The sequence below is a fragment of the Choristoneura fumiferana genome, chromosome 18, assembly GCF_025370935.1.
Source record: "Choristoneura fumiferana chromosome 18, NRCan_CFum_1, whole genome shotgun sequence".
Classification (NCBI taxonomy): domain Eukaryota; kingdom Metazoa; phylum Arthropoda; class Insecta; order Lepidoptera; family Tortricidae; genus Choristoneura; species Choristoneura fumiferana.
In genome coordinates this window covers 4,703,331-4,775,419 of record NC_133489.1, presented here as the reverse complement: position 1 = coordinate 4,775,419, position 72,089 = coordinate 4,703,331, and the positions used below count along the sequence as shown (strand labels likewise).

Sequence of the window (72,089 nt, the reverse complement as noted above, 5' to 3'; positions counted from 1 at the left end):
ACTTTGTACATTTTAAACAGTTGCGTTCAAAATTCATCGCATATTTAAGGCACAAAGGCTTTGTGGAAGTTTGTGAGCCTTAGAACGCCGTGAGCATAGGAAATTGGAAAATTCGGACCGTTATTGTGTAATTACTGGCGAGATTTTTTTTACGGCCGTTACAAAACCACCATTAGATACTTGTACGAGTATACAGATCTAGTTAATCATATTTTTCCATCATATTTTGTCGGATAAGTTCGTAATTATCTTGCTTTTTTCAATTAGCTTCAGTAAATTTCATTATAGTCTAAGATCCGAACTTGAAAAGATCTTCACCGGTATGATAATAGAATGAAATGTATTTTATAATAAATTTAGTATTTTAGAAAATATATTAGAAATGGATTTGCTAAAAAAATCCTGGACAGGCTATTTTTAATTATTAAAAAAAAAAGTTTTTTAATAAATTTTTGTTGCATCATCGAGATTATAAGACAATTTTACATTAACTTAAAAGTATAATACATATAGAATATGTAGACGTTGGGTTTGCTATTGTTTACCTGGACGAACTACTGGGTTGCCAGGTATAAACTTAACCAGTTACCTATGTCGATGCCAGTTATTCATTTGATTAGATAATAGAACAAATTGTATATCAACGTAAGCGCTGTTTTATTGTGAACACGTTGATATAGGGTTGTCTGCATTTAATTCAAAATCATTAAAAAATAAAATAAAAAAAACTGCCTGTCCAGGATTTTTTAGCAAAATCATTTCTAATACGTTTTCTAAAATACTAAATTTATTATAAAAATACATTTCATTCTATTATCAGACCGGTGAAGATCTTTTCAAGTTCGGATCTTCTACTATTAAGCTAGTTGAAAGAGCAAGAAAAATACGAAGTTTTCCGAGAGAATACGATGATAATACATTATTCACTACAACCGTTACAGCCTTGTCTTTGAATAATCGGAAAGACTGGTTTAGACTATTTTATTTTTGAGCTCCGGCGCAAAAAGAGGGTTTTTATAAGTTCGACGCAAGTTTCTGTCTGACTGTGACTCAAACGGATGACTTGATTTCAGTACGGTTTTTTTTTACGTGAAAGACAGTTTCTTTGTGGAGGTTCTTAGCTATGTGTCATTAAAATGGTTTTACCCGTTTTTGAGATAATGGACTTTGAAATGTCGGGAGTTTTAAAACTTTCGAAGTTGATTAGGTTATCCACACTGTATCATAAAATTAAGGGCAAGTGACTGAGCACTCCTATAAATTGTTAGGAGGTTTTTTTACAAGCTTTTATTTAGTTTGACTACATTAGTCGAATTGATTTGAAATTTGGCATACCTACTTATGTAAATTGCGTGACAATATAATAATCTGATAATGACATCCTGGTAGTCTGGCCAGGATCGTTAATGGCAAAGACTTTAAATTTGGTATGCAAATGTAGTTTGGGTGGCAATGCAAGTAAAATCGACAAAAAGTACAGCCAGCAAAAAAAGCTTGTATTAAAAATGATTTTTTTACCAAAAACTTATTTGAATGTGATTGACTAACATAAGTGCATTATGTTCAAAATGTAGGTATTGGGGTGAAAGACGTAATAGTCCTACATTTTGAATCAAAAATTCAGTTATGTTTCCTAAATAAAAATTCTCAAAAACTCAATTGTTAGTCCAGGTTCGAACCCCCAACCCTCTACTTGGCCGCTAAATCCCATTACCACGGTTTGTTTTAATACACTGCTCCATGTGAGTTACATTTCCTCTAACTGCTACAAATGCTACTGGTTCCCGGACATTACCAATCAATTAAAACAATTAAGCAATCAATAACACAGTTAAGCCTCTCCCACACGCTCGGACAACTGTAAAGGCGGGCCCGCACGTCACGACCTGTGCTATTTGTCTTTCGAATTGGCATCAGCGTCACCCAAACACTCTTATTTCGAGAGATACCTTAAGGTATTTACCTTTACTCTCTGTACCATCTATTGGACTGTAAAAATAGCTTATTCTGTGCAAATAAACTTAACTTATTTATGCCCTACTTTTTTATCGCTTTAGAACAGACCTATTATATTTCTAAGCGGAGGAAGCGCGACCTACTCCTGACATAGCTGCTATGTGTCTGGTAACACGTTGTTATTGTAATGGCTTAATTAATTCTAATTAAATTACCGTTATAAGGAAAACGCTTGCGAGAAATGATTATGAGGAAAAACTTGACTCTTGTTAAGAGTCAGACAGCCCTAGCCCTATTATTACAGAGTAAAATTCGAACTTCGTATCTTGCCGTCCCGCTCACACTTAATACGAGAGTGAGAGGGACGGTACGATACGAACTTCGATTTTCGAATTTCGTAGTAGCCTCCCTGTTTTTAGTCCTCTACTTAAGGAGAGAAGTGTTGCCAGCTACCTCATAATTAATATACCAGAGACTTAATCACACACAATTTCATATATGCTAAAATTACCTAGACGTTTTGATTATTACCTACATGTATATACGTAAACTCTTTATTGCATAAAAAAAACTTCTTTCTTTCTTACACATAGAGAAGTACAATGGCGAGCTTATCCCTAATAAAGTATCTCTTCCAGCTAACCTAGTTATGATAAGACAATTTATTAAGAAGAAGATAACTAGGCAAACAGTTAAAATGGCCACCAAATTATATCGGTGGAGCTCACAAGCGGTCTATTCCTAACTACGGCCATTGTAATATATAATATATATACTATTATTTAAGTTCGCTCGTATCTCTCGAAGAACACCGTTGGGGGGAGAAAAGTTCTCGAGTGGCGACCATGAACCGGAAGACGAAGCGTTGGCAGGCAGACTGACGAAGTCATGAAAGTTGCGAGCAACCGGTGGATGCAAGTGGCGAGTTGTCGTTCATGGCGTTCTAAAGGGGAGGCCTTTGTTCAGCATTCGACGTCTTCCGGCTGATGATGATTAAGTTCCAAAAACTTTATTTTTTCATGAAGCTGTTCTCAACGTTGTCCTGTACTAATTGCCAAAACGACGTATTAAAAAAAAAAAAAAAAAAAACATCCAGCTGAGCTTGAATTCCATATTACAGGCTTTCTATCAATCTACTTTAAAGGTGGGCCATAGAAAAATATTACCAGTCCCTGCCTAGCCAGTAATTACGTTTTTCTCGGAGTTACGGCCCAGGCTCTTACATGCGCGACCAGCCGCGTGGCGATCGCTTTCCTCGTTCGTTACGGGCCGAGACGCTTGTCGCACAATCACTACTTACTTGTCAGCATAGGCCAATTGTCCAGTTAAGCAGGGCCAACTTCTGCAAAGAGATCGCCCGAAGAATCCAACCTGGATGGGCAGCGTTCGGGACTCTTCGTGATATCTTCTCGTCCAATATTCCGCAATTCCTAAAGACTAGAGTGCGTCGCCGTGATGGCATATGATTCCCAAACATGTTCCTTATATGTGGTACTGTGGAGAGACTCATAATTACCCAAGTTAAGCAAAGAGTTATGTTCAGAGTTTTTTTGCTTGTTAGAATCTGGAATACGGATATTCGCCGAAGAACTAAAGACACCAAAATGGCTTGGAGATATGTAGATAAGTTAAAGTACCAATTGGCGGAACACATCGCTCAAAGAACAAATAATCATTGGGTGAGAAGGTTCTCGAGTGGCGATCAGGAACCGGAAGACGAGGTGCAAGTAGGCCTCCCACTAGATGGAATAAGAGTTGCTTACAACTAGACATAGGTAATCTCGACTCCGACAAGGGATCTGATTCACTAAATTCAGCTCCGGTATCGGTACCGAATCCGCTTATCGACTCCGACTCCTTTATTGACTCCGATTTTTTCGAGCGATTATTAGTTTGTCTATGGTCGACCCGGCTCGGTTCGGTACCGAGGTACTGAAGTACCGATTCGGCCTGACTCTTTTGAATCTGTATGTTACTTTGGATATACTTACTATTGGTGAACCGGCTCCGGGGAGCGGCTCTGAAATTGGTATCATGTTATCCCTCTTCCTCTCGTAACAAATGCTATTAGCGTAAGCGGAATGGCACATATATTGGATATGGATCCAAGGTGATTGAACGAAAGTGAAGCGAGTGCTAAATCGCCGATCGCGAGTCGCTCGATCCTTTAGGGTGGTTGGAGTTATTAACTCCTCAGAGTCGATAAGATTTGGAAGGAGTCAATAAGGGATTCGGATCCGCTTAAGGATCTGACTCTTTTGAATCTTCAGATCCGGATTTACCCATCTCTACTTACAACCGGTGCTTGTAGGTGGCGAGTTGTCGTTTACTGTGACATTCTAAAAGGAGGCCGTTGTTCAACAGTGGACGTCTTTCAGTTAATGAGTGTAATGAACAGAGAAAACGCTCGCATTCATTAGTAGCACGTAGTCGTAGCAAGGCCGTTAAGCCTTCGTAAATTTCAGGTGTCCCTGTAGGGCAGGCAATCAATAATATTTCTCATTACGCCTGGGAATATCCGATAGGGGCCGATCGTCAATTCATTCAAAATGGACGCTTTCATTAGTGAAAAACGCTTTTTGTTTGCCGAGATAATTTCCTTTTCTGTTATTTTAACCCTGTAAATATTTGACGAGCTCTTGTTCTCGATAAATATTATATAACTAGTTCTGTTGATACAGTTGTACCTATACAAGTCGAACGTACAACAGTTCAATTCAATTACTGGTTTGTGTCCAGCATTCGCTGAGATGGTAATTCAACGTAGGTACTGTTGTAATTATGATGTGGCATATACTATGGCATTCATGTTTTAACTAAAGAAGTAAACAAAATAATCAAAGTCAAAGTCAAAATATCTTTATTCAATTTAGGCTATGGCTATAACAAGCACTTCTGAGAATTCGCGCTGTCATCGTTCATCCGCCATTACGTCTCATATTTCGTTTTTTAGATTTTTTTTACCGTACATCGGCAAAACCTACTAGACACTGGCAAAATTGTCCTCCAATGGACAGCGCCATATTTTTCTAAAAAACTACAACAAGCACTTCTGAATATCAAAAAAAACCTACTATCGTTCGGAAAAACCTCTGTTGAGAAGAATCCGGCAAGAAACTAGGTATATATTTTTTAACAGATTTACAATATTATTAAATGATATCTATACATCACAAGTATTTAACACAACTTTATTTTTAACACAGTAGTAATAAAAAATATATATATATTTATTCGGTATCAACTAATGTTACACAGTATTTATGTTCGGCCCCTCCTGGTAAGTATGACAATACTTGTGTTAGGAGGTTCCGCTCCTCCCTTCCGGAGTTGTTTTACAATTTAGCAGATACAATATAAATAAATATTGGACAATTGACACCTACTGCCCTAGTCCCAAAGTAAGCAAGGCTTGTGTTATGCGTACTAAGCAACAGATAAACATACTTAAACTACATACTCAAATACATATTAAAGACCAAACCCGGATCATACCCGGGACCTCAAGGTCTCAAACCAATGTGCTACCTGATTGTCAAACCATTTAATGTATTGTTGCATTATAATCATTTCAATTGCGGAAGCAATGATACATTTATAACAGCGCACTCTATCGTGGAAACTCCGAATTATTTTCGCGACAGGCCTGCGGGAGGCCGCGTCCCGGCCTCTATCGGCTGCAGAGGGGAACGATCCTGGCCCCCTCCCCTTGGACCTATCGATCGTCCACCGGCACCACACAACTTGCGCTGGCCGAGCCAAGCACTGCCACAACACGAAAATACCCAAAATTCTTAGACAAATCCAAATCTGGCCTAATCTGATCTTGAACAGTGAAGAATTCCATAGGTGAGTTGACTTAACTGCTAAGCGTAAATGGGTCATTGAAGCCCACCCATTCATGATGACGTAGACAACAAATCATTTGTTTCTTGTTGTGCTTGTGTTTTGCGCGTTGATTGCTGGGATTTGTGATTTTTGGAGCCGAATTGAGGTCAGTTCAGTGATGAAATTTTGAGGGCGGAAGGTGACTCGGCGGATTTAGGTCGGGCTCGTTATAGATGGCACAGATGCAGTGACGTCTTTAATGACGTTTCTGTGTGTGAAAAGGGAACTAATGAATGAAAAAATCTAGAACGTTTTCGAAGTTCTTACGTCTGCGGTTTAGATAAATACACTTATTTGAATAGACAAGCTATTTGTTGCAGTATTGTATCAATCTTGAGACGATCGAGAGACGCATAACGTAACATATGTGGACTTGTTTTTGCGGGTGATTTTCTTTGTGGGCGTTTTTCACCAGCTTTATAGAATGAGAAATATCGTATATTTGATGTGTGGTTAAACTAGCTTTGTGTTCCATCCACTTCACTAAATCTATCTCTTGGCTGTTTATTGGATTTTTTTGAGCAGTTAAGTGTAATATATGAATTTATCCAGCGGTTCAAAAATTATGTACCATCAGCTAAATATGTGGTCTACCACCCTAAAGTTGATAATCGTTTGCATGTCATAAAACAATAATGCCAATAGACATGTCTGTCAACTTGAAAGTTCGACTTTAGCGACATATTTATTTGATACGAGTAGGAACTTGTTTGAAAATTGATAGACCACTTATTTGGCTGATGGTACAACATAGAATGAACCATTCTGATAGAAAATTTGGACCTTGATGCAAAGAAACCGTACCGTCGTCGATTGCTTTGTAATAAAGTAATACATTCCACTTCATCAGTCAACGCAACATCATTATCATTTTTACTGCTGGGTACGGCCTCCTCTTGAAATAAGAGGGCTTAAGCTGTCCAGTCCCAGTGTGGATTGCGTACTTCACACATAGCATTGTCAAGCACTTGTCAAAATTTCAAATGTAAATTTTAAAAAATAGAGTTGCGAGTTCGAGTTTGATTTGAACCCTCCTTATCCTTGTCTTGAACTTTGTCTCAATCAATCATTTTTTAATTCCAGGACGCCACAGAAGAATCGCCGGTTAAGGTCCCCGTGCCGTTAGCTTCGGACCGCGACCTGTTCATCGACGATGACGGCTCGGGCCTAGAGATCGACGAGTCCTCGGGCTCCGGTTGGGGACCCGGCCCTGGGCCCGACGACGAGGACGGCCGAGGCTCAGGTGACGCGCCCCCCGACGATGAGGACTTCAGCCCCCGCATCCTGTCCTTCACGTCGACCACCACCACCACGTCTACGACCACTCAAGAACCACAAACAACTCCATTCGTAGAAACGCCAACCGTAGACCTTTGTGAGTAGAGCTGAAGCATGATGATTTTTTTGCGTAGTTTGTAGATAAGAGAAGTTGTTTGGTGAACAAATAATGGAATGATGCAACGACAAAATAACTACTTTATCTCAATAACCGGCTTATACAAGAAAAGTATATGAGACTCGATACTGGATAGGCTGAGCCTACTTATTTCCTGAAGGGAGAAGCAATTTTACTTATTGCACAAGGTCTTAGCGGGGTAGATTTAAGTAAAGGCGAGACGAATGATCAATTTCGCAACTATTTAATTTCTTTCTAATGATCCTGCTATCTACCATGTGCTTTTAAAATCAGTGTCCTACATAGGCATTACGAGCAAGTACGTATACTTGTGGCTCAATGGACCTTGAGCACGCTAAATAAATCGTTACTCTGCAAATTAAAACTACAGTTGTCTGAATATTCCACAGTTAGTCATCCGTAGCACGAATCTCGTCACTTTCATTATCAACTGTTTCATTAGCATCAATAAATGAGGATTATATTAATGTGCTTAGAGTGAGTAAGATAAAACTTTTGTCGTTTCATTCTGCTCTTATTTCGTGAACAATAATTGCGATAAGGAACATTTAGCAAACTATTAATATTCAACATTACCCTGTGAAAATAAAGCGGGTTTTTTTCTCAAAAACACCAAACATCTTCTCGCTCTATCTAATTATTACTGTGTTTTTTTTTGTTATGTTTATTCTAAACCGAACATCTTTAAAAACATCTGATTACTTTGAAGTATTATTTCCAAGTCTTCGTGTAAGACTACAAATTTGCCTAAGCAGGCGTAAATATGCATTGTCGCAGTTTTGTTGTCTTCAGACGGCGTGTCATCGTCAACAATTAACACAATAACTGAGGACCTTGAATTAGCATTATGTCGAAATAATTATCTGTACATTTCGTTTATTCGCTCAGTTTCCTCTTTAACGAGAACTGCGACTGACATGTAATTTGTTTGTTAAAAAAATATAATTAAGTGTTATTAATAATTGTTCAATGGAGTTAAGTTTAGCGGACCAATTACACTGGTAAGTGTTGGAGAGCTAGATGAATTTTGTATTATTTTTTTGCATGAATCGTCGTGAATCATGCAAGTTCGATGGTTAATTTCGAGTTCTATCATCCCCATCCGACATAGCTGTATATTGCATGGTACGGTCGTATAGCCCGTGTTTCATCCTAAGGCGAAGTTGTAAGACGAACATTTGCAATTTCATACAAATCTCACCATCTAACTAAACCTAAAATGTTAACCGATTTTGACAGCGTGTATTTTAACGTGATTTAATAGTGCAAAGATTGTATGTCATTTTAAAATGTCAGAAGCTTAGAGTACTTACCTACTTGTTAATTGATTGTTTTGAAGTATTGTCTAACGACACATAATTGGATAAATTGTAAAATGTCAAATAATACAATAGCAAAAGTAAGTAACGAATAACATAGTATTAGGTAACTATACTACAGTAATTTGTATAGAAGAATATAAATATTGAGTCTTTTCTTCAGTTGAGGTCATACTTTTGCAAACTACCAACAGAATCGGTTAACATTTCAAAGCGATGATACATAATTTTGTATGAAACTTGTTTGGACAGTCCACCGCCTCTTCATTCATTAGCCTGGCCGCCTGTCTCTACATCCGTATCTATTAGATGTTTTTATCTTTATTAATTTTCATGCCATGAGTGTATCATTCGGAAATCATAATCCTTATCCCCTCCAAAATAAAATTCAATATTGAAACATTTTCTGATCATAAAATACACATCAAATAGTCTAAGGTTGATTAAGATTAAAGACAGATGACTTATTGTGACGCAAACAAACCATAACCATCCCCCTGTACCACAAAAGTTACAAGTGCTACAAGAGTGTCATACAAAATTGAAGTGACGCTACGAGCTAATGTACTTTCTACTCATTACACGTTGTGCGAGATTCAGTATATAGTTTTTACATCGCTTCTATTTTATCGAGACGTTTTTTTTTTAGCCATGCCATGACGTATAACAGAATACCGTTTTTATTATTACTTTACGTAACGTTACGTTTACATTTACGTGACGTTGAAACGTCTACTTTAGTTTTATCATTTTAAGACAATATGGAAACTCTTTAATGACTGGAACTAAGGGATCTAAAACTGACGGTTTTTTCTTGTTGTTCTACAAAAATATTAAATTTAACAGGAAATTCCTTAGTTCTTTTGAATGTTAGGATATAAATAGGTATCCTAAGAATTAGCTTATTGGTTTATATTTTTATACTCCTATTGTGAGTTCATGTTCAATAGGTGTAAAAATTAACACTTAAAATAATACGACCATTGCAAGTAACTGCTTCCTTATAACAACGTATAACTCGACCTATAACTCAACCAGTCATCAATAATATTTTTTTTGTCTTGGCGGGGGCACTACCGTGCCCTCAGATAAACCGAATGACTAATACAATGTCGCGTGACTTAGCTAAGCTACTGAGATAAAACATTATTCATGATTGACTACCCAAGTACTCAATCAAGACTGAAAAACTGGCTTGTCGAGCACACATTCTACACTTTTGATGAGTTCCTTAAATTTCAGCCAACGACTATTATTTACTGAAATTATTTAATTAATTAGTTCTTAGATATATTAGATTATTAACAGAGAGTATGTGAATTGATAAAAGAGTATGAGTATGAGTACTAAAGACAACTTCAACAATTAACACGAGATTAATACGACATGGTTTGACCATTCTGTGGATCCCGAGTAACATAAGGATATTTTTTATAATTTAAAAAATGCGCTTTATGCTTCTCGCCATGTTATGTTATGGGAAACAGAGAGTATGTGAGGCTCGGTAACAGCATGACTAAAATGACTAACACGATGCAATTAATACAACTACAACGTGACTAACACAACTACTGGGCGACTGATACAACTATAACGTGACTAACACGACTACTGTGCGACTAATACAACTATAACGTGACTAACACGACTACCGCGCGACTATACAACTACAGCGTGACTACCATGACTACAACGTGACTAACATAACTACTGCCATTTTCCAGACCACACCGGCACCGAGCAGAAGCCAGCGCCCGAGGAACCACGCGGCGCGGGGGAGGACACACCCTCGCGCCCCGAACCAGACATCAGCATCTCTGGAGAGGACGCCAACCAGGGAACGGTAAGGATCCCTCTACTATTTACATGTCTCAATCTCAGACCAAGTAAAAGGGAAAGAAATTTCGTTGCATTAAAAACTTATTACATAACAAAACACAACAAAATGTCAAAAAGTCTTCTCTTAACTAGGTTAGCTGGAAGATATCCCTTTTTAGGGATAAGCTCGCCTTTGTTCACCTCTCTATGTATTTGTATTTTTATTTTTGTGTGCAATACAGAGTTTACATACATACATGTGACTATTATCCCGTTCCAGAACCAGGACCCGTTGGGCACGAACGTGGGCGCGGAGTCGCGGCCCGTGGACAACGTGGTGTTCATCATGAACGCCAAGCCGGAAGACCGCGCCACCAGCTTCTTCGCGCAGCCTGGCATACTCGCCGGTGAGTACAGCAGCATTACAGTCATTGGTTCCAGTGCCCCCAGGGCCGGTCTAAGGTAGAGCAAGAGGTACCGCTCCAGGGCCATTTTCTAGTTCCTAACGCAGAATAAAATGTTGACGGCGCCTTTTGAGAGGCGCGGAAGCCGTGTATAGACAATCTCGCTCTACTTTAATCAAGAGCTAGAGCCGGCACTGGTACTCCCAGTGGTATAAGCGTAGGAAAGTACCAACTGACGTTTTGTATGGTATCTAAGAGAGGTGTGTATCGTCACTTGTTTGCCAACACAATCGACTATTCATTTGTTTTAATTTTGCAGTCAATTTCAAATTTATCTGGTGTTCAGGGCTAAAATAAATCGATACATCAAGTTACACAAAAAAGTCCTAAAGATAATAGGTATCCCATCAAAACATAAATGTGAAATGAGAGCCAAGTTCAATATTATGATATATGCCTTAATTGTTGACTTTAACGGCAAAAGAAGTCAGATCTGAATGGGTGCCAAGTTCAATGGTAATCCTGAAATTTATTTATAACAATATAAAATATTTTATAACAACTTAAAATTTCTTTTCTGTGATTCGGTGATAAATAACCGTTTGAGGTGTGTTTGAAACACAAGAAAATTTGGAATACATGTCTCAATAAATGAGCCAAATTTACATGTTTATGTGAAATAGTTTTTGAGCTATGAGGGGGTCAAAAGTGGCTCCAAATGGTTCGGATAAAATTACACACGGTGCTGGCTCGCCAGTTCTGCTAGCTTGAACTTGGCTTGACACGCTACCGCGTGTCTAGATCTCACTGACGGCCTGCCTACGGAGTGGCGAGAATTTTCTCTGTACATCGCGTGTGCTGCCAGATAACCACTGCGCAGCAAGACAAGACAAGTGTCTCCGCCGCGCAATGAACAGAGAAAACACTCACCGTCCATCGATTACCCCAGATACCCTGCTAACGCTTAAAATGTGTCTTGCTACAACTGTGCTTAAACACCTTCTAAGCACAGTTGCGCTGTCAGTATCAACAGCCGAAGTGCTCCGTAAAAAAGTGCAAAAATAATACATTAACGACGTTGAAAAAGGATGGCATATTGTATTTTCGTTAAGTACTAGTTAATAGTTTTATAATGTAGTGAATTTGTGACAAAATACGCCTTAAAACTCATTAAAAATTTATTATTTTAAATTAATTTCAATAAGTACCTTCATTTGAAACGTCAAAGCCGTCAATTTGTTACGATTGTCACGCGGCGTAAACTGAATTCGACTTAATAGGGATTAACTCAAGGTATAGTACTATTGTTTAACATCATTTTGTAATGTCATAACCGCCAATCGCGCGCACTCTAAATAACACCTTTTATTTCGTAACATAAGGTTGCATGTAACAAACATTTAAATGTCCTTAAGTACATTATGTGTGTTATTGATTTGCCTTAGTAGACGCACGCACTTGCGTGGGACACAGTGATGGGACACTTTTCCGACTTGAATTTGTAGGTGACAGCTTAGTGCATCTAGGGTATTCTAAATCGATGTCGCCGTCTTTCTTTTCAACATTTTTTTTCACTGTTGAGCAATGATTCACCTCTCACTCTTTCCAATTCCAGCTGTGATCGGCGGAGCGGTCGTCGGGCTACTCTGCGCGATCCTCGTGGTGATGTTCATAGTGTACCGCATGCGCAAGAAGGACGAAGGCTCGTACGCACTGGACGAGCCCAAGCGCAGCCCCGCGGCCGCTTCCTACGGCAAGGGCCAGAACAACCGCGAGTTCTACGCGTGAGACCACTCGGAACAAACCCTGCCACGTGTTTACTAGTCGACAGACCGACCGATACTGGCCACTATCAGTGACCAGTGCTCGCACCGAGGTCCTATTAAAAAAAAAATTAAACTGCAGGAATTCTTTCGTTGACGTGGCTAAAATTGTTCTGTGACATAAATTAAATCGACGCTCTTTTATTTTTGGTACCTTTGTACTATTGTATAAACTAGTACAAAATAATCAATTGTGATTTGTCGGTTACGAATGTAACTGTGACGCAATCATGCAGTGATTAAGGTATAGATCATTTTGTTTTGTAATCTGACTTCAAGTTTGACCAATGCGGTTTGCGTGTTCAATGGGATATATTGTTCTATAGTTACTGAATCAGAGATCTTTGTACCTATAGAGTTGTCTGTAAAATAATGTGCCATTTGCTTCCCCTTCAACTGTACATTGCCTAATTACGCGTAGTAAAATACATTATAAAAATCTCAAATTTTGTCTATTGGATACGTCCATGTTCGTCTATGGTATGTGTAATATATTTGTGTGTAGCTTACTAGATCATGTCTTTTATTATGTGGTATATCATATAAAATGATTTTATTGAAATCTTATAACATATCGCTTCCATGAAATATACCATCGAAATTTTTGAATATTTATTTAAAATTGGCTGTAAGTTTTATAAATCGAGGCTTGAAAATTAGATTTGTTTGTACTTTTCTATCCTTACGTAGGATTCGGTGTTCCTTTATTTGTAAATTTAAGTTTTTCTGGGAAATCATGTTCTTATTTTATATTTTGCACTATTTTTAGTTGGGTTCTAGAATTACTATAATGTTTAACTTAAACTTGCATGAGAGCTTAGGTATATACAGAAAGTAAAAAATGTCAAAAATTTTAATTGTATAATAACTATTTCAGCTCAGTCCAAGAATGTTCATGACGACAATATACATATGCCTAAAATTTTTATGCGACCTTTTTACATTTAACGCACGTACTTTTTTGTTTTCTTTACTTCCTGTATCGATTTATAGTTTATACATTTCAAAACACATGTCTTCTGGGCTATGAATAATTTTCGCTTGTTAAATTTAATGTTATCGTTTAGTTTATAATATTTGTCAATTGTTTTGACACTACCAAATTAAAAATATCGTCATCCTGTTGTAGCATGGGACATGTCTCCCATTATGACTTAACTAAGTAACTTAGTTGTGTTAACAGATGTCTACAATGTCTCATTTTAGATTTAGCAAGTTTTTCTGACACTAGGTTGTGCAACGAAATATATTTTTCTATTTCTATTAATTTGTAATTTGTCTTGAGTTGTAGAACACTGTTGTGCCATCTTCATAATTTATTTTAAATAGTTACGCGTGCTTGACTCCAAATAAAATTTACTTTGATTTCGTCCTTAATTTATCAAAATAATTAAAGAGTCAATTAATTTATTTAGCGTAATAAATTGAAGCATGTGTTTTATGACTGTTATACATAAATATAACTGTAACGTAATGTTTTTAAGGAAACATTAGCTCGTGAAATATGTTTAGAAACCGAAACATTTGATTTATTTGGGTAAATCGATGTAACTATAGGTTTAATGACATATAAATGTAAAAATATTCAGAAAAAGTATAAGCACGTATTGGACATTTCATTAGAATAGTTGTTGATAACCAAATAGTTTTCTAGTTATAAACTGCATAAACACATCTGTAATATGAAAATATAAAGAGGTAGACGTGACAACAATATAGTGAGGCAACAATGAAACACCGAAAAAAAAATTGAAAATAAATCTAGCTATTTAGCCGCTCCGGGCAAAGACAATTTTACATACACTAACGGTGGGTTGGGTAGTGGATAGCTAATGGCTAGGTTGGAAGATAGGAATAAGTCATGTTTGCCGCCCCTCATTTTTGACGCTCTGACCAAAATGCCCGGCTTTCCCCCTCTCAGTTGAGCCCTGAAAATTACATAAGGAACATTGGTTCCAGGGAAAAAAACACCACTTATGTTAGTAGCTAGAACAGAATTCAATCAAAGAGGACTTTTTAATAACCAGACGTGTTTGAGAGTGTCCAGTTACGTCTGAACACCGCAGCGCGCAGTAAAGAGTTACATAATAAATACAATGCCATTTGGAATCTAAAATATATTCTAGAAATTATAAATGCAGTTTATTACGAGAAAATAAAATTATTCAAAAAAAACTCCCAAACATTCCTGTTGGATCCATGTTATACATATAAGCAGTAGCGAGCTCCGCTCTCTTAGGGAACTTGTATGAGTGCTAATATGGTATGAAAACTTTATAAAGCTGACAAGAAACCGGTAAAGCTGAGTTGACACAATGTCGTAATTTTTTATTATAAAAATTTAATACAATATATGTTTTTGGTCATAACAATAGCCGAAAAAGCGAAGAGATGCAACGTAAACGAAAACGTTCCAATTTAAAAGATAATTAATAGACAAAAACAAGAAACAGACTAGGTAGGTTAGAGAGAAAAAGTTTATTCCAAATCGATCACCGAAAAAAGCAGAAAATAAATGTTTTTATCTGACTTAGCATTCATGTAAGTTACGTTTAGTGTATAAGGATTTGTACATTGTAATTGTAAATTCTTTTAGATTTAAACTGAGTAATTTATACAGAAATACTATAGTAAGTATAGTAGGTATATATACTTTAACGCATCTAACATTTTGTTATGAATTATTTTTATTCAATTAATAGATGGCATATACATGTAATTAATTTGTCAATGATGAATTTTCCATTCGGTAAAGGATATTTTAAGGCTATACATATGAAATTAGTCCGTTATATACACGACAAAAGTCATAAAATGTCCTTTGCACTAAGTATATATTTAGATCATTTGTTAATTTAATGTTTTCTGAAATTGGAGCAGTAATAGTCAATGATTGGAACAATGGCCATCATTTTAGAAACTTTTCCTACCTAATAGATACCTACTTTCGATCTGGTTCTTTTATATGATCAAAAGCTCAAAAGTAAAATGATGGGCGTTTTTCCGATCCTTGATCATAATGACGGTTTAATTTTTAACAAAAGTTATGCCACAAATAGCTCTAGAAACACATGACAATGAGGGTTACAATCTCCAGGCGTTTTTGATATTCCAATACAAATACCTCCGACAAAGAGCCCTTTTGCAGTAGCAGCTTGCTAGGTCACATTTTACAGTAATCACGGTTTAAAATAAAACGACAAGTTAAAAATTAAAACCATTGACTATTGTACATATGTGGCCTGTTCGAATAATACTAGTTATACTAAGGTTAATTGGCCAAGCAGCTGGGAAGTCGTAAGGACATCTAGCATAATAACAAGAGTGGTAATACAAACCACCGAATTCCGACACTCGGTAGTTTTCGTCGTTAATAACTTACTAGCGTCCTTTTACGATAGATTTTGCTTTATTTTCAAAATCAAATCTTTTTTTTCATAGACATATTGCCATATTTGCCGGTCGGTGACCAAATTTTGACTTTCGATATCGGTAATAATACCTACTTGCCCAACTCGAGCGTCCTACTTGACTTGGGGCAAGGTCTGTCGCAAGGATTGGAAGTTTTTTGTTATTAATGACATTTACCACACTTGACTATGCGCTTGTACCTAAGTTACGAACGACTGAAGCGGTACTATACCCTATATCATATTGAATTAGTCAGATTGTGAACAGTAGAATTATGTACCTAAATAACCACGTTAACGGGAGCAATGTAACACCTAACGTAAGACACTTAAATCAATAACACATTAAAAGATACGTTTGAATTCTGACAAATTTAGAGATCGTTACCGACGGCATTCTACTGCAACGTTACCTACTACAACTGCCGACTGATCCAACTGGCAGATGCGTTGCTCTAAGATGGGTGCAGCAACTCTGTGCAAACTGCTATTAGCTGCAAAGCTTGCAAAATCTTGCAGTTGGAATGCAGACGATCTGTAACGACCTTAAATGTGGTCATTTAGGTACATAGTACCTTCTTTCCCAGTCCATTTTATTGGCTGGAAGTGAACACAAAAAATTATTTGTTATCTTTCTGCGTTCTAACGAAAACCCAAATTTGATACCTGTGCCCTAGTTCACGCAGTTACATAAGTTACAATTTAAAAGCGATAGTCTCTGTTTAACAGTATATTGAAAAGAGACTACCGCTTGTAAGTTGTAACTTGTAGCTTCGTGAAGTGGGGCGCTGGTGGTTACAGTTACAGAGTGTAGTTCATTTTTTTTCTTGTTCTATAGTTCAACTGTTCACAAACTACAATGTGTCTGTTTGTCATAGTAACGCATGCTAGGGTAGGCATAACTTATTCAATGTCCACCGTGTAAATAATGCTCCTTTACACTTAATATACAGGTAATTATGAAGAAATGCGTGGTTTTATTGTAATTATCCCCCTACAAAGTGCCAAACGAACGTAGAAGCAGGTTTACATATAATATAGTTTACTGTTCTGTATTTACTTAGGTGACATTACGCATACGAGTGATAAAGCATGTCGCGCCACAAATACATAATATAACACTATCAATACATAATACTATCAATTAAATTATGCTGACTATTTATATACGTACATATCTACACTTTTCGGGTTCGATTCCCGATCGGGCAGATATTTTATGAATAATAAATCCCTGTTGGATATTAACACTTTCAAGCTACCTACCATTTTCACAGGAACATCAAAAGTGTGAATTATATACTATACTAGCTTTTGCCCGCGGCTTCGCCCGCTTGGAATTCGGTTATCGCGCGCTGTTCCGTTGGGAACTGTGCATTTTCCGGGATAAAAAGTAGCCTATGTCACTCTCTGGCCCATAAACTATCTCTGCCAAAAATCACGTCACTCCGTCGCTCCGTTTTGACGTGAAAGACGGACAAACATACAAACACACACTTTCGCATTTATGATATTAGTATGGATTTATTCATCAGAAAAACCCGAATGACTTCATTATTATTAATATAAACTAAAAAAAGAAAACATTAGTCTAGTAATCTAAAACTCTGTTAAGGTAACTTCAATTGTCAGAACCCTTTACTGGGTTTTTAAGCTGGTCAATGATTTTGAATCCACCTACAAGATGGACGGCAAGCCGCTTCCAACCGAGGCAACTGGAGGTCTATGGGGGAGGCCTTTGTCCAACAGTGGACGTCCTATGGCTGATATGATGGTGATTTTGAAGGGCACTTAGATGGCTGCAATATGGTTTCCCTGCTCTCCCCTTGCTCCGGAACTTGCTTTGCTGTTTGTGGCCTGAAACTGGCGATGGAATAGGTGCAGGACATGTACCATCAGCCAAATATCTGGTCTACCACCCTAAAGTTGATAATCGTTTGCATACGTCACAAAAAATAATGCCAATAGACGTGTCTGTCAACTTGAAAGTTCGCCTCTTTGGTTCGCCTTTAGCGACATATGCATTTGATAGGAACTTGTTTAAAAATTGATAGACCACTTATTTGACTGATGGTACCCACTACAGTCACCAGCACCAATATCTGACACAGCAATGCGTGCTTAAATATCTGATACGAATCTATTTCTAAGGCTGGTAGGAAGTGTTAGATAAGTACTTGTACAGCGTGAAAAGTGGACTGGAGTACGAGAAAAATATTGTCGAGTAATTCGAGAAAAATAATCTTCAGCAGTCAAAATAATGCTGTAATAGGGGTCCATGGGCGACGGTGATCACTTACCATCAGGTGACCCGCCTGTCCGCTTGCAGCTAGCTGTTCGATTAAAAAAAATATCTACTTATCTACCTTTTTTTTAATCAAATAGCTGGCAAACGAGCATGCGGGTCTCCTGATGGTAAGCGATCACCGCCACCCATGGACAACAGCATAATCAGGACTGCGGGTGCGTTGCCGACCTAAAGGGGATGGGGATAGAGGAGGGGGGAAAGGGGAGGCGGAGGAGGGGCGGACCTCCCACTCACCGTACGAAACACAGTAGCAATACTACTATTTCACGCCGGTATTCTGTGGGAGTGTGGTACTAACCCGGTCGAGCCGGCCCATTCATACTGCAGCCAGCAAGTGGTGGTGGCTCTACCACATGTAAACTACCTTTGTAAAAACTTTAAATTGTTGCCAAAATGCATTTTCGTTGTTGCTAAATACATAATAACCGATAATACTTAACATTTCAGTAATGCAAACATTCAGTCATGGGCATGTCATGGGTTATTTATACAGAAGTTCTTCATTCGTTATGTCATTATCACAGTTGTTTGTAATATCACTATTTCGCCACGCCGCTTATAGGCAGCGTGGCCGAGTGGTCTAAGGCGCTGGTTTTAGGCACCAGTCCGAAAGGGCGTGGGTTCGAATCCCACCGCTGTCAAAAACTTTTTGTGTTTTTTACTTTATTCCAAAAGCACACGAATGCCACAAATGAAAAACTGGCCAAGTGCGAGTCGGACTCGCGCACGTAGGGTTCCGTACCATCTATACAACATTCATTTTAACAAAAAACGGCAAAAAAATCACGTTTGTTGTGTAGTAGCCCCCTTAAATATTTATTTTATTCTGTTTTCACTATTTTTGTTATAGTGGCCAAAATTTCAACTGTCTAACTATCACAGTTCATGAGATACAGCCTGGTGACAGACGGACGAACGGACGGACAGCGAAGTCTTAGTAATCGGGTTTCCGTTTTCAACAATTATTCCTTTTTTTTGTAATAAACAATTTTTATTGCAACGTGCTCTAAGTAAGTAAGTTTTTGAGTTTCGGTATCAATTTTCCAACCATTTTTGGACTACTTCCTGGTAAGACCTAACTGACAATGAATGTACCTAAATTAAGTCAGCAAAAAAGTTTGGATTTAATCCCAAAAAAAACTGCTATGTCTACTTTCACTATCTCAATTACTAATTAATCTATTGTTTTTTTGTGGTTTAATTTTGTGGTGTTTAATTTTTTGATTTTGTGTGTGTGTTTTGATTTAATTTCATCTAATCCTTACCCGCATTATAAAGGTGAAAACCATATTAACAAATCAATGCGATTCTAATGAATAGCTTCCAAAATAATTAAGAAATATATTTTCACATTTTTAATAACTGTCAGAGGTATTAATTAGCACAATTCTGTGTTAATCCTCTTTAATGGCGTTCATCTTAATTTATTGATCAAGGTATAATTAAAGTGCCACTATTAATAAAAACTCATGTCATATCTATAAAATTCTCTTTGAACCTTATGGTCTTGCATGTAGAGTCGAAATTAAAATGCAAAAAACATGGAAATGAGTCCTCTTGTGACTTCTACTACAATTTTATCTATATAAATATTCATTGGCGCTAGTATCTTCGTGTAACCGAGTAATTCTGTGTCAATAGCGTTAGTTCCAATTGTTCCCGCTGGCATACGTAACTTTGTAATGGTTTAACTTTTTAATAATATAAACTGTCGACCGGAAATTGTTTTTATTGATCGAACTGGCTCCTATTTATTTAATTTAGTTCTATTTCGCTGTTAGAAGATTAATGAGGGGCATTAAAAATATAAAACATTAGTGCTGTGCACGTCTACCGGGAGTTTGTACCTGCTAGCTTTTTTAGGGTTCCGTAGCCAAAATGTCCCACTGAAAAACAGCGTTGCGGCTTGCCGTAACATTATGCTGAGAAAATACTACTTATTCGATTTTTTTATTTAATTTTTCTATCTAATGTATTTTTATGTGTGTCGAATATGTATAAATAAATCTCTCTCTCTCTCTCTCTCTCTCTCTCTCTCGTACAAATTACAAAATCTTTTGAAAAATATTAAGTAACTACTTACTTGATTTTTTCGTAACAGCGTTTCGTTTTTTCGTACTTGTACTATTATCCTTTTCTGTGGTAACGGCTACGGAACCCTATGTTGGGCGAGTCTAACATGCTCTTGGCGCAGAATAGATAAAAATACTATTGGCTGGTTTTCCCTTTTGCGGTACGGAACCCTAAAAAAGTAAGAAATGCCAAAACGCCCGGTAGAGTGACGTTTATTAAGACACTAGCTTTTGCCCGCGCCTTCGCCCGCGTGGAATTCGGTTATCGCGTGCTGTTCCCTCGGGAACTCTGCATTTTCCGGGATAAAAAGTAGCCTGTCACTCTCTGGCCCATAAACTATCTCTATGCCAAAAACCACGTCGATCCGTTGCTCCGTTGCAGCGTGAAAGAGGAACAAACAAACAAACACACACTTTCGCATTTATAATATTAGTATAGATGAGAGGCTATTATGGCTTAGCTTTCGCATGGTTTTCTACATAGCCTAGGTTTTACGAGTTTAATTCAATTTGCATATTCAATTTGTTTAATGATTCGAAAATTTTACGAATCTGTTGTTGATAATCCTCTGTTTTTAACGTCAAATAAGCTTTTACTGTCTTTTATTAATTTATTCAAATGGGTTTACTGCCAGACAGAAGTGTCATGAAATTAAAAAAAAAAGTTTTCGCCGTCCCAATTACTTGTTTTAATAAAATAGTTGTGTAGCACAACCAAAGCAAGGAAATTATTATTTAAGAGTCGACCAGCGCCTCCAATACCTTGGTTAAGTAAAAGTATCGGAGTTACACGCAAGATTTGGACCATTATTTTTCATTATTAAATTTTCCACTCTTTTTTAGGTTAGTCCCTTGAAATTCAGTAGAGTTAGAATGACGAGAAATACTGACAATTTCAAGTTGAAAATCAGTGAAGATTCATGGTCGCAGTGGAAACGGATATCACTTTCTTTTTGAAAAATAATTGGCACCATTTGGCTCTGTGACCATTTATGATCACTTTCATTGCTCTCTAAAAGGAGAAAAAAATACTAATAGGATATTAATCAGGTTTATAGTTAGTTGTAAATCAGAGTGCAAGGTGTGGGCTCACTGACAGCGATTAGAATAAACAAAGAAATTGGCTCTATCAATACCCAATGGTCACGAGTAGACTGAAGTGTAGGCTGGCTGCTAAGCGGACATGACACCCTACACTTCAGTCTTCTCGTGACTATGGCCACTGCTATGTGGTCGAAACGTCGAGTTAAATATTACTCCTGTGTTTAGCGTGATAAGTCCTGTTTATGGTAGGTATTATCTATAACATTCAGTTATCATAAAAACTTTTGATATAACGTTCAATATGGAGTAATGTAATTTTGTGTAGGTAATGATAGGTGATGATCGAAATTTGATTTACTTAACATTAAGTACTTGTTAAATAATAATAATACCATTTGTTTATTACAAACTTATTTTATATAGGGTTATGGTTTATGTCTGTTAGCCAAGGGACTTTGTTCTGCAAGGCGCAGGCATAAGCTGAGTCGCTTTCCCTTTTGATAGTTTGATTGTACTTATTATTTGTTATGTACCTATGTAGAATTTGTAAACAAACTGTTAAATAAATATCTTTTCACACCTTTATTTTTCTTTCATTCTTAGGTTTAAGTGTTTTATTTCAAATATTTTTTGAAGTTGATAAAAAGCCAGGCCATATGCTGGTTGTTCTTTATAATATTAAATTTATTTTTTCAAGTTTCTTAATGCCTGAAAAGTTGTATGCCACTCGGAGCAAAATTACATCGGGCGTTAACACTTGTCCTCATTACGCCTCAGGATTCTATTGCAGAACGCTACATTCGGATTCAATGTACGTGCCGTGTACATAAGCTCCGCCTAACTATTATTATTATTATTATTATATTCTTTCTAGGAAGGCAAATCCACGGTCATAAGTTACTTTAACCTATAATCGCTATAACAGCAGCTCCATACGTATCACAGTGCTCGCGAATCTACTGCAATCAATCGATGTCACACGAGCAGCGCGCGCGCAGCGGGTGACGTCCTTCGCTAAATATTAGCATTCGACGCAGAGTAGCGCGCTCACAGAGAACAAAAGTAACAACAATGAGTTCGCGTCAAAAACGATAAATATTCTGAGATTATTTTTAAACAATAGGTTTTATTTTTGAGACATATAGAACGAGAAAATAATGATATTAAAATTTAAATATGTATTCCTCATCTCACTAAATTTAATTTATCATGTGTACCTATGTAAAATACTTATCTTTATTTCTTTCGTTTTAATCCCATGTAATTTTCTCCTGTTGAATTCCGTTTTCCGTATTCCAAATTCCCGTATTTTCTATTGACTTCGTTTCCTTACCTTTACGCGTCTGTGGCAGATGCGCAAGCCGCGCGAGCCAGAAAAAAAAATAGAACGAGAACGATGATTTATTACGTAACCGCCACATCTACCTTCAGATTTTGAGGTAGGTTTTTTTGGAGAGACCACGGGGAGTGACATCATGTTTGTCGTATAAATGGAGGGTGATTTCTGGTGATACGAGTGTTTGTTAAAAAAATCGTTTTTTATACAAGCCTTTTTACTTAGGGGAGACCGAGGAGAGTTGTGACAGAGGAGAGTAGTGCCAACGTCGATTTCTGGAAACTTCTTAACTGCAAGCGAGCTCTCAGCAGCACGCGTTTGATACTTTAAGACTTGAACTAAAAACGCGCGCTGCCAGTTAACAAGCTCCAAAAAATCGACGTTGTCACTACTTTCCTCTGTCACAACTCTCCTCTGTCGCCCCTGATTTGGATATTGGATGGACCCATTTTACGTATGTATACCAAATTTCAAGTCAATCCGACACTGGAAGTGGACTAAATGGGTTAAACGCGGCAAGTGTAATAAAGACTTAAAGCCAGATGAGGCACTTCCACAAGGGTGAATAATCCAACTAAACTTTACCTTTATCTTTATGTAGGTACCGTCAGCCAAATACTTAAGTGGTCTATCAATTTTCAAACAAGTGCCTATCAAATGAATATGTCGCTAAAGTCGAACTTTCAAGTTGACAGACACGTCTATTGGCATATTGTTTTAAGTCATGCAAACTATTATCAACTTTAGGGTGGTAGACCACATATTTGGCTGATTGTACATGTCTTTTACTTTACTGAGTAACCAATAAAATTCCATCTAAAATGCGAATAGTAGTAACTTTTAATTAACTTTTTAGGTTCACATTGTCGTCATTATTTATTACGTACCTAATACATATAACATCCGCATCATTAAATAAATAAATAAATATCACGGGACAATTCACACCAATTGACCTAGTCCCAAAGTAAGTTTAGCAAAGCTTGTGCTATGGGTACTAAGCAACGGATAAATATTATTATAGATATAGATACATACTTAAATACACATTAAACACCCAAGACCCGAGAACAAACAAATATCTGCCCCGACACGGGAATCGAACATGGGACCTCAAGCTTCGTAGTCAGGTTCTCTAACCACTCATTCAATCATTAATCATCAATATAAACAAGTCCGATATGTCCACTCTATGATCTACAAACTAAACTTCTGCCTAATCACGAGTTAAGCACTCGCTTTTAAATATTGCAAAAAGATCTAAACTTCACACTACTCTGTACTTTTTTTTCAATCAGACTCGTTCTCCAAATTAATAGCAAGTGACAATACCGATAATGCAGGGTCAGAAAGAGTAAACAAACGACTTTCTCCGTCGTTTTGATCGATATGTTGGGATCGACGGATAAGCTTAGAAAGTATAAAACTTTCGCTAGGTTTTTTCGAACTTACCTAACTTCATATTCCTAAAACCATGTCGTAATTTGACTATATTTTGTTACTGGCTGTTTATTTAAAGAAAAGGATAGATTAAAAAAACAGGCACACTGGCTTAAAAAAATGTTAGTGGATTCAATGTGGTGCCAACAGATTTCATAATATTGATTTTGTGAACTTCTTGCAACGCATGGAGCGTTAGAAACCAATGCAACAAAAAATCGAGAACTAGTTATCAGTTATAATCTATTTCCTAGATTTTTTTGTTCCTAGCAGTGATGTGGTGCCAAAATATTCGATAACAGGCTTGAAAAAAAAAGGCACTATCTTAAAGCAACGAGTGCAGCAATGGCGAATGAGAGATTTGGGCGATATTCAAATGTTTTTTTTTTGCATTAAAAAAACTGCGTTTTTGGTTAACTTTTGCAGCCGAAACTGGTCTTACAGACTATTAATACAGTTATAGATCATGGTTTATTTAATACATTGTTTGATGTATGTCACATGTTTGGCGTCCGTCCGTCTGGCCTTGGAACCACAATAACACGCTTGCTTTCGGCATCTTTACTAACGACAAGTTTTTTTCTTAATTAAATAGAGGTTAAGGACTTTTTTCTCGAAATAATGGAAATTTTACAGGGCTGCTTTTGGCCGTAAATATTTTTCCCAATGATTAATTTCCCAACGGTTAATATTATGCACGAACGATTTTTTCTGAAACTGTATAGGTTGGTTACCTACGTTAGTTTTATAACTATCCCGAAGTACTACAGTTTAAAAAAAAACATGGAGCACGAGGCAGTACTCGGTGTTCTGCTTTTTTGATTTTCAACAATGTTGTCATTGACTACCGCTAGCTACTTAATTATGACACCATAGCGATTGCTAAGTGTGAATTCTAACAGTCGATGGCAGTTGTAAAAGTGGCTTTACAGCATAAGTAAGTATAAATAAATTTACCAATCTATTGTTCGATTAAGTTGTACCGTTGTACATTTCGTGACCGCAATCTTAGACTATGATTGTCATCAATACTATTATTAGGTATTTTTGTACGTGAAAACACAATCGGTAAATGCTTTGGTCTAGATTTTTGTTGTTTTCGCCGGCCTTACAACGGAGCGAAGGCAACTAATGATCAAAATACAAAATCGTAACCCGACATCGAATTTTAAGTAAAGGGGGTTTCAGACGGTTCGTTTTTCGTTCATTTGTTTTGTTTGTTTTCGTTCATCAACACTGATGTAAAAAATAACGATTGGTTTATGCAGAATTAGAAGTAAAAAGAACATTGCAATACATTCATCTACATATTTTTTTATTTGATTAGTTGGTTACATATCATAGTAGGTAAGTACAAGACTTATGAAAAAAGGCACATGCCTTACTTTAGTGGGTACTTTAGGTTCTCAGAGCGCCTTACGATTGCAATAGTTCAAAATTTCTAGTCACATCAGCTCCTGATCAATAAAATTGTAAAAATAACTATCTAATGTATACCTACATTATGGAGTACAATTTTTTTATGATTTTATAAATAGCTGTCATATCTGAAATAATATTAAAATTTGTCTTAGTCTAATTGCACTACAATCTGTTTATAAAAGTTAGAATCCAAAAGGGTGTCTGATTAAGTAATTTACTATTTTAGGTGCAAATACTAGTTCTAATCGTAAATCAGTGTTAAGTAGATAATCACTCTTCAAAGTTCCGTGGTTGATCAAAAAACATAAATATCGGATATATACGACCGTAAAACTGACATTATCTATTTACTGTCAAAATCTAGATAGTACAGGTCACTGACCCAAGCTGCAGGACTAAGAGCCCCATAAATTACTCCTCATTACTATAACGAGACAAAATGGCAAAAACTAATCCCAATCAGTCCAGTTTTAATTGACAGGTGAAACAATAAATTGTCTTATTTGATCATTTTAGATAATCAGAACAGACCCAACAGGTGTCGCCCAGCAGAACTGGAATGTTGTAAATTATGATTTCAAAATCATAAAATGGCGGAAAACCTTTGATCTATGCTAGACAGAGATGTCAATGTTTTTTTCACCTCAGCACCTCAAACAGGCAGGTTTTGCTATGAGAAATCAGTGAGCAAAATCGAAAATCTTTTTTACTTGTATATTTGTTTCTTAATAATCGTTTTTTTTTAATGTGTTTGTTTTGTAAACAGGTGTTATGTGGTTATATTCTTATTTTACATTTAAATTATGTTCTCGCTGCTGAGGTGAAAATTGTATGTGTCACACTAGACCAAAGTTTTTTGCATCTCGTGTGTTTGAATCCCTTGCAGCTCTCAGGATTCTAAACTAGAATCACTCGCTGACGCTCGTGATTCAATTATAGTATCCTTCGCTCACTCGGATTCAAAATCAACACTCGCAACAAAAAACAACTTTGCTCTCCTGTTGCACAAATAACTATTTTTTCTCCGCCCCACATCGGTGACCAGCGGAAGCGACGTAGATCGGCTTGGGCGTCACGGTCTTTCCTGCCAGTGTAAGAACGTGATCGCGTTCGCGTTTCTCACACGTACATCGCATCCGCTAGAGGCGCTGTTCCTGTTTGCATACAAATTGATTTTCGAGTCGTATTTTGTTTTTAAGGGCACTGCAAGAGAAGTGCGGGTCGCTTCTCAAGACATGCTGCCCTTTTTAGTTATTTTCATGTTTTTTTTTGGAGTTGATATAATTATACCTATGTATGTATACATTTATATAAGTATGTATTATAATTATAAGTATAGTTTAATGTCAAGTGCTTGCCCAACTCACAAACCTTTGAAAAACCTTGACCTTTGACCTTTGTTAGATATTTGAAGATTTCCCTGAGATCCTCTGATTAGTTCTGGTTTGGTGACAATGAGAATCGGTACACAGTTGATAAAGAAAGCGGTGAACATAGGTACTTAGGAAAAAAACGAATTTTAAAAAACGACATACGTATGTACATACAGTACCTACATACAGTAGTCCTCCTTTATAATAATAATAATAATCCCCATAACCATCGTATTTCGTCAGATAAGTTAGTTTATCTTGCTCTCTCAATTAGCACCATTAGCTAAGCTTCTAGTCTAGCCAGATAATTTACTCAAAATGTGCCATTTGAGTTATTTTAAGTTGTGATTGAGAACCGTTACAATATTATTATTTTTCACCCGTTGCAAAAACTTTTACCTGGTAAAAAGTTGCAAGCGAAACAGTTTTTTTCGGACCTTGTGTTTTAATCACTTATTAATTTCACGGCTTGTCGTTCTCCGTTCCACATGTCATTCACAGTATCTACAATATATCCGTTTGTTAAACTGTTATGATGATTATTAAGATGTATTGTTAAGAGGTACTTACTGAACGAACAAAACGCCGCGTCATAGAACCTTTGTCCATTAACAGGGCTTTGTTTGTACCTTATATACTGTTATTTGTTTGGAAACTTTACAGCAACTTTAGTATGAATTTGGCATTATCTATCTATCAAAAAGCTTTTGAAAAAAAATGTTTAACATTATGCTGTTGCTGGCTGTACTTGCATTGTCATCCTAACTGCATATTTATACCAAATAGGTAAGTGTCAACCTGATTGCTTGAAGTGGATGAAATTCTGCTAGGAAATTTTGACCTGGAAGAGCCAACATTGTAAGTAAAAATAAATAAAAGACAGTTAATTATTTTACTTTGTAAAATCTAGTCTTCTAATATATAAAATTCTTGTGTCACAGTGTTTATAACCAAACTCCTCCGAAATACTTGACCGATTTTTATGATTTATTTATAATTCATTTTTGATAAGATTCGATAAGTCTGAGAATAGGACGTATTTTTTTTCGATCTTTCATACTTCTACGCCGACAGAGTCGCAGGCAACATGTAGTATTTGTCAAAAAAATGATACTTTATTACTCGTAATCTAGTTGTGTTTCGTTGGGCAGTTGTTTAAAAAGTGAGCTACTTACATACCTTTTGTTGTCTTATAAAAACAATTTTTAGATAAAATGTGATAATAGGTATTCAACTGTTTTACGTCGTGGGTAGAACACCTGGCTGGAGTAGGATTTCGCAACAAACAAAACCAAAGGACATCGGATTAAATACAAGTTTGTTTGTTTGTTTATACTCTTTATTGTACAAAAAAAGGAAAAATAAAAGGGCTACAGAAAAAAAAAGCTCCTAAAGCTCCGTACGATTTGTAAATCCGCTGTTTATACCCGAGGGCCTGAATTACATTATTGTTTATCTAGAACATAAACATCCCATCACACCTGTTAGAGGTCATTGCACGTAAACCCATCAACACCATAGCGACTACCTCAAACGTCAATAAAATTAAAAATCGCGAGGCAAACGTCACTCATTAATCTACCGTAAGACATTAGATTTACTGTCAGTCGGAGACTTTTCTAGGTGAAGTTGAGAGGAAGGGGAAGCCGGTGGTATTTAAGCGTAGAGAAATGCTCTCACTGCATCCACTCATCAGTATCCTTCTAAGGTTCTAACAGTCTAATCTCGCAATGGCGTGCAGATTCATCGTTGTAGCTACTTGCCTAGCGCTCTGCCAAGCGTCCCCGCTCCTATACAACGGTAAGAGGCCACTTAATTCTATTGTGTAGTATTGAAACAGGGGTGGTTTAAGGGTAAAGATTTTGAGAATTTTATCAATGATAAGATAACATTTAAATTGTTAATTATTTCGAGTGGGAAAAAATCTGGCTAAGAGATAAATTAACAATAATATAAATATACTGAGCGGCCAAAAATCTGGCCCTCAAATGTAAGCAATAATAGATTTAAAATAAATATTGTTTTTCTAGTTTGATTTTAAACAGATATGCAAAACTATTTTTAATAAAAAAACCGGCCAAAAGCGTGTCGTACATGCCCAGATAGGGTTCCGTAGCCATTATGAAAAAAATAAATATCATTTTTCTAAGGATTTTGTATTCCAAAAATCTTAATCTTCCAAATTTAGGTATATTTTATACCTATTAGGCTGCTATTTACTCTTAAACTACTAATAATTCTCAAGAAATCTTAGCCGCTATTTTAATTTTCCTTGTAAATTTGATGATTTGATTTGACCCAACAGTTTAGATTTTAGAGGGGGGCAGGGACGCTCGATTTCAAAGAAAATTTGCACTTTAAAGTTAAATATTTCTCAAACAGATCACTGAATAGAAAAATTGTCTTAGCAACCCCCCAATAATTTTAAAAGACCTATCTAACGATACCCCACAATATAGGGTTAGTCGAGAAAAAAAATCACCCCCACTTTACGTCTATGGGAGGTACCCTAAAAAATTTTTTTTTTTTTTATTATACCTCTTTGCTGGCGTGACTGATATGTATATTCATGTCAAATTACAGCTTTCTAGTACTAACGGTCTCTGAGCTTACCCGCGGACAGACATGGCGAAACTATAAGGGTTCCTAGATGACTACGGAACACTAAAAATCGTATTTGTTTTTTTTGTTCATGGTATCTATAAATCATTTGGGATTTTGAAACTTTCAGTTTAAATAGTAAATTTATTTTATGGCATCAATAATAGAAATAGGGCGTCAAAAAAACGGTAGGTACAAACGTAGTCGTTAATTGTTAGTCAATTTACGCAAAAAAAGCCTGCAAACAAAGCAACAACACTGCAACCAATACAATGTCTGCATAAATTAGTAGGAACCTTATTGTATTATTTAATAAGCCACCAAACAAAATAACCGTAAGCAATAATAAAACATTTTTCGATATGATGCTGACTATGTTATCGGTATATGTCAGGAAACCGTCCTATGTCAACATTCAAATGTTAGGTACTTGGATATTTATTTGATAGATGGAGCTATTTTCTTTAACAAACCATTTTTCTTTGCAGGTTTCTTGTACCGTGATGGTCGGGACTTTGCTATCGGCAAGGCATACAGCAGCAACTTCGGCAGCCAGGCCTCGGGCTCCGCGGTCGCCGGCGACGGCTCCGCGCAGGCCTACGGGAGCACCTTCAACGGCCTCGCCCGCAACGAGGGTTTTGGCGCCATCTACCCTGCCCAAGTCGCTAACGCCCAAGCCGAGATATACGACGCTCCCGCTATTCCTGTCTATGGATCAGCCAAAGCCACTGCGGAAGCCCAGAATGGCGGTGCCACTTTCTACGTCCCCGCACCAGCAACTATCGTCTCTTATGAACAAAACTTCGAGCCTGCCGAAGTAAACTACATCCGTGATGCTCAGACCGCCCATTCTTCTGCCACGGTTAACGGAGGCAGTGACTCCTCTATCGCTTCGGCTTTGACCAACGGCGCCGGCTCCGCTGTATCCTCCGCCCGCACTCAGGGCATCGGCAGCTACAAAACCACCTCTACCAACGCCAACACCTACGGCTCTGGCTTTGGATCGGCCTCCTCGAACGCCAACTCTGGTCTTGGCTCAGCTGTGACTGCCGCGAGAACTCAAGGATCGAGCAACGGATACAGCGCGGCTACGTCCCAAGCTGACAGTGGACTTGGAGCAAACCGTGCGTCAGCTGAGACTCAATCGAACGGTGGATTCGGTTCAGCTTTGTCTTCTGCGAACAACGGCGGATCAGGCTCGGCTATCAGCTCTGCTAAGACTCATGGTTTCGGTGCCGGCTCTGCTGCCTCTGACGCTTCGGTCAACGGCGGACACGGCAGCGTTATCTCGTCTGCTAAGGCCGCTAACAAAGGCCACATCCACTGGCGCTTCGGTACCGCCTACGACACTCCTGCTGGAATCAACGCTCGTGCTCAGGCCAACACTCACTCTGGTTTTGGCGCCGCGAAATCCACCGCAAACGTACAACAGGGCTACGGTTCTGCACACTCCGCCGCTAACACTCAGGGCTCCGACTACGGTTCGGCCAACGCCGACGCTAACGTAAACGGCGGCGGTTACGGCTCTGCCAACTCAGTAGCTAACACCCACGGTTCCGGTTTTGCGAAGAGCACCGCGAACACTCAGGGCTCTGACTACGGTTCCGCCAATGCTAATGCCAACGTTAATGGTGGTGGTTACGGCGCGGCCAACTCTGAAGCCAACACACACGGCTCTGGATTCGCCAAGAGCGCAGCCAACACCGGCTCTGGCTACGGATCAGCCCACGCGCTCACCCACGGAGCTGGTTTCGGTTCAGCCAAGTCTTCAGCCAACACTAACGGATACGGCTCGGCCAACGCCAACGCTGACGTCAACGGCAGTGGTTTCGCTAAATCTGCAGCCAACAACGGAGGATATGGATCTGCTATTTCCTCTGCTAACACCAACGGTGTTGGTTCAGCGAGGTCTGACGCCAACGTGCAGGGGTCAGCCTTCGGTTCCAGGAGCAACGCTGACGCGAGGACCTCTGGTTTCGGTTCTGCTTCGTCCTCAGCCAGGACTCAGGGACTGAATGCCGCGTACAGGGTGGCCAACTCTGCGGCCAACACGAGCGGCTTCGGCTCCGCACGCGCCAATGCGCTCGTCAACTAAGGCCATCAACCAAGCAAGGACATCAAGATGACGACACAACTTATCTTGATGTATTGCGAACTGAATTTAATTTATTTTAGTTAAGTTATTTATTTATTTGCTAGCTATAAGGATCATCTCTCAATGTATCTCATTGCGAAGGTGGAATAAAAGACTTGAGTTTTAATTACGTATCTTTTTATTGATTGAAATAAGTACCTATTCAAGCACACTTTTACATGAGATACCTGTTTTTTTGTTCGACTGGATGGCAAACGAGCAAGTGGGTCTCCTGATGGTAAGAGATCACCACCGCCCATAAACATCTGCAACACCAGGTGTATTGCAGATGCGTTGCCAACCTAGAGGCCTAAGACGGGATAACTCAAGTGCCATTTAAACATTATTGTGCGTGTGCACTGCTTCAGTACACTATACAAAAATATAAACATAACTTCAACAATGATATAATATTTAAAAATACTTTATACTTACTAAATATTCAACAACAAAGCGGTTATACGCAGAAATAACAAATACCTAATTGGGCTTATTACATACTAACTTTTACCCGTGATTTTATTGCTCCCGTAAAAAAAATAATTAGAGGTATATCTCTATCGCGCGGTAATTTCCAAAAATACCTTTTTCTTTTTTGTCCTTAAAGGAATATGTTCGCAAAATTTAATTGGACTAGATTGATTCAGGTAGTACTCTGCAGCGATCCATCTACAATTTTACCTTGCTTCTCTACTATCTACGCGAGAGCGAGTGAGAAGCAAGGTTTCATTTTAGTTCATTATGTGGACTTGCTTACGAATTACATACAATTGACACAAGTTTTTTTAAGGCCATGGATTTTGAAACCAAACAATTTTTAACTGAATTTCAAACAAAATGTTCTTCTACTTATAATATTTTTGGTAATAATATAATACGATATGTTGTAAGTATTTTAACACGCGTTTTACTTAATTACATATCATAACTTCCCTATTATATGTTCAGAAACGACTATCAAATGGCCTTTATTAAGAAACCTGGTATCTGCGGGTGCATCTTAATGATCACATTAAAGTACAGTGCATCTTAATGTTTACATTAAAGTATCGGTAATACTTTTTTTAACACTGCATATCTGTACATATTGTAGAAAACTTATGACATGCATGTAGATAATAATTATTATTATAAATAAAACTTTAGTTTTTTTATTATCTGTTTTATTTAAGCTTTGGTAGGTAGGTACTTCAAACTAGTTATCAGTAACACTAACTTAAAAATACAAGCCAAATCTGAACATATTATAGAAAACTATTATAAGTAGTTTTAGTTTATTTAATTTTATTGTACCTAATATACCTTTTTTATAGTTGGACCTCTATTGTTCTGGACATAAAATTAACTTTTATAGAAAACTTATGATATGCATGTAGATAAAGTTATGTATGCGGCTATACATAATTAGGCATTAAAACACTCGTGTGATCTTATTATGAAACTCGCCTTCGGCTCGTTTCATAAAACCACACTCGTACTTTAATGCCTCTCATTATGCACCAGCCACATAAATAACTAGTGATGGTTCCAAAAACAATACATAAATTTACCTACACTAGATCCCACTATTGGTTCATTAGACTCCACTATTGGTATTTCTTGGAAAAAACGTAGAAAAAGATTACTTAAGAAAAATGAAAAAAAAAACTGTTGCTCTTACATAATCTCAAAAATACCTATGCTTTTAAATTCTAAATCCTGTAAAACAGGGTTTCTCAAACTTATGGCTCCACAGTTTATAGACGACAGCGAACCCCTAAACAAACAAAGTAATAAAAATGGCTGTTGGAGAAACTAAGTTTTTTATTTCAATCATCATGATATTATAATGTATATTATTTATTTCAATAAAAGGTAACAAATATAGGTAAGAATCGTCTTGCCAACGAAAATACCAACAAATAAGTACTTAACAAATTTGGAGTTGAAATAAAAAATACAAAAAGACTCCAAAAACCAATCTTAATCATCTTGCCAGTCTTGCAGCCACCATCACGTAAACCTTGTCGCGAACCCCCTACCGTCGAATAGCGAACCCCTAGGGGTTCGCGTACCCCACTTTGAGAAACCCTGCTGTAAAACATCACTGCATCTTCCCACAGTAGGGAGTACCCCTAGAAGGCTGACACCATTTACAACAACTGATATAAGTTTCTATGGGCGTGTAGGTACACGAAAAATCGGGTCGGTATTACCAAGTCGATATTATCCGGGCCGGTAAATAGTGTCACCCCAAGAATATTTCAGAATAGGTACCAATTCGGATTCTGAATAAATCACGGCTTAAAACAGACTTGCTTTTCTACTTTTTGACTTTTATAGTTTGTGAGGCACCAGTTTCCCCTGCATGAGGGGTTTAAGGTACTTGTGGAAGCTTTCGTTGACGGGTTCAGCGTTGAGAGGGCTCTTCATGGCCTCGTCCATCAGACGCTCGTACACGCGGCCGTCGTACGCGCCGAGGGCGGAGTTGAGGACCTGCAGCAGAATAATTTACACATAAAATCTTTACATGAAATCTTTGCGCAATCGTTTAAACTAAGCGACGGATTTAAATGCGGGTTTCACAAACAGTTAGATAATTTTTCACGGAAGGTTTCCCTTTGTTATACATTTACTAACTACTCGATCCGGTTACGAGCGGGTATAGATTTTGGGAAGTGGGCCTAAAAACGTGAAGTTCCTTTTATTACATCTTTTTTTTTAACTGTATCCTATCAAAGCCTGAGGGGATCGCTACGCTTGTTACTCAATAAGCCATACTCTGATATTCTATGCTTTTTGTTGTTTTTTTCGCGACGGGTTCGATCCAATTTTGTTAATAATCAAAAATATTTCTTACGTAAATTTCACTTCGCAGCAGTCAGTTAAAAATATGAGAGTAGTTTTCGACAAAAATAAAAATAAAAAATAAATTGTGTAGTGTATGGCCTCTATAAATGCTTAAAGGTAATTAATGTTCACTAATTACTGGTTAGTGCGTCATTCGTTTTATTTGGGAACGTGTGTGCTTTGAGAATGAACTCGCATAGAGCTTAAAACGCGTTAGCATAATATGTTACGATGTTTGTAATGGTTGAGTCTGTATAACATACCTAATGCTGAATTATGTGGCAATAAAAGAATGGTTTATGATAATAATAATACTTATCTGATTTTTCAAGATGCCTTTGCGAGCAAGGTTGCGTTGGGAAGAATTACTCACCTCATCCCTGAAGTCGAAGGCATCGACCAGGCCGACGGCGTTGGGTCTGATCTTCGCCAGCAGACCCTCGTACGTCTGTTGCAGCTGTTGCACGTCTTTGCCGGATATCGGGGTGTACTGCAGAAAAAAGGTTAAGGGCCTGTTTCACCACTTGTCAACTAACTTTAAGTGATGGTTATCAGTGATGCCGTCTCTGTTTGTTTTGTCCGAATAAACATAGACGGCATTACTTTTATCTGACACTTAAAGTTAGCCGACAAGTGGTGAAACAGGCCCTAAATGTCAAAATAATGCAGAAAAAACTTGGCTCAGATGCAGTGGCGTAGCGTAGTGTGTGCGGGGGGGCGGTCCGCCCCGGGCGGCAATTTTGAGGGAGCGGCAGAATTCCATAATAAATAATACTGAATAATATCTATATAATAATATTATTTCACATTTTTATCGCACCTACGATTCGGACCGTTCAGAATGAGCACGAAATTTTCCATTACTTATATTACTATAATTGAATAGTACAATAATGTATTGACATCTGTTTTTAAAACCTAAACAAGAGGGCGGCAAAATTTTCTACCGCCCCGGGCGGCTAATGCCCACGTATCTGGTGATGTGATTTTCTTTTAAGTATTTGAATTAATAAGTATTCGGTTTAAAAAAAAATGGTTTAGTCCGTACCATTTTTCAGACACAGAATAAATGGACAGTATTTAATGACGTGGGTAATTATTTTCTTGCTGCTGCCTGTTGGCATTGGACTTTGACTTTTTTCGTTCTAAGTACGTATCTAAATACCGGGTATCACCGCAGAGCAACGTCAAAACAAAGAGAGCAGTTCATAAGCTATGAAATCAAACGCATTCAATCGCAATTAAATTTATTTTAATTAATAATTCCTAATCGAAACATTTGCGCTTTTGTACAAATCCTCGTCGACTTTGTTTGTATAAAATGTGTCGATATCTCGAAAACTATCTCATTTTCACTGAGGTCTTTACTTCATCTGATACTTTATGAAAGACGCTATTGTTAACTTGCTTAGTTTTATCGTTAGTTTTAGTACGAAATACACATATGTCTGGCTTCCGGCCAGGTGGAGTGACGATCTGCGAAAGGCAGCTGACGGGCTACTAGGAAACTCGAAACTCGAAGTTCGTGTCGTGCGGTCCCTCTGACACTTGTACTATTTAATACGAGAGCGAGAGGGACGGTACGATACGAACTACGTAGTAGCCCTGCCGGTAGAAGCTGGATGCGTCTAGCCGAGGACAGGGCGCAATTACGCTCTTTGGGGGAGGACAATGTCCAGCAGTGGACTGCTATCTATAGGCTGATGATGATGACAACGTATATCTTTTTGCCTGGACAGCCCTCCAGAACATGCTAGTTAAAATTTTGCAAGGAAAGTCTTAGAAACCGCATAAACTTGCGTCTAATCTAGGTACTCGCGTGAAATCTAATCTAGGTAACCAGGTAAGCGAGTCTATCTACATTTTTCAATGTTAATATCAAGTGGAATAAATAGAGTACGTCGGTCACGACTGCACGATCTACGGTCATAACCGGTACCGCATCTTAAATAGTTTTATGAAGCGGACATCATTATTTTGATCATAACAGATGATACGAAGGTAAGTGATGGAACTGGACTATAGTGAAAGAGCTAAGTATTTTGAAAACTTTGCCGCCGCCCACGAAAAAATACGTTGAAACTTGATTGGGGCAGGATAATTTTATCTCTCCATGACAGGAAATTTAAATCAGTCTATCTTTTTAGGGTTCTTTAGTGTAATGATATAGGTATATAGTTGAATGATAATGATTTTTTTAACTTTTTTTATCTCGCACCCCATGGTCCACACTAATAAGATATATATATGGTCCACACTAATAGGATAAGTTTTTTCAACGATAGGTTTCAAAAGTATTTGCAGTTTTCGAAAACTATTTCTCGACTTAGATTTCAGTTTGCGAAATAGATGTCAAAGTGTCCCTACTGCTAACTAAATGGTGGTTTATGAGTTCGTGAAAATTTCACGGCAGTAGTTTAAAGTGCTACTTAACTTTAAAACTATCACAGCCTAGCAGGTGCAAGTACAAAGGAGTAGGAAACGGTTGATCAAACAAAACTTACAGACTAATTACTTAGAGTATTTGCTGCGTATTAGTACCTACGGAACCCTACACTGCGCAGGACCCAACACGCACTTGATAGATTTTAATAAGTAAGTTTTTTTAACTTACTTGTTCCCAATTTCGACCGGTTTTTTTATAAAAACCATTTCTACGGAAACGTGGGTGGTCAATTACCATCAGTGTCATCATGGCAGTATAAAATGAAGTTTATTCGTTCGTTTGTGTAAAATTTATTTTAAAAGGATTCTTGTCCGCGGTCCGTACTTAATTCAGTGGATTCAGAGCCATATTAAGCTACCGCGAGGTCTGTTTTATATTTTATCACGGAGCCTTGATTTGCCTCAGGTTTATGGTATTAGGTAGGTAGATCCATCATTTTGATACCATTTATTTCTTTAGCAGTATTGTAAGTAGTACCTACTTGCACTGCTATGAAACATATTTTCACGCTTCTATCTAAATTGTTATTTTTTACGATCAGAAAGCGTTGGTGCGCGGGGCCCCTAGATGCGTGGGCCCGTAGCATTTGCTACTCTTGCTGTGGGTAGAGACATTCACGATGACGCGTGCCGTGATTCTTATTACAATGTCATTAATGGCTAATTTTGTCAAAATCACGCGTTTTCGTGGGTGGCACTAGGTAATACATATAGCTAATCCGTGTTGTCTCACTAATACTATAAATTCGAAAGTTTGTAAGTTTGTTTATTTGTTACTTCATCGCGTCTAAACCGCTGAACCGATTTAGATGTAATTCAGTACCTATTACAGTTACAGTTATTATAGTTTGAGTCCCGGGGAAGGACATATGACAGTTTTATCCCAGAAAATTGCATAGTGCCCGAGGGATAGGGGTAACCGAATTCTATCGTGTCATTACTTAATCACGAAAAACTTTTTCACGAAAACTTTTTCACGAATGGCTTTATCACGAAAAAACTTCATCACGAATAGACTTTATCACGAAAAATCTTAATAACGAAAACTATATCACGAATATCTCATTACTTTTTGGATTCAAGATGTCGGATGACATTTCAAGGCCGGGAATCGACGTGGATGTTGTTTTTAACTCCCGACGCAAACAGAGGGGTGTTATAAGTTTGACCGCTTTATGTTTGAATTCTATAAGGACGGAGCGGATAATGGCATGTATCCAATAAAAGCAGTTTCAGAATTTCTTCTATTTAATTCTTCTCCTAAAGCAATTATCCGCCACTGGATTAGTGGCAAATAGTCTATCTTGATAAACTATTATTCACAGTAGAGTAGTTAGCTGTATTTTGCAGGTGGTAGGACCTTGTGCAAGGTCCGCCCGGATTGCTACCACCATCTTGCTCGCTAATCCTGCCGTGAAACAGCAGTGCTTGCACTTTTGTGTTTCGGCGTGGAGAGTAAGACAGCCGGTGAAATTACTGGCACTTGAGGTATCCCATCTTAGGCCTCTAGGTTGGCAACGCATCTGCAATACCCCTGGTGTTGCAGATGTTTATGAGCGGTGGTGATCTCTTACCATCAGGAGACCCACTTGCTCGTTTGCCATCCAGTCAAATAAAAAGTAAAAAATAAAAAATAAAAATTTACAACGATAGCGGATATCAAACTTTCCGTGAGATCGAGCTCCTGCTCCTGGGTACGGGCTCATTATACCCTTGTAGAATAGACGATACGGCTTTAAAGCACCGTTACCTATGGAAGTCTTAGAGGATCATCATCATCATGTCAGCCGAAAGACGTCCACTGCTGGACATAGGCCTCCCCAAGGCTCTCCACTCAGACCGGTGTTGTGCTTTCCGCATCCACCGCGGTCCAGCGATCTTAACCAGGTCGTCGCTCCGTCTCGTTGGAGGCCTACCGACAGCTCGTCTCCCAGTCCGCGGACGCCATTCGAGAACCTTCTGATCTGACCCCAAAGTCGCGGGTTTACGGTGGATGCAAGCCGCTTCCAACCGAGGCAACTGTAAGTCTATGGGGGAGGCCTATGTCCGACATTGGACGTCTTACGGTTGATATGATGATGATGATAAATCGAGGTCAAGGAGTTTAATTCATTGGCCACCTTGGAACCATTTCACAGTAAACGTCATAGTGACATCGCATTAATTAACAATTAAGGAAAGACGTAATGACTTTGTCACGGGGTGGTGTCCGGGGAAGTTGTTCGGATGTAAAGGAAGAAGGCAGGAATAAGGCAGACAGTAATATTTATTTAAAATAATAATAAAAGGGCACCTGCGGACAAACAGACGCGGTCTTAAGTATCTAAAAGGTATGCTTTGACACTGCATCAACAATTATAAAAATACATAGTTAATCAACTTACGTTTCCGTGCCCAGTTCTTTATTTATATAAATCAATGGCACTGAAGTCCAGTAGTATTATTATCTAATGATCTTATGAAACTTCACAAATGCACAGTACAATTATAAAAACTTTCTTCGTATAGGAGTAGTCAATTATGAGCTTTTTATGGAGTTTTAAGAGATTTATAGGATCTAGGATAAAAGAAAGGTAAGTGTTCAGCTCGGAGGCTCTGAATAGAATGGCTACTTGACGTAAATTGAACAGGTGTGGAATTTAGAAAAGGAAATTTGAATTTAAATGTTATTTTTTCAAATATGTGCTAAACCAGACAGTACAAAGAGTTAGGATGAAACGAGCTGTATGACACCTCGTTACAACTTTTCCTTTGAAAAGGTTCCATGGTGACCCATGAATTAAATTCCTTAACCGTACAACGACGCTTAATAACTTTTATAAATCAGTTATCTGGCCATAGGATCTCCGGACCGGTCCATACGATGTGTCGATAGCGCCGACATGATGGGTCTATTATTTAGTGAACCAGAATGTTGACCCCGTGATCTTGTAGCTGTACCGTGAACTTGGTGAGTCATGAACCAATCGACATTGAAACATTAGCGGACATTTATAATGTACTGAGTTATTAAATGACGAAAGTAGGACTTATATAAATGATGATAATAAGTAGTCCGCTATGTGTAGAATCGATTTACCCGTAAGTATATACGTACGTATTTAATTATCATTTCAAAATTATGTCCACATGTAGGTTAGGTAGAACCTACTATAGAACCAACTGAATCGGGAAACCATTTTTTCATGGAAAGAGTCATAGGACATCGCATTGGATGACAAGGGAATTTATTATCAAACTATTACATAGGTACTGTAGAGCGTTCTACGGTGGGTCAGCAGCCATCAAATGGTTCGAATGTACTTTATTTAAATACCTACAAAAAAATCCTACATTACATTAACCTACGGGCTGCATGACATTCCGTTCAATCAGAAACATTTGATAAGCTGTAAGTACCTATAACAAAACAAGGTATTTTATACCTACTTACTAAAATTCATATTTGTAACAATATTTATGATTGTAATTCATGTCCTTGCTGCCGACTGTGATCGCAAAAACAATGTGTGTATGTGGTTGTTTGTGTGTAATAAATAAGTAATTTAAATATCTAACTAATAGTGCGCTACATTGGCAACACGGCCATAAATAATCAATATCTACGACGTCAATAAACCGTTTACCGTGCCATAATAATATAATACTGACTTAAATAAATTACTTTGGACTTTGGAACACCGACAATCCATATCTGTACTTAAGATAAGTTTTACGATACAAAATAAGTATGAAAAATAATATACTAAGACGGTTAAAAATTGTTTTTATTAACTGGCTTGATTTAAAATCTGGCATCAACAGGAAACATTTGTTGAATGACGTTAATAATGTTTTTAATCTCGACCCATTATTTTTATTCCTTACAATTTTGTATGAGGCTATGATATGAGCAACGTTATGATTGTATGGATACTGTTCCTTTGTCTTGTCTTAAAATGGTAACAAAACGTCGACTGACTGACATTGACAGAAACGCAAATAAAGCGTCAGCGCGACGTTTTATGAATTTATTACTGTATTAAATTAGCTAATTTTAATTAAAATGGATGATTCTTCTAAAGAATCGTACATGAAATATAAGTTATGTGTTGTTTGCAATGTGCCACAATCTGAGGCTCCAGGTGTTATATACGCCAAGTTTCCTAAAAACGTAAATCGGTAGGTGTTGCATTTTCTTTATTTACTTAGATCACTCAGAAAGTAACCCTTTCAGTAATAAATTTAAATTGAAGGAAATTATCTCTTTTAATTCTCGGTGATAGATTACTTCATATTTATAAGCGCTTTCTGTTAAGCCTAAATTGAATAATACTAACACGACTGGTTTACAAAAATGTATCAAAACAACCAAATTTATTCATTGCAGGTGCCGAAAATGGATCAGAATGATTGGAAACGTGAAGCTTCTTCAGTTATCGCTTAAAAAAATTCAAAACCGCTATGTTTGCGGAAATCACTTTGTACGATCATATTTCACAAAGTCTCATAAACATTTGCGGAAAGATGCGGTGCCCACTATCGTAATGCCCAACTCTAAGCCACTGACGAGAGACGCTGTCAAATTATTCCCACCACTATCAACAAGAACTAACAACAAAGTAACATTGAGTAAGTTTGCTCCGTAAAGTGTCAATGGGTTAAATTTTTCGTATGTAAATCACTACTATCCCTACTTCCCTACTAATATTATAAATGCGAAAGTAACTCTGTCTGTTTGTTAAACTTTCAAGTCGAAACCGCTGGACCAATTTTGATGAAATTTGGTACAGAGATAGCTTAAGCGCCAAGGATCAACATAGGATACTTTTTATTCCGGTAGAGGGCGCCACCGCGCGATAACCTAGGTCCGCGCCGACGAAGTCGCGGGCATAAGCTAGTTTCATAAATCCACATCACATTTTCACCCTTCAGAACCAATTATCAACATTTTGCCACGTGTTGTTCATCAATTAGATGGTAAATCTTTACGATTAAAGGACAAGCAATCTTATCGGCAACCAGCAACCATTTAGAAAAGTACTGAACCTTACAAAAAAAATATCTTAACATTATTCTTTAGTACTGTTAGAAATGGTCTTTCTTATAAGTACTGAGCAATTTTACTGTAGATGATAACATTTGTATAACCATTTTATTTTCAGAATGCACCCAAAGAATTGTGCCCATCAAACGAGAGGTAGCCATCTCACCTGACCCACCGGACTTGCTTGACTCACATTACCCCTACAAACTTGAGGCCACGGATTATGAATTCCTAGATGAAGAATATGTAGAACCATATCAGGAGAATGGTAAGACATTAAATTGATTGGAGCACTGAATAAATATTCAAAACTGATTAATTTATCAATTTTAAATCTTCATTAGGGGCTATCCATAAAATTACGACACTGAATTGAATGCAATTTTCATAGAAATATGATAAGGGGGCTAAAATGGTCAATATTGGTGTGACCTTAATGGATGGCCCCTTAAATGAGCAAATTTCTAGGATTGTTGGACTTCGGGTCTGTACCCTATATATATATATTATTTATACATTGTAAAGTTTTTTATAAAAACTTTAATGTGCCATAAAATTGGTACAGGAATTGTTCATTTAAATTAAGAGCCAAAGATGATAGACTAACACAGATTCTAAATAATAATTTCTTCTTCAGAAACAAGAATAACTGTTAAACAAGAAGCTCTAGATCCGAGTTTGAGAGGTGAGCCAATATACTTTTAACCTGTTAAATTTAAAAATGTAGGCTTCATTTTGTAAAAGTTTAACTGATTTCTTCTGTTGTAATTCCAATTCTTTTTTCAGATTGCATACCAAGTTTAATTCCTATCTTGCACCACAACCTGCCCCCTAACTCGCAGACAACTGAGATCTATACCATCAACAAAGACAGACAAGTCGTTCCGATCACCACTAAAGTGCTGAATGATGGAAAAGGTAACATGTCATTCATTACATTTAATGCTATCCGATTTGGTCGATATCACTGTGGGTCAATAGCAATTAATGAATTCCCAGGATAAAAGTACCGTGATTCTTTGATAGCAATTACCTTTTCAATGTAAATAAACCAACCTTTAATTGCAACCCACTACTGGGCAAATGCTACTAACAGGAATCACAATTGACTGACCATAACCGTGGATTACACATGGGTTACATATCTTGCTATTTTCAGATTGACATTGTTGGCATTATTCCAGTTTTTAAGCCCCAATGCCAAAAGTGGGTTGTTATGAGTTTGACGACAATGTCTGTCTGAAATTACTTTTTTGGACATTTTTTTTAACTGGTTAATTTAATGGTAACTAACTTAAAAGCTAACGCGAGTTGTTATTTATTTTAGATTGCATCATTGAACTGTCGCAAAAGAAAATACCTATAGTACCAAAAGGTAAGCTATGACTTTTTTTTCGGATTTTGCCATAGATATTTCACATTCAAGATCTATAAATATAAATTAGTATTAAAATTCAAGTGTCTAATTGCGGGATCAACTTTTTTTATTTTTACCACAAATTCTATATAGAATACAATACAATACAATACAATAACTCTTTATTGCACATCAACACAGTAAGCAGTACAGAAAACACAAGTATATACATAGAGATTTTTTAAAGTAAGCAATAGGCTGCCTTATCGCTTCAGAGTGATCTCTAGAATAAATCGCGTTTAAAAACTAAGAAAGACAATTCAATACAAACAACAACAACAATTCATATATTTCAGAACCAAAAATTATCCCAGTCAGCAATGAAGTGTTATCGTCCATCCTAAAGAAAGGTAAATATAATTTTAGACTTACTACTTGATAATTCATACATACTTTTGCTAGTTCTAATACAAATTATAGTAAATAGTGCAACCCGCTGGACGAATGCCCGTTTATTTCTACGCATGTGACAGTCGCGCGCCAATCGGCGCTTACGCTTGCCAGCCCCGTCCCGCGCGTCGCTCACTCCCCCGTAATACCTTATTTTGTACTTTTACGCATTAACAGTCACCGCTACACTTACATGCCGCGAGTTATTATTAGCGAATTGTTGTGTTGTAGCATATTAGGTAAATCTTAGTTTTACGTTTTTATTTAGGTACATGCAAACAAGCATGATTAATTTACTCACAGGCAAAGAAACTGAATCACGTACCGGGTGGAACCTTTTCATAATCAATTTCATGATGGGATGGGATGTCCACATGAATTAACAGCTCAAAGGTTCCTTCCTAGTACGTGATTCAATGAGGGCTATCGCGTATGAATTCGCCGCTAGAGGCGCTAGTGTAGCGTGAGGTCTCCGAAATGTCAAATTTCATAGTGTTTGGGTGAGCTACGCGGGTTTATTTTTAATTAGAATAATTTTGTGAATATTTTGCATTACCTGAAATTAATTATCGCAGTTATGCGTTACGGGGCAATGAATATCTGTGTTTCGAGACAGTTTTGTCTTTCGGAAACCTTTTGTCCTCCATTTTTTTCCGAACAAAACGGGACCACGCAACACTGTGGTGACTCGATATTTTTATGGTACGGTTTTAAGGTGTATTAAATATAATATTAATCTAAACTTTGTTTTCACGCCCGTATATAAAATAAAACCTCACGCAACAGTGGCGCCATCTAGAAAGACAAAAAACGATAGCCCTCATTTCCTCGACTTAATATGCTCTTAATCATTGTCAGGATGCTACTGCTCAAATGAATGCAGTAAATGTTGCGTGAATTTAATCTATTTACGATTTTCAGAGTGCGATGTGACGGTTGAATCTATTGGATACAGGAGTGATGCTATTAGAAGAGGTAAGATTTGGTATTTTGACACGTCAATGTAGACCAGTGTGTTTCAATCTGTGGTTCGCGACCCCCCTTGGGGTTCCGGGTGCCCCTTAAGGGGGTCGCAGTATCTTTAAAATACTCTCATCGTTATTGTGTATGATTATTCAATGTTTGTATTATCAACGTAAGATAATACAACTAACTGTAAGTGGAGGTAAGCGCAGGGGGTCGCCGAATATTTTTCAAACCAAGGGGGGTCGCGACATAAAAAGTTTGAAAAATCACTGATGTAGACTAAAGACTAAGTAACGAATTTATGAGTTTGTTCTCCTACTTAAAGTATGTTGTTACTTTATCTGACTTCTTGTTTGTGTTGACTTTAACGTCATATGCAAAAAACCTCTTTTAAAAACACGTTAACGGCCGTAACTCGTAGATTGTCAAAAATAAATGTTCTAATTTGCGTTTTTGCAGAATCACCATATTTTTTATTTGTATAAAGACTACCAAGTTTTAAAGCATTTTTTATATAATTCCAGTGGGGCACACATCTCCAAAGAAACATGCAGAAACACGCAAAGAGGCACAGCTTCAGAAAAAAATCCAAAGACTACAAAAAAGGAATAGACAGCTCAAACGGATGTTAAAAAACATAAGCATCACAGACGAAATCACATCGCCGCATATAAAAAAAGTTATAGAAAAAGCCATTTTGAATAAACAGTTGAACGTAGGTATTAACGAGTTTACTAAAGAGAGACAGTTGGCTATTTCCATTTTGAAGAGGGCTCTCAGTGCCTACCATTACCTTAGTTATTTGATCCCTCTGCCCAATGTGTGCACGTTACAGAAGATTTCTACGAAAGATCCCGTTTATAGCAACACCACTAAATGTAGACATTTGTTGTAGTTTTAGGTAGAAGTGGCAAAAGAAAATTTAAGTAAATGTATTATTTTAACAAATTTAATAATAATAGGTAAATTTGTTTTTAATGCAATAAAGTAATTTGACGTTAAAGTACTTTTTTTTCATGAGTCGCTTTGGCAATCTCAGTCATCATAAAACCTATAATAGTACATTACTGCAGAGGCCATGAAGTAAGGGATTGATGGACGAGTTCGGGGTAGACGGCCGAGTCGTAGACGAGGCCGGATAAAACGAGTCCAGCAATCCCTGTTCTGGCCGAGGTTTGTATAGTGCTTTTCTCAAACAATGATGTTTCATCCATCCATCCATCGCATCGCATCGCAGTATCGCAAATGCTTACAGAGTAAGTAGTAGTGGTGGTTGGCTGTTCGTAATTTTTCCTTTGTCAGTTTAATGTTAGTAAGCAAATTTAAAAAGTTAGAGCAGCGGACAATAATGGATTTTCATACATACTTCATGGCCTAGGCCAAGAAGTTATGTAGGGAGGTGGTAGGGAGCCATAAATGAGAAACTTCATGTCTCCATTTCGTGACATTAACGCATACATTTCCGAGCATGTTTGAGAAAAAAAAATTAAGTACTTACCAAAAGGGAATGCAAGTAAAACTTGCATTTATATTAACACTTTCTGTCACTATGACTTTGACAGAATAAATGTCCAGTTTGCTCTAATAACATAGGGTTCCTGAAATAGAGTCCACGAAACCTTTAGGGGTCCGCGGCAGGTCGGATAAATTTTGATATCATTTAATCCCACTAATATTATGAACGCAAAAGTTTATTTGGATGTATGGTCGTTACTCTTTCACGCAAAAACTACTGAACGGATTTCCATGAAATTTGGCGTGCATGTAATATATACCCTGGATTAACATATAGGCTATTTTTACATGACACGAGTCCGTGTGAGCGAACTTTGGAGGCGGCAGACGTGAGCTTTCCTTCGGAATCCAAAAGCTTAATGGTTACTTGACCTGAAATGTATATTTCAGAATTAAAGTATTATTGTTATTATTTTAATTTATGACGGTGGAAGCATTCTACACAAGAATCTTAGATATAGTTAGTGTTTAGTTTTGTAACTAAGAGACCCCACACATCCCTGTAAGTATGTTTTTTTTTGTAATTTTTTCTTTAATTATATACTGTAGTTTTTAAGTATTTTATTTGTAATTATTTTATTTCGAAAAAATGGCTTTCTGCCAAGTGTCTTGCGGCGCATTCTTCTTGGCAATGATGGTCTTTCTGAAAGCGCTGGTAGTTTAAAAAATAACGTGTAAAAGTGCTCATTGCGGCTTATTTACTGAATAAATAATTTTAATTTTGAATTTAAATTTGAATTTATCCCGATATTCCCACGGGATAGAGATAAAATCTTGAAATAACAACCGCTGGGCTTAGTCATAAAATTTAGTATGTAGGTAGCTGGACGTCTGGATTAAAAAATATGCTACTTTTATCCCGATATTCCCACGGGATAGGGATAAAATCTTGAAATGTCGACCGCTGGGTTTAGAGTCTTGAAATTTTGGACAGTTGTTCTTAAAACAACCTTAATGAAGATCACGATATAAATTTTGGCATTTCCCAGGGGAATTTAGTACAATCCCGGAATTTGAATTGTAACTACCATATCGAATAGTTTACGCGTGCGAAGCCGTGGGTAAACTCTACTTAAATATAAATAAATGTAAGTTATCATTATTTTTCCCTTAATAGATCTTTTCCCATCATTGGGACGCTATACCAGGCTAATTAAAGCAAAGTCTTCAACGAAAGTCCATGGCAATTGAATCTCTCAATACGGTCCACAACAGCAAAAAGTTTAAGAAACACTGCTTCAACAGGTTTTTAACTGTAGCAAGGCTACGAAGAGGAAAAAAGAACAATAAATTGACATATTTTTGCGCTAAAATCGACGAACATGTCGATAAACTATAGGAAAACCAATTACCTTGGTTGGTAAGGTATTCTTCTAGACGGAATAAAAGACCTTATATAAGTCGATATTTAGATAGGTACCTAACACATTGTTGGGGATAGTGCAAAACCGCGTAGTAAAACTATAATAATTTTTAAGTAGTCCAAATTCGTTGAAATAAAATAAATATGAAGTAAAAATGATCCTCTGTAACATTACACAAATACAGATACGCCGTATTTACTTGTAATAGATAAGCTAATTTGCACCATCCCCGACTATTTATTTAAACTAACATGAAGCCTGCAAATTTTATTTAAATAGTACCTTGCAGCGTGGAACTAAACGCTTATTATTGTTGATAACTAAGGTATAAAATCGTCATTAAAAGATTATAACAATAAATCTTAATGATAACGTGATACGCAAAGTATTTCTTCAATTGATAAGACAGTAGAACAGTTTTTGCAGTTGTTTACCTATTGTTTAAAGTAAAATATCCAGAGACTTAGCACCTTATTGGTTATTTTTCTAAAGCATCAGGAGTCCAATATTTACATTCAATTCACTCAAAAACCATTGTCATTTCAAAGTTCAATATTTAAAAATCGGCTGAACAGTTTTTTATCAAATATACCTAGCTAAAAAGTACCGCAAGAAAACTCACTTTCACGTATAAAATTCTATGTGAAAAAATTCGCAATTTTGGAAAGTTTCCTTTGGCACATCAGTAGGTAGTTAAAAATTATCTCTAAAACTGCACCTGCCTAGATGCAAGCAGATGTCAGAAGTATTGCACTCTGAGAATAATATTGCCCTCGCTATGACAGTACTTACCAGTAGCAAATCGCCGACTTTCTCTAAAGCCCAGTAGATGGTGTACAGCTGTACCAGCTGGAAGAGGACAGTTCTTGTCTCCCCGCTAAGTGTAAGCGTCTGGACGTCCATTTCTGACTTGAATACTGAGAGGAGGATCACGCGAGCGTGAGCCTGTGGACAAAATTTATACGTAGGTAACTATTACTAAAAAAAATGGTTTCGAATTTTACACGTCGTTCAACACTTTAACTGTCCGTGCGTTACATGAAATGCACCTGCAAACTAGCTCTGCCACGTCTACGTGACGTCACAAATGGATGATTCTGTACATTGCATTACCTGTAATGCACGGACGTATCGACCCATGATAGTTGCGAAAGCGAGGGACAGCTAAAGTGATAAAATTGACTAGGAATACTATACCTACCTACCCTCCATTAGGTAGGTACAGGAATAACTAACTAGGTACACCGTGTAGTTATATCTCTGGGGCGAATATTCAAGCGTTTTGGCCACGCGGTCAAACGTCATAAGCGAGCGTCCCACGTTTATTCAACGGAAAGACGTGTCACAAGAATTTTAATCACGCTAAATTCAGCATCGGTATTGTATTAAATTTTCATAAAAAAACAACCCTGGGCATTACCTCTTTTAATAACTCCTGTGATGACACTAATGACAAAATAAAACGCTGAATATTCGCCCTCGACGTTTTTTGCTTATTAAAACAGATGAGACTAGAATTCAGTGTTTTTTTTAGTTCTCGCATACGAGGGGTTAACAGCTGGATCCGCACTCGAGGGGGCATCTACCTTCAGCCACCCAGATCCTATTCACACGTCAAAACAAGAATTGCCAATGAGTCTAAATTCCCACCATTATAAATATAATATGACCATTAAGGAAATAGGTAAATCATGTAAGCATAAACCTGGCACAATTTAAATCGATCCATTGGCGAAATTGCTTACATTTGCATGAACAAGTAGTTTATTTGATATACGACTACATTGGCCCCTAGAGAAAATTTCAACGAAATTGGTGCCATAAAATTGATTTGTATTTTAATTTTTATTAAGTTACGCCGACTGCTACCTACACCCGTTTTTTAACTAACGAGAAATTTATGATACCCCTTAATATGGCAATAATCGTAAAATTGGATCAAAATAATCTGATTCGTTTATAAATCTCACGCGTCTTGCAAAGTTTATTCTCTTATATTTGAAAAAAAAACGCGAGTCGGACGCGCGCACCGGGGTTTCCATGCAAATTTGAAGGTATCTACGAAAAACTAGTGTTAGCAGGGCCCAGCCCAGCCGCTTGTGACCCTATGTATTGGGTGGGGGGGGGTGGGGTACGTAGTGCGGTCCTTACCTCTGAAGCGGCGACCAGCTGTACTGATGTCAGATTCCAGGCGTCTTCTGCCGACTGCCCGTTGTTGGTGTGCCGCTGTAGGCTAGCCAAACAAGCTGCCACTTTTCTACAAAATAAATGCCAATGACTGTACTGACACAATATGTCTTAGAGTTAGGCTAGCGACCAAATTTGGTGATTTTACTTATGGTGTAGTAGAAACAAGCACTGCAAACCATGGGCTGCTGGTTTGATTAGAAATATTCAAATGACAGAAAGTGGCTGTATTATCTAAGCCCGAGCGGGATTGCATTCACCGTCTCTTTCTACCATCATCCCACACCGTTTGACATAACGAAAGTAATGAAAACGATTGTGTTTCAGAGTGCGTTAGATAATAAGGCCTCTGATCTATTAAATTGTGATACAAATCTATAAAAGCTTTTGCCCGCGGCTTCGTACGCTTGAAATTCGGTTATAGCGCGCTGTTCCCTCGGGAACTGTGCTTTTTCCGGGATAAAAAGTGGCCTATGTCACTCTCTGGCCCATAAACTATTTCTATGCCAAAAACACGTCGATCCGTCGCTTCGTTTCGACGTGAAAGACGGACAAAAATACAAACACACTTTCGCATTTATAATATTAGTAACGATATTCGGGTAAATAGGTACCTACCTATCCAGCGTTTTTGCGGCCTTTCTTTTTCGTCATTACTGTTTCGGCAAGTATTATTAAAAGATGATGCTCAGGGTAATTTTTTTATGAAAAGTAAAGACAATACCAATGCTGAATCTAGTGTGATTAAAGTTCTTGCGACTTGTCCTTCCGTTGAATATACGTGGGATGGTAATGAATAACTAACGCACAGCTGGAACACCATTGAAAAGTTCCGACCACCAAACTAACGTCATTTTTGTAAGCAAGGTTAATATTACAGAAAAACACTTATTAAAATTTTAAGTTTCTTAACTTAAAAACCTTACTCAATGAGTTATTTACTAATGGGTAGCCTAGTAGTTTTTCCAGCTCGCAAGCAAAGGATAATAGGCTCAAAGTTCAAACCCAGGCTCGCACCTCTGAGTTTTTATGAAATTTACCACTGGCTTTTCTAGCGCACGATTTACGTCTAAATCAATTCAACGAAGTTCTGAAGCCGCGCTGGGTTCTTACGAGTAGGAACTAAAACTCAAGCCCTATCATTCGGAGGAATGTCAAGAAAAGAAGTATTAATATAAAGTGGTTCATACCCAGCAGCAACCTTCTGGAATCCCTTCACGATGCCGTCCACCGAGCTGTCCCACTTGGCCATCTTGCTCTGATCTGCCAAGTACGCCATGGAAGGGCTCACCTTCTGCCCTTGGGCGACTTGCATTCCGGCTTTCACCAAAGCCCTGCGAACAACAATGGTTACATTAACCAAACTAGACATCACCATAAGCCGGAAGAAGTTATGAACAAAAGCCTCCCCCTTAGAACACCACAACATCGTTGTATCTAGTAAGAGACCTGCTAAGCTAACGCTGTGTCTTCCGGTTCGTGGTCGCTGCTCGAGAACGTTTTTCCCTCAGTGGTTATCTATTCTTCGTGTGATGTGGCCTTACCACTCAACAAATATCTGTGTGGTGTTAGGGATAGCTAGTTGGGTCTGAGACTTAAGTGAAAGTGGTCGAGAGCTGGTTTCAGCATGAAAACAAATGTGTCGCACAAGTGTAGCTTTTGTGTACATGCAATAGCGAAGTAGTAAGGTAAAAGGTAGTTCATTGATACGGACTTGGACCTCCGCAAAGTAACGTCTAACTAAACCAATTAATGATCTGGTAAAGAACACGGAAAGGTGTTGGCTGCGTGTGCCGCGCGATCCTTCGGAAAGGCCTAAGTATGTCCAGCAGTAGACGTCTGCTGAGATGACAATAAATTCTATGACTTCTACAAGCCTGCCGCGATCTTCAATTGTTTTTTTCCGAACTGACTGTTGCTGTTAGTCTTTAGCTTTTTACAGCTTACCGGAGAGTGAGTAGCTGTCACTAAGCAAGGAAGTTTGAATAAGGATGCCAAAGGTGCTGCTTCTGAGCCAACCTCGGACTTTAGATGCTAAGGGTGATTTATACAAGCAATCGGATCTCAACCTTTGACCACTTACCTTGCAGTCTGCAAGAGCATCACAGTGTTCTCTCCTTCGTATGTGTTGGCGGCGGTGACGTTGGCATAAATCTGTGGTAAGTTTGAGGACAGCATGTAGCCGTGGCCGCCGCAAGCCAATCGGCAACGCTCTACCAGAACTGCTGCGTCGGCTGAAGTCGTCGCTTTGAGACAGCATGCAAGTGCGTGCAGCTGGAAGCAAGAAGAGTACGGTTTAAGAAAACTTTTTTTTTATGGTATAAAGGGCAAACGAGCAAACGGATTGCCTGATGGTAAATGATTTCCGTCGCCCATGGACACCTGCAACACCAGAAGGGTTACAACGCACGTCTCATGGAAAGGTTCGCCCAAGGGCGGATCTAGCCAGAGTGGAGGCAAAAGGTCATCTCCTTTCTCAGGTACTGGGCTGGGTCCAGTACAACAGTAGATATTTATCTAAACTCATTGATTTTAATAAAATTAGTTTCTTTCTGCGACAGAAGCGAAAAAAAAATAGAATTTGATCAATGACCCCTCCCCCCTGACTAGAAACCTGGATCCGCCGCTGGGTTCGCTGAGACTTCATAAACTCTGGTGCCCAATAGGATCACGAGGAGATCCGTGAAACGAAAATGTGAAGAGTTTCTTGTTCTTCCGTTCTCGTGCTTAGCTCTCGTTTCGCTTCAAAGGGATTTCACAGACATCATTTGTACAGAAAACTGCAAAGCTAAGATGACATTGCAGGGGAGAGGCCTTTGGCAGTAGGACACTAATACTGTTCAGTTACCTCAGCTAGGTTATCCATGTTGCCAACTGCGAGCTCCTTGGTGACGCGGTGGTACAGCGTCCACAGCCAGAAGCAACTGATGTAGTACGCGTGGCTGGACGCTATGCCGATGAAGAGCTTGTGCTGTTGCGTCACGTAGTCCAAAATTTGCGGTTCAGGCTCGCTGTAGGTATAGAATAGAATAGAAAGAGCTTTAAGAAATCATGTTTGTTAATTAAAGGAAAATTAATGGTGCTCCCACACTGGCTGTTATAGGTGTTATATAACGTTATAAAACATTTGAAAATACGACGAAACGATTTGAGAAAAGGTAGGTAGTGCTCCGCCTTCTTTTTTTTATTTTGTTGCCAAGACGAAAAAAGAAGGCGGGGCACGTACTGCCTACCTTTTCTTCAACCGTTTCGTCGTATTTTTAAATGTTTTATAAGTTTACATAACACTTATAACAGCCAGTGTGTGAGTACCATAAGGTAGTGCGGTAGCAGGTTGTGCGTATGTATAAGGGTAGACTCTCTAAGGGCGTATTTTAAGCTCAATTATAAGGGAAGGAAAGCGGACTCCTGCAAACCAGTTCTTGCCATACAAAGACGTCCTATGGAATGGCGCAGCTCTGTATAACAGGTACACCTGGTTGCCGAACGCCATATTATAATGTCCCGCCCGAGACCTTCCTATTACGTATATAATAAAAATAAAAAATATTTATTCAGGTGACCACCAGCCATATTCGGGCACATAATAAACAAGCTTAAAGGTTCGCCATTGTCGGACAGGAGTCGTCGACATAGAGGACATCACCATAGGTAAGTCATAGTATCCCCAATGATATTATAGGTAGGTATATTAAGCTTTCCCCCGGCTTCGTACACGTAAATTAGATCTAGCAGTTGAATCGGAATAAAAATGTCTTACTTGCCATGCATTGAGGTCACTTACTTTGGTTTAGGTTGCGATTGCCTCCTAACAGCAGCGTAACGTGTAGCGATAGTGACAGCTCTGCCCAGTGTGTTGGCCATTGTGCCCAATATGGAGACCCTGATGTAAACCATGGTGCCGTACGTCAGCTTGCTGTTGGGCGATGATATGAACGTTCCGTCCTGAAGCAGGAACAAGTTTCCTTTTGTAAGGTAGACAAAATGACGTGTACAGCCAACATCAAAAGTAGCAAATCACTTTTTTACTTTGTCGTTTTAACACATTTGTCAAATTTGTGTGGTGCTGTAAAACGACAAAGTACAAAAGTACCTATGCAGCTACATTTGATGCTGACCGTACGTACCCTACACTCAATGTGTTGCTCTAAGCCCTACTCCAGACCCCATTTATAAGCGTCACTAGAGACAAAACACTATGATAATTTGAAGTACAATGTCGCCTTGGGGGGTTCTTATTAAATCAGGCCTTATTGTCTTTCGCAACCGTTTTTACCACTTTTTTCTGTCACGCGGTATAAGAATAAGATGAGGGTAGAAAGAGATAGTAAATGCAATCGCGATCACTCGCACGTTAGACAGTAAAATGGCCTCAGGCTTCATTTGGCTACAAATTGACAGTGTCGACCTGTCTGCAGTCGAGGTTGAAAAAGACATGAGTTGATTTTTATATTGGTCTATGTGGTCTTGAAAACCAATGGTCGATTGTATACGTTTTTAAACGGTTGTATACATATGTAACGGTATGTAGATAGGTATACGGTTTTTTGGAAAGTTTAAAGAACTAAACTTCAGTCGTCTTTACGCGGTTACCTTTAAAATCTGGGAATTCTTCATCAGCATCCTATCCCTTGGTATCCTGTGGTTTTCGAAGCCCAGGAATCCGTTGTTGACGGTATTGAAGCCCAGCTTAGCACCGATCTCTCCCAGCTTCACGCCTTTCATGGGCATGTTAGTTTCCAGGTCTCGAATCTGGACCATGAAGGGCTGGATGCCGCAGCTCTTGCCTTGGCTATAGGTGTGTGCCATGACCACGCAGTGGTTGGCTGTGTGGGCCACTGGAAATGAGATGGAGGTTATAAATCATCATCATCATCATCACAATTGAATGCAACCTATTTTGAAAGACAAAGCAAAGTGTTATTCATTCAAGTTGATTTCTCTAAGACATTAGTGGTTAATTGTGTCAAAAATAATCAATAATTAAGATAATTAGTTACGCGTAATCAAGCAGTGTGAAAGGACGTCCAATATTATGTGGATTTCAGATTCTTTATATTTGCATTATTTATATTTTATTGTAGGTATACTTAGTAGATTAGATGCCTATGTCTTCCCGTGTAGTATTTATTTAAACGATAAGACATTAGATAAGGAACCAATTATTATAAAATATGAATAGTTCATTTATTATATTATCCGAAGTTACGATTAGGTAAGCATAGATTATTTAAACCTCCCGGCCCGATAGCGAAGAGTGCAAATCTGGTAAGTTCTGCGCCACTTTCAACACCCTAGACTAGAATGCAATGTCCTCTTCCAATAATCCTTTAATCCTTTTCACGAAAGAATGCTTAGGCCTAAGGCTCTACTCCGGTCTTGTGCTTTACCACGCGATAACCAAATCTTGTTGGAAAGCGGACGCCATTCGAGAAGCCCCATCAGCCAAGGATGTGACTGCCACTTTAGTTTCGAATTCTTCGGCTATGTCGTAACCTTAGTTCTACTGCGGATATCATCATTTCTAATTCTATCCCGCAGAGAAACCCCGAGCATAGCCTGTTTATAGCCCTCTGAGTGACTTTGAGTTTTTGAGCAATAGATGACACCGTTTTACGACATGTCCTTAATAGACTTGCAAAGACACACTTTTACGGTCTATTGAGATCGGTAGGCTAACGATAATAAATAAATGATATGCTTTAATAAAATAAAATAAAAAACCGGCCAAGAGCGTGTCGTACATGCCCAGGATAGGGTTCCGTAGCCATTACAAAAATCAAATAGTATTTTTCTAAGGATTTCGTATTGTGTACTGAATCTTCCAAGTTTAGGTATATTTTATACCTTAGGCTGCTATTTACTCTTAAACTACTAATTATTCTCAAGCAATCTTAGCCGCTATATTTTTTTTTCATTCTGATTTATTTTAATTTTCCACTCAACAGTTTAGATTTAAGAGGGGGGGGGGACGCTCGATTTCAATGAAAATTTGCACTTTAAAGTTGAATATTTCTCAAATAGATCACTGACTAGAAAAATTGACTTAGCAACCCCCAATGGTTTTAAAAGACCTATCCAACGATACCCCACAATATAGGGTTAGTCAAGAAAAAAAATCACCCCCACTTTACGTCTATGGGAGGTACCCTAAAGCTTTCTAGTAACGGTCTCTGAGCTTACCCGCGGACAGACAAACGGACAGACATGGCGAAACTATAAGGGTTCCTAGTTGACTACGGAACCCTAAAAACAATGAATTGATTTTCAGGTGACTGTGACCACAAACTTTTTTGAGGGCTGGATCCGCGCCTGAGCCCAAACGTTTAAACTAGCATTATGAAATGAAAGCGAACTTACGTCCACCCGGCCACCATTTGTACGCCGTGAGCTTGGGACTGTTGAGCACGAACTCTTCGGTTTTCGGATCATATTCAGCCGTCGTTTCCAGACCGCGGATGAACGTGCCGTGTCCTAACTCTGTCTGTAATCAACAAAATTGTTATAATAAGACTTCCTGCAAGAAGCTATAGTATAGTCTCTAGTAGTAATAAATACTACTACCCTAACTTAACCTAACCTAAGCTACTATCTACTTATTGAAATGGGTTATAGTACATAGTCGTTTATTTTCAGATTTTCGTAACACACGTGGGATATAGGTAGGTAGCTGTTGAAACAGTTCAGAGCCCCACCCAGATAAGTATGGGTTTCAAATTCTCAAAGTCGTTATGCAACGTTCTGATAGGATAAAGCACAACTCTATCGGTATAGCTGTTCCAGCGTATCAGCTGTTTTCATGCGTTATACCTATCCTATCCGATATTACTGCCTGTAATGTACCTTCTACGACCTTATACTATCAGATAAACAATTTGTAAACCAGGATCTTGATAAAATATATTACGGTAGCTAGTTTGAATTACACACAGCACAATGTCCAAACCTATCTAGCAACTTTGTTTTGCGGCAGATAGTGTGAATGCTTGAGCGTTTTAAACGCAGGGGTCAAAAATCATTACGCTCCTAAGTTTATTACCATAATGAAAGGACTGTCGCCATAACTTTGATCAAACTAGCACGTCTTTTGTTTCTATAAAACCTCAGAGCACATGCCTGCCTTGCCGTACCCGGTTGTAGTTTCTTAGGACGGACCTTTATCTTTCCGTGGGTGTCGTTAAAGGCGGTTATGGCCTCTCCCATACAGCCATATCAAGTAGCGTTTACGACATAAGTCGACACTTATTGCGTCCTAACGGACGGATTTTTGTAACTTTGTTCCGTAACGTTACGGTGTTGTGTAAACCCATGTTTCAACGCCGTTGCGAAAAGTGGGGAATAATCGTAACAATTTTCAGTCACACTGCGCAGTCGCAGTGTCGACACATCGCGACTTATTTGTGCTCACTTCTAACGCGATTCATTCATTCATTCGTCGTTCTATCGTTCGGTTGTAACAGGGCTGATCAAGCCTTCTCGATTGTTAACCTCTTCCATTTCGTCGTTTTAAAAATTCAGTCAAATTTCAATTTTCGAATATCACTGTACTTTCAAATTCAGCACTTGTTTTATGTCAAAAATCATTCTACGATCAGCAGCCGTACTATAAGGACGTGCTAAATATAAACAGATGAACGGGGAATAATGGCGTAACGCAGTGTGACGCATCGCAGATGTCGACACAACGCGACTTATTTTGTGCTAACCACTGATGTAATTAACATTCATCGCCGGTCTGTAACGTTCCATTTAGAATCGTTCTGGTTGTTTTTATGCCTGATCAAACCTCTTTGTTATTCTTCATGGTTCATTTTGAGTTGTGTTCGTTTTGCGGCCTTGAGCGTTTTTTTCACGCTCCTAAGTTTATTACCATAATGAAAGGACTGTCGCCATAACTTTGATTTAAATAGCACGTCAAACCATGCCTGCCTTGCCGTACCCGGTTGTAGTTTCTTAGGACGGACCTTTATCTTTCCAGTTAAAGGCGTACAGCCATAAAGTAGCGTTTAGTCGACACTTATTGCGTCTAACGCGATTACGAGCCGCATAAGGGCAACCTGTGCTCACTTCTAACGCGTATTCATTCATTCATTCATTTCGTTCTATCGTTCCGATTGTAACAGGGCTGATCAAGCCTTCTCGATTGTTAAATTTCATTTTTTGCTATTCAGTTCAAATGTACTTTCATTCAGCACATACCAGTCAGAGCCGTCTATAAGGACGTGCTAAATATTTTTATTATTTTGACATCAACACGTATTCGATCATAATGTCATAACAGTTTCATAGTGCAGTTAATTAGTGTTTTATAACCAGTTTCATCACACATTCGTATCCTGTTGTCGGCATAGTATACATATATATCCGTGCAAAATTACAGCTTTCTAGCATTGATAGTCCCTGAGCAAAGCCGCGGACGGACAGACAGACAGACATGGCGAAATTATAAGGTTTCCGTTTTTGCCATTTTGGCTCCGGAACCCTAAAAAGGACTAAGTGCCCATTGCGGCCTATTTACTGAATAAATGATTTGGATTTGATTTTGTGGAAGGAAAGAGGAAAACACCACACTATTTTACTAAGAATAAGTTGTCACCAAAGTAGGTAAGTACACGACTAATCCTTAACGACTACCTATCACGATCACGACCAGTCTGTCAAGATTAAAGCGACTTGAAGAAGTCATGTCTTTAAACAATATTTTCTGCAAGGATAATGACGAAGACGTTCTAAAAACAAATATGATCCCACATATGATTAATCAAGGGGCACGGCAGTGATCCCGCCGAGTCGACAACTACCTACCATCCTTTTCTCGAAGTGACTTATGGTATCTTTGACCCATCACCATGATTTTGTGGATTAATTACCTGAGCGTAAGTGCCAATAATCTCCATGTTATTTATTTTCTTCAGCCAGTATTCCCTTTGCTTCTCGTCGCCCTGGCCTTCAATCACGTTAGCGAACATCGAATAGTGCAGCATCAGGGGTGAGTTTTCCTTAAATATGGCCGAGCTTGTCGTGGCGCGGAGAGCCAGTCTGCCGCATACAATTATGGTTTCAAAGGACTGATAGCAGAAAGGTATAAATGAGTCTAAAATGTTTGCTGATACATCTAGGAGAGGTCGGTAAGTATTTGAAAATTTGAACACCAAAAAGGTAAAGTAAACAACATACACAGGAAGTTAATTATATAAGGCTTCCTCTTCCAAAGATTCAGCTAAGGTTTGTGATTCTGACCTGGCAGTTTCATACTCGGTGAGAGTCTTATCCTCCAGGGTTCCCAACGTCTGGTGCATGATGACAGCTTTCCGCACCGCATTTTCGTAGCGCTCCTTGTGGCTCATGTACTCGTCAGGCACGGCGTCCCGAAGGCCTTGGATACTGAAGACTCTGTTCTCTGAAAAAGATAAACAAATTAATATCACGGGACAAAGTGACACCAATAGGCTAGTGTCTTGAAAAAATGTAAATAGTCCGTTAGTTAGATATCAGCATACCTATAGGTTGAGGTAATTTTCATTCATAAACTAGGGAAAAGTGACTATTTACTCGATGAACTCAAACCACATTATCATCAGACTGACGTCGTTCCATCTGAAGACTGAAAAGGGTATGCGATTGGGATCAATAGCGTATCGTACCATCTGTCACTCTCGTATAAAATAATATTAGCGTCACGGGGACGGCAAGATACTTAAGTAGTTCGAATTTCGTACTTCGCAGTATAGGGTCTGGGTCTGAGAGAAAACGGCCAAGTCACAATACGCCTGCCTGCTTCCACAGCAACATGCAAAGTATATCCAAGACAAATCAATGAAGGCGCTACTTACTGTTACTTTGCGGAGGTCCGTATTAATGAACTAAAACAATTACTTTGCTTTGTGCGAGGACGCGGTCGCGCTTCGCTTTGCGCGAAGTAAAAGGAGGCAGTGTGAACAAATCAATGTGCCTTTTTTGCCCCACTTCCAGTGGTTGGATTGACTTGACATTTGGTATAGGTACCGACATGTGGGAATGCGAGTGGAATTGTGGACGAATGATTTGATGGAAAAAACTGGCCAAGAGCGTGACGGACACGCCCAGGATAGGGTTCCGTAGCCATTACGAAAAAGTCAAGTAAATAATATATTTATAAGGATTTCCTATTGTGTACGGAAGTGGTACGGAATCTGCCAAATCAAATCAAAGTTTAGGTATGTTTTATGCCTTAGGCTGCTATTTATTCTTAAACTACTAATAATTCCCAAGCAATCTTAGCCGCTATCATTTTCTATATTTACTACCAATATGAATTTTTACAAATTTTTCCACCCAACTAGTTTAGATTTTAGAGAGGGGAAGGTCGATTTTAATAAAAATTTGCACTTAAAAGTTGAATATTGAATGATACCCCAGGATAGGGTTCCGTAGCCATTACGAAAAAGTCAAGTAAATAATATATTTCTAAGGATTTCCTATTGTGTACGGAATAGGGTTAGTCGATAAAAAAGAAATCACCCCCACTTTACGTCTATGGGAGTACACAGTCGAGTTCATAAACTTGTGAGCAAAAATTTTATCAATAATATCTGAACACGCTTCTACGCCGTTAACAATAGAGCCTTGTTCAGATAATTTTGATCAAATTTTTGCTCACAAGTTTATGAACTCGACTGTACCTAAACTAAAAACAAAATGTTTTGTTATTTTATATTTCCACTGTCGGCTTCACTGATATATATATTCATGCCAATTTACAGCTTTCTAGTACTAATGGTCTGAGCTTATCCGCGGACAGACAGACAGACAGACGGACAGGCATGGCGAAACTATAAGGGTTCCTAGTTGACTACGGAACCCTAAAAAGTGCGGACTGAATTACCGATGACTTCTGTGGAGTGGATGGGACAAGCGAGTTAGAAAGTGCAAGTTTTGATCGGGTGAGCCTTGGTGGCTGGTGCAATACTTTGCTCCTACGGCAGGCGAAAAAACGGACGTTGGCGTTTAGTGCTTACCATAGATCACCAGAGATTCACAAATTATCAATGTGCATGAATGGGAAAATATACTTAATTTAAATTTTATTTATTATAAATAACAGCAAGTTATTATATACGAGTAAAATAAACATTTAACATAAAATCAACTTTAATGACATCGAGATTCCAGTTTTTAGGGTTTCGTACCCAAAGGGTGCCAACGGAACCCTATTACTGAGACTCCGCTGTCTGTCTGTCTGTCTGTCCGTCTGTCACAGGGCTCTATCTCTTGAGCCGTTATAGCTAGGCACTTGAAATTTTCACAGATTATGTATTACAGTGGCCGCAACAACAACAAATACTAAAAATAAAATAAAGAAACGTGTTTCATTCAGCAGTTTTTGATTGCTAGGCTGCCAAGATGACGGCCGTCAGTTGCTAGGGGCATTAAGGCTAGGGCTAGGGGGTTAAGATTTATTCACTAATTCATAATATGTACAGGGCGACAGCCAAAGAGGATGAAAATTTAAAATGGTTCTTTATTCAAAAAACTTGCACCTACTTAGTGCTTACATTTTGGTGATATGTTTTTATTAACTTGTAATGTAATGTAACTAAAGAGGGTTACCGTTTTTTGTCTCACTAGATGGCACACTGTTGCGTGAGGTTTTTAAGTATGGCTTTTAAAGTCTGTTATTAGGGGCGTGTAAACAAAGTTTAGATTAAAATCATATTTAATACACCTTAAAACCGTACCATAAAAATATCGAGCATGCCACTGTTGCATAGTCCCCGTTTTGTTCGGAAAAAAGGGAGGACAAAGGTTTCTGAAAGACAAAACTGTCTCAAAACACAGACATTCATTGCCCCGGGACGCATATTTGCCATAATTAATTTCAGATATTGCAAAATATTCACAAAATTATTCTAATTATACACTACACTAGCGCCTCTAGTCGCGAATTCATACGCGATAGCCCTCATTATGTTTGTTCAGGTGGAATGAAATAATTTAAATAAAATGCGTGCGAAGTTCCCAATCCGCACTGGGCCCGCGTGGGAACTATGGCCCAAGCCCTCTTGTTCTGAGAGGAGGCATGTGCCCAGCAGTGGGACGTAGATGGCTGGACTCTGTAATAAAATACGAGCATCGATTTTGGTCTAATTTGAATTCGTCTTGACGACTACCTAATTTGGTAACCATGCAAAAAGTACCGACAAAAAAGCTTGAAATTTTTTTTTTACGTAAAAATATTACTGAGCTATTTGTTTTTAAAACATTGTACGGAGGTGCGGAGCGGAACCCTTCATGCGCGAGTCGCTCGCACTCGCACTTGGCCGATTTTTATATATAACATATATTATGCTATTTTAACCTCATGTAATCTTTAGGAAGAGGTTTAAGGAACACTTATAAATTAAGTTTATGTAAGGTATTTGAATAAACTATATATACATTTATATAGTAATAACATAAACTTAGAACTTAAACTCTAACTAACTAAACTAATTTAACTCCTTCACAAAACAGAGACATCAGTTGACCAATGAGGGCTATCGTTTTTTGTCTCACTAGATGGCGCACTGTTGCGTGAGGTTTTTAAGTATGGCTTTCAAAGTCCGTTTTTACGGGTGTGAAAACAAAGTTTAGATTAAAATCATATTTAATACACCTTAAAACCGTACCATACAAATATCGAGCATGCCACAGTGTTACATAGTCCCCGTTTTGTTCGGAAAAAAGAGAGGACAAAAGTTTCCGAAAGACAAAACTGTCTCAAAACACAGACATTCATTGCCCCGGAACGCATATTTGCCATAATTAATTTCAGATATTGCAAAATATTCACAAAATTATTCTAATTATAAATAAACCGGCGTAGCTCACCCAAAAACTATGAGATTTGACATTTCGGAGACCTCACGCTACACTAGCGCCTCTAGTGGCGAATTCATACGCGATAGCCCTCATTTGTAGGATGGCGTTTCGGCCTTGTGAAGTACGAAGTATCGCGCGAACGTCAAGTTATATATCAAGGAAATATTTTAACAGTTCTGTTTACCTTTCTCCCTCCTCTTCTGCGTAAATTTGTCGCCACCATCGAGGAACGCCGTCAGTTCCGCGACATTGAATTTGCATTTGTCACGTTCTTTTTGCAGATCCTCGTTTATTACTTTATTTACCGCATCCATTGTGCTATTGTATACTTATATACGTACACGTTCGCGCTCTGACAAATCTCAACTGTCACTGTTTTCGCGTCAGGGCACGGAGTTATCTTTTCGCGTATCTTTAGCACTCACTTATTTGAACGAATTAAAGTACAATTTTATTGAATTGAACTTTGTATCTCTTATGTTTTCGCGATTATAAATAAAATTATTGAAATTGTGTGGAGTTCAATTTATAAAATCGCGTCTTTTAAGGCGCGTTTGTGATGCTTCATTTTGATTCAAATACATATATAGGTATAGCCGTTTGGAATAAATAATGGTCTCGGTAGTCTGACGAATATTTAAACTTTTTACTCTATAACCAAACCGATATATTCCACGTACTATTAGGTACTGAATCTGGTAACGTAATAAGTTTACGTATTGCAGCGGTGAAACTACGTAATACTAATTAAGGTAATTTAACAATGACGACCTTATTGAGCATATTAATTGTATAGATACGGCTGTTGTATCGTGTTAAGTATAACTTAGTTGATTGATGTTTCGCTGAAACTTAAATATCATATTATTTGATACTGTCCCGGATAACTCACGTCTTAAATCGAGTTTAGCTCGACATGTTTCGGGCGGTTCTCTATCGTTTGCCCGAATGTATCGTTTTCTAGAATTTTCATTTGCCATATAGTAATTTATTTCTGAAATAGTAATTTCTTCAGAGTTGGTATTAAACTAACCTAACCTAACCTACTGCATTCTATATGATGACATTTAAAAAAGTCCTGAAAACAGCACGGTTCTATATATTTTATGGCAAACGTTGGTATGGCAAGTGAAATTCGGGCAAATGAAATTCGGGCAAGTAAAAGTATACGGTTTTGGTTTAATCCGTCGAACGTCCGTAAGATGTCGAGTTATGGGACAGTATCAATTATAATATAAGTGAGTCTCACGGTAGTTTCATGTTCAAAACATGAATAACTTCAAATTATGCTATTCGATGTTTAATCATCCACAGGATTACACACGGATATAGATACACCTATCTATCCATATCTGTGGGATTACAGGACAATGTCAACTATATTGTCATATACTTATATACGAGTATGAGTACGTCTCTACAGTCCTAGAACTTATGCTCCATTTATTTCAACATTAGAACCTTATCGGTAAAATTTGCACACGTTTTTAAATGAGACAATTTAAATGAAACTATTTAAATTTGTGTTAACTTGTATAGTAAAAACATTATACATACCGCTAATAAATTTACATGTAGGTATTTTTAGTCCACTTGTGTTCGGACGAAATAAGAAACTTGTGATACAATTTGACCTATCTACGCACGCTTTCTTATAATGCTGTGATGAGTAACCACAAAAGGGGTTAAACCTAAAATATTCTTACTACTTCCATACATATGACAAATGTTACATTAATTTAATATTTTTCCTTTTTAGTTCGCTTTATTTCTAATATATATTTAATTTATTTTTTTTTTTTTTTTTGCCGTGGCATTATGCTGAGTGGGGACCTGTTTAGCGTCATGTATGTCTTTATTTGTTCTATGTTTGTTTTTTATGGCGTTAAATAAATGTATTTTCTTTCTTTTCTTTCTTTCTTTCTTTAATCTTGTTTTAAAAATGTTTTTCATTTTTATTTACAAAATGGATCGCAAATAATAAATAATCACAAATAAATGGATCGTGACTATTTTTACAGGTGACATTGAATAAAATTTATGCAATTATTTAATGCACGAAATTTAATGCAAGTGAAAATCATGCAAAAAATAATATCAAAAACACGATTTCTGTTACTTAAGTGTTAGGTACATTGAAATAGGTAGGAACTCGATAAGTAGGTAAAGCAGCTGGTGCTAAGAGAATAAATAATAATATAATTTTCTCAAACATGCTCGGAAATGTATGCGTTAATGTCACGAAATGGAGACATGAAGTTTCTCATTTATGGCTCCCTACCACCTCCCTACATAACTTCTTGGCCTAGGCCATGAAGTATGTATGAAAGTCCATTATTGTCCGCTGCTCTAACTTTTTAAATTTGCTTACTAACATTAAAATGACAAAGGAAAAATTACGAACAGCCAACCACCACTACTACTTACTCTGTAAGCATTTGCGATACTGCGATACTGCGATGCGATGCGATGCGATGCGATGCGATGCGATGCGATGCGATGCGATGCGATGCGCTGCGACGCGATGCGATGCGATGGATGGATGGATGGATGGATGGATGAAATATTTCCTCACATTGTTTGAGAAAAGCACTATACAAACCTCGGCCAGAAAGAACAGGGATTGCTGGACTCTACCTGGACAGGGATCTACCCCGAACTCGTCCATCAATCCCTTACTTCATGGCCTCTGCAGTAATGTACTATTATTTATATCTCATTGACCTTTCAAACAGCTGTAATTAAGTATATCGATATTATACGGTTTACCTATTATCTAACACTGCACTTAGTACCATTGTTCTGAGGGTAGTATTTGAGACTAGCTGTTACCCGCGACCCCGTCTGATCTCCGTCTTTGCATTCATAGTTTAGTGTTAAAACAACATTATTTTACGCAACAATCGTGTATTACTTACTACTTACTTACCTACGTAGGTACACTCGAACCAACTGAATCGTGACCCACAGTGGAACCTTTTCGTAGAAAAAGTCAAATTGATATCGCAGGGAATTTATTATGACACTTATCTACTGTGAGAATGTTCTACGGTGGGTCAGGAATCAAATGGTTCGACTGTACCTACCTAGCAGTTTACACAAATAATCGTCTTGGTGTTTTACGTTCATGGTGTTTAGTAGCCGAAAACCTTCATGTGTTTTTCATAGTCAGGTTACAAAAGAAGGTCGAGTGGGTCCATAATAGCTATAATAGTAATGCCACCTTATTGTGTGTTCACCTACCTACTGGTAAGTACTCCAGATGATTGCAAATGCATTGCCAGCGGCTGCCTTAGTGATGCGACTCGAGCCGTTTTTTGCTCGAGTGACTCGAGTGAATTTGAAAATCTCGTATTCGAGTGAAAAAAAAGTACCGAGTCACCGAGTCAATTCGGCATGCGGCACTATTAGTTGTAAGAAGTCATTTTGTTTTTCTTTGTTGATTAAGGCGCGCTTATAGAAGAATTTTCGGTATTTGAGGGGGTGAAGCAGACGACGCGGTGGAGGCGAATGCGGGGCGACTCGCGCGTCTGTCACGCAGCCGTTGACGGCCTTATTCTGTTTGTATCCGTATTCTGGTTAATGTGAATTCCGGATTTTCCTTAAAATTATAATTACACATTTTTTGGTTTAATAAAGAAAATCTTCGTTTAATATGAATAGTCTTGGTAATAAACAAATTATTTATGCCTCTTCATGCCCACAGTTTGATTTGTAACGTAGGTAATGGATAGACATTTAGACTGAATAGGTCGATAGATAGATATGACAGATGGCATGCTCTTGTTTCGGAGGCCAAGACCCTTTTGGGTCCCTGAGCCATAGTTAGTTAGATAGCTTATTAGTCTGGTCAACATTTAGGATACTTTATGTTACGGAAAATAAATATTTTTGGAATATAATAAAAATTGCTCTAAATCGGATTCCGCGCGGACGCAGTCGACGGCAACAATTAGTTTTAAATTAATTTATAGCTCTTCCAAAATTGTCTGGAGCATGAAGCGATGCTTTCTTATTTTCATGACTTGAGAAGTATGGATATGTAGGAGAAAGTTATTTATCTTCAGTCAGAGGAGATTCCAAAGTTGATTGTCTGGAGCATGAAGCGATGTTTCGCTATTTTCGTCGCTTGAAAAGTATAGATATGTAGAAGAAAGTTCCTTTTCTTCAGTCAGAGGAGGTTCTACAGTTATTTTTCATGAAGATTCTTTTTACCTAGTGGCATTCCCGAGCTCGACGGGAATCAACAATTTCGGGTAGTAACCAGTCCATATAAAATGAAATTAGTTTGTCTTTCATTTTTTTCCCCAAAATGTATCATCTATAAGTATGATTACTGTTTTGAGGTGATGATTTTCACCACTCCACACAGCAAATATACACTGTGCTCAACACGTGACATGGAGACCTTGGATCTGGTCATACCAGTTACTATTTTTGTTAATTTCAGTAGTTTTAGTTTCCTTTTCATAATTCTACATCTGAATTTCGTTTTCTTTGATACCTTTTCAAGTCCATTTCTAAAGGCTACACTTCAACCGGGCACTTTATTTCACTATTACTTAAAGATGATACATTTTGGGAGAAAAAATAAAGACAAACTAATTTCAAAATTGAAAATACAAACTGAAATAAAGATGCACAGAAAAACCAGAAAAATAAGACCAGCACTGGAAAGCGAACCCAGGTCCTCGTATCCGTACCGCGTGCTATAACCGCTACACCACTGCTGGTCCACCAGTAGTGACCAGCAGTGGTGGTTGACCGCAGTGGTGTAGTGGTATAGCACGCGGTACGAAATACCGAGGACCTGGGTTCGATTCCCAGTGCTGGTCTTATTTTTCTGGTTTTTCGGTGCATCTATATTTCAGTTTGTATTTTCAATTTAGGTTTTAGGGATGACCGTAAGAGAAAAAAAATTGGAATGGAAATAAAAAATATAAAAAGATTCCAAAACCAATCTGATTTACGTGAAGGTAAATTACAAATCGAAGTCCCTATAATAAATAAGTCGCTGATAAGTCGGTAGGCGTCGTAATGTACGGTCTGGTACACACGGACCGCATTCCAATTGCAATCCGGCTGTAAAATGGCAGAACTACATCAGAACTGCGTAAGAACTGCACTCCGACTGCCTAAAATGGCAGTGGGAATGCAGTCCTTGACAGTCGGGTCCAGTGCTGGTGCAGTTGTACTAACTGCGCAATAACTGCATCCAAACTCCCATTTTGCAGCCGGATTGCAGTTGGAGTACATGTTTTTGTCAATAATTTACTAGTGCAACCAAGTGCAACCATCTTATTTTATTAAAATAATTTATGTTAAATAACTTGCTGAATGCAAGATATTACCTTTGCCTGCAAAAAAGTGAGAAAATCTAAACTTAGATCGAAACTGTTGCATCTACTATCAGAAATGTCAGTGAAACTGTCAAAGGGATCAAGCAGGGCTACTACGAAACTCGAACTAGAAGTTCGTGTCATGCGGTCCCTCTGACACTTATACTATTTAATACGAGAGAGCGAGAGGACGGTACGATACGAACTTCGAGTTTCGAGTTTCGTAGTAGCCGCAAGGTTCGGCGCATGTTCGCCGTGAGTAGTATAGGTTATACAACGTGCCTACAATTTGTATGGCAGTCGCGGTAGAATCTGGACGAAGCCGTCCGCGTCCGTGAGCAGCCGAGGCCCGCGCCAACCAGCTTGCGGTCGTAGTACGAATGTGAAATCCGCTCAGCAGTGCTGCTACGAAACTCGAAGATCGTGGGTTGCGGTCCCTCTGACACTTATACTATTTAGTACGAGATCGAGAGGGACGGTACGATACGAACTTCGAGTTTGGAGTTACGTAGTAGCCCTGCTGACTCGGCCCGACTCCGGCCGGTCGATTAGTGTGTGGTAGGTACTTCGTTTAGGTACTCTAATGCTTCTCATATGTGCTCTGAGTTCACTTATGCGTTTCCTCTTTCGCTTAACTTTTTTAATACTGCGATTACCCATTTATTTGCTCTCAAAAGTAGTACTAGCGCGTTAGAAAAATGTGCACAGGTCCGTCGTCGACTACGTACACGCGTGTACTGGCGACTGGGAAATACTTGGCGCCGCCGCGCGCTAGAACCGTTTTATTTTGCCAAAGACGAAATAAATTGGTATGATTGATGTACTCAACCTATTGAAAATCTATGAAGCATAAATCTAAATCTACTAAAACTATTTAATAAAGCAAATTTTGTGTTGATATTCATAATAGTTTTTATAATATTTGGTTTAACGTGTAAACGAAGGCTCTTTTTCAAAAAAATAATCTATCGAGGTTTTTGTCAGCAATCGTGTTTTTGATGAAGTCAAAACTAGCTAATAGACTGAAAATATACATATAAAAAAATTGCATTGTAAGTATGTGTAAGTATATTTTAAATATTTTCTAAAATTGTAGTTTTCACTACGTACAGCGCCTTAATGACATAAATAAGGTAAATAATATTTTGAGTTTTATTTCATATTAACAAAATATTACTTATACCTACTAATTTAATGAAGGTAAGTATTTAAAAATTCTTAATCTAAACTCAGCTGAAGTGATAAATTCTTAGTCGAGTTGTAAGAAGTGTAAGTGGTTTACTTGAGTGAATAGAAAACTCCAGTACTTACAACTCAAATGACTCAGTAAAATTACTCGAGTCACTCAAGCCACAAAATCCGACTCGAGTCGCTGCCTGGCTATTGGAGCGGAGGGAAGCAGCCTGTGGTAGCAGCGGAGCGGTGAGCGAGATAAAAATCCACTAAAAGTTAGAACTGCATAACATCTCTCCACCTCTCCTTTTCAGTGGAGAAGGAGTTGGTAACTACCTTAAAATTCATACAAAAAGAATTTTGAGAATCGGTCAACGATTGACTAATCGGTGAATACACATTAAAGAAATACAAACAGTGGAACGTAGAACCTCCTTTTTTGAAGTCGGTTCAAAACCGGAAAGCGGAGCGAGGAAGAGGAGCGGGGAAGCGGGGCGGAGAAAGGAGAACGAGCGGGGAAGCGGGGAAGCTCCGCGGATGTAAGGACAGTCCCCAACTCCACTCCGCATTACTTTCTTTCTCCGCTCCGCTACCTAACTCCCACCACTGGATTTCTAAACAAATCTTTTCTATGACATAGGTAATCCAGGGATTGTCTATTCTGTGTCCAGCCAGGGCCACCCTCACAGCGATGGGTAGGTGTCTTATTGAAGATTTATCCCTCGAAAAAAAAGCGCCCCATGCCCCATAGGTCAAAACCAAAACGTTAAAATTAAATGTAACAGAACGGGTGGATCGAGAATTAAAAGCAAACCTAGGTAAATCAGGGTTTTTTAGGACAGGCTAGCTGGCATTTCTGTCACTAATTACAAGGCGACTTGATCCCGTGCCTCAGCTTGTCCGAAGGGACGAATTAAGAAACTAGAAGCACTGTAATGTCAAACGGACTACACTAACGCCATCTAGCGATATCGCATCTGCCAAAAAAAAAACATTATTAGCAGTCATTCAGTCATGTTGATCCGCAAGCAAAGAATCGCCAATGTGTGAGTGAAGTGACAGAACAATAAATAAACATAATAAATAATAAATAAATAAATATCATGGGACACTTGACACCAATTGACCTAGTCCCAAACTAAGCAAAGCTTGTACTATGGACACTAGGCAACGGATAAACATACTTAAATAGTTCTATTGGTCTAACAATGAATGACGCATTAGCGATTGTTTTTGCTTTCTTGCTAACAAAAGGCATAATTAATTATTTATCGTCTGCGTGAGGCAATCTATCTATACATATAATAAAGCTGAAGAGGGTCGAAAGTCTGTACATGGAAGATATTCGAAAAAAAGTTGTCTGGGGATACTTAGAATCGATAACAGAACACGTTCCAACAGTTTTTAGAATTTTGTCTGTTTGTCTGTTTATCTGTTTGTCGTTTATTTGACCGCGCATCACGTGAGAACGGCTGAACGGATTTTTATGCAAACTTTACTAATCTGACGAGAAAATCCCCGGCCAGGTTATAGGCTACAAAAATTCGACCCTTAGGTATAAAAATTCAACCCTTAAAAGTGGAGGTAGCTACTACATTCGATTCGATTGAGTTAAGTTTCCACCTTCAAGTTTTCAAATACGTGCTATGACTATCAAGTACCCTGATAAACTAACAGATGGCGCTGAAATTAATAAAGTTGTGACTCGAGTAAGCCACTGAGGAAGGATTTTGCCAAATTAACTCTAAGTTTAAAAGAGGGAGTACGGATATCAACAAATTTAATTGAATAATTTAATTGATTTACTAATACGACTAAAATTAAACGACAATAAAGTAATTGCCACACATTGCAATGCCATCTTTTGGAGAACTGGGTAAACAGTAAGTAATGGAGTAAACTAATAAAAAAGAGTTTACTTACATAGTTACTTAGTTTTTAGCATTAGAAAAGGGTAAACAATCTTGACGAGTCTTTTTATTGAAAAACGTTTTAAAAAAACAGTTGCTACTACTTTTATGATACCAAAAGCAATATATATATATCCTTGCTAATTGTTACTATTTTGTTGTCTTATTTGCAAAAGTTTTTTTCAATATAAAGACACATCAAGATCGCTTGCCTTCTTTCTAATGCTAAAAAAAAGAAGTATAAGTAATGGTAAAATCAACACACATATCAACACGCGTACGAGTATAAGTATCGCTATCGAGTACCCTGCTACACTAACAGATGGCGCTGATTTAGCCAAATTAACTAAGTTTAAAAGAGGGTGTACGGATATCAAGAATTTAACTGAATATGTAATTGATTAAAAATACAACAAAAATAAATTAATTGCCACACATTTCACAGTATCTTATGGAGAACTATGAAACAAACGAGTTAACATAGTTACGTAGTGGTTACATTAACACTCATATTCAACACGCGTATAATTAATTAATAGAAAAAATGTCATAAATTATTCCTAATTATTTATATCCGGAATACGAAAATTCGGCGAAGAACTAGGGTCACTGACATAGCTCGAAAAATTATATGCAAGTTGAAGTGGCAATTGGCAGGCCACATCGCTCGAAGAACAGATATTCATTATTATTCATTGGGGGAGAAGTCCTCGAGGAGCGGCGACCGGAAGACGAAGCGTTGGCAGGCCTCCCTCCAGGTAGAAGACGACATTGTGAGACTTGCGGAAACCGGTGGATGCAAGTGGCGAGTTGTAGTTCATTGTAATTTATAATTTTATTTGTATTGTAATATTATTGATTATATGTAGGTACGTTAGTCTGTAAGGTATTTATTGTATGGGCCAAGTTGCCCGAAATAAATG

At 38.0% G+C, this 72,089-nt stretch overlaps 4 protein-coding genes and 1 non-coding gene across 7 annotated transcripts in view; 4 read left to right on the top strand and 1 right to left on the bottom strand.

Moving 5' to 3' along the window:
* The window catches only part of Sdc (Syndecan), a 442,876-nt gene extending 429,516 nt beyond the window's left edge, over nt 1-13,360 (top strand). Inside the window, exons 2-5 of one of the 3 annotated variants that reach the window (XM_074102187.1) lie at nt 6,928-7,087; nt 10,305-10,423; nt 10,679-10,805; nt 12,418-13,360. In XM_074102187.1, coding sequence (XP_073958288.1) covers nt 6,928-7,087; nt 10,305-10,423; nt 10,679-10,805; nt 12,418-12,590 — 579 coding nt within the window. In that variant the 3' untranslated portion in view covers nt 12,591-13,360. Of the gene's footprint in view, nt 1-6,927; nt 7,220-7,913; nt 8,263-10,304; nt 10,424-10,678; nt 10,806-12,417 lie in introns of those variants that run through there. The other 2 variants (XM_074102186.1, XM_074102188.1) reach the window with 2 other exon arrangements.
* A 5,544-nt stretch (nt 13,361-18,904) lies between these two features.
* TRNAL-UAG (transfer RNA leucine (anticodon UAG)) lies at nt 18,905-18,984 on the top strand. Its single transcript has one exon. It is a non-coding gene; the product is annotated as a tRNA-Leu (tRNA).
* Nucleotides 18,985-28,695: 9,711 nt separating this feature from the next.
* On the top strand, nt 28,696-31,892 carry LOC141438329 (uncharacterized). The gene is made up of 2 exons (XM_074102176.1): nt 28,696-28,830; nt 30,120-31,892. The coding sequence occupies exons 1-2, from the start codon at nt 28,761-28,763 to the stop codon at nt 31,724-31,726; spliced, it is 1,677 nt and encodes a 558-aa protein (XP_073958277.1). The 5' UTR covers nt 28,696-28,760; the 3' UTR covers nt 31,727-31,892.
* Nucleotides 31,887-63,483, bottom strand: LOC141438327 (acyl-coenzyme A oxidase 1-like; the record flags this gene model as incomplete). Its single annotated transcript, XM_074102172.1, is given in 13 exon segments — nt 31,887-34,240; nt 34,968-35,084; nt 48,510-48,662; nt 49,869-49,974; nt 51,095-51,238; nt 51,988-52,178; nt 52,753-52,915; nt 53,689-53,849; nt 54,498-54,742; nt 56,265-56,388; nt 58,775-58,943; nt 59,145-59,304; nt 62,929-63,483. Coding segments are annotated over 13 exon segments (2,022 nt in total). The 3' UTR covers nt 31,887-34,081.
* LOC141438335 (uncharacterized) lies at nt 40,818-45,841 on the top strand. The gene is made up of 9 exons (XM_074102183.1): nt 40,818-41,200; nt 41,409-41,650; nt 42,184-42,333; nt 42,703-42,750; nt 42,852-42,983; nt 43,393-43,440; nt 43,779-43,832; nt 44,794-44,847; nt 45,363-45,841. The coding sequence occupies exons 1-9, from the start codon at nt 41,085-41,087 to the stop codon at nt 45,731-45,733; spliced, it is 1,215 nt and encodes a 404-aa protein (XP_073958284.1). The 5' UTR covers nt 40,818-41,084; the 3' UTR covers nt 45,734-45,841.
* Nucleotides 63,484-72,089: the final 8,606 nt, after the last annotated feature.

Bases quoted from the DNA above. Each gene is read 5' to 3' on its own strand.
- LOC141438329 (XM_074102176.1), top strand. From the start codon at position 28,761: ATGGCGTGCAGATTCATCGTTGTAGCTACTTGCCTAGCGCTCTGCCAA. The intron at 28,831-30,119 runs GTAAGAGGCCAC...TTTTCTTTGCAG, and splicing joins GTCCCCGCTCCTATACAACG to GTTTCTTGTACCGTGATGGT.
- LOC141438335 (XM_074102183.1), top strand. From the start codon at position 41,085: ATGGATGATTCTTCTAAAGAATCGTACATGAAATATAAGTTATGTGTT. The intron at 41,651-42,183 runs GTAAGTTTGCTC...TTTTATTTTCAG, and splicing joins TAACAACAAAGTAACATTGA to AATGCACCCAAAGAATTGTG. The intron at 44,848-45,362 runs GTAAGATTTGGT...ATATAATTCCAG, and splicing joins GAGTGATGCTATTAGAAGAG to TGGGGCACACATCTCCAAAG.